General features: G+C 34.0%; 7 protein-coding genes across 8 annotated transcripts; 2 read left to right on the forward strand and 5 right to left on the reverse strand.

Moving 5' to 3' along the window:
* Positions 1 to 69: 69 nt before the first annotated feature.
* On the reverse strand, positions 70 to 2,051 carry LOC147408726 (protein POLLENLESS 3-LIKE 2-like). The gene is made up of 4 exons (XM_086421217.1): positions 1,781 to 2,051; positions 1,465 to 1,677; positions 1,231 to 1,386; positions 70 to 1,148 (listed from the first exon to the last, which is right to left on the reverse strand). Exons 1-4 carry the CDS (start codon positions 1,946 to 1,948, stop codon positions 294 to 296), a joined length of 1,392 nt encoding a protein of 463 aa, XP_086277343.1. The 5' UTR covers positions 1,949 to 2,051; the 3' UTR covers positions 70 to 293.
* Positions 2,052 to 11,094: 9,043 nt separating this feature from the next.
* On the forward strand, positions 11,095 to 12,509 carry LOC147408727 (myb-related protein 308-like). The gene is made up of 2 exons (XM_086421226.1): positions 11,095 to 11,724; positions 11,890 to 12,509. Exons 1-2 carry the CDS (start codon positions 11,462 to 11,464, stop codon positions 12,368 to 12,370), a joined length of 744 nt encoding a protein of 247 aa, XP_086277352.1. The 5' UTR covers positions 11,095 to 11,461; the 3' UTR covers positions 12,371 to 12,509.
* An 11,219-nt stretch (positions 12,510 to 23,728) lies between these two features.
* Positions 23,729 to 27,659, reverse strand: LOC147408728 (glutathione S-transferase F9-like). The gene is made up of 4 exons (XM_086458950.1): positions 27,253 to 27,659; positions 27,106 to 27,154; positions 25,617 to 25,618; positions 23,729 to 24,833 (listed from the first exon to the last, which is right to left on the reverse strand). Exons 1-4 carry the CDS (start codon positions 27,397 to 27,399, stop codon positions 24,396 to 24,398), a joined length of 636 nt encoding a protein of 211 aa, XP_086315076.1. The 5' UTR covers positions 27,400 to 27,659; the 3' UTR covers positions 23,729 to 24,395.
* Positions 27,660 to 31,020: 3,361 nt separating this feature from the next.
* Positions 31,021 to 32,961, reverse strand: LOC147408729 (glutathione S-transferase F9-like). The gene is made up of 3 exons (XM_086421273.1): positions 32,642 to 32,961; positions 32,502 to 32,550; positions 31,021 to 31,654 (listed from the first exon to the last, which is right to left on the reverse strand). The coding sequence occupies exons 1-3, from the start codon at positions 32,786 to 32,788 to the stop codon at positions 31,215 to 31,217; spliced, it is 636 nt and encodes a 211-aa protein (XP_086277399.1). The 5' UTR covers positions 32,789 to 32,961; the 3' UTR covers positions 31,021 to 31,214.
* Positions 32,962 to 36,125: 3,164 nt separating this feature from the next.
* LOC147408730 (glutathione S-transferase F9-like) lies at positions 36,126 to 37,945 on the reverse strand. The gene is made up of 3 exons (XM_086421262.1): positions 37,743 to 37,945; positions 37,603 to 37,651; positions 36,126 to 36,755 (listed from the first exon to the last, which is right to left on the reverse strand). Exons 1-3 carry the CDS (start codon positions 37,887 to 37,889, stop codon positions 36,316 to 36,318), a joined length of 636 nt encoding a protein of 211 aa, XP_086277388.1. The 5' UTR covers positions 37,890 to 37,945; the 3' UTR covers positions 36,126 to 36,315.
* A 9,829-nt stretch (positions 37,946 to 47,774) lies between these two features.
* LOC147408731 (amino acid permease 3-like) lies at positions 47,775 to 55,185 on the forward strand. The gene is made up of 8 exons (XM_086421238.1): positions 47,775 to 47,927; positions 48,018 to 48,153; positions 51,028 to 51,261; positions 52,881 to 52,974; positions 53,406 to 53,620; positions 53,871 to 54,010; positions 54,101 to 54,328; positions 54,443 to 55,185. The coding sequence occupies exons 1-8, from the start codon at positions 47,880 to 47,882 to the stop codon at positions 54,866 to 54,868; spliced, it is 1,521 nt and encodes a 506-aa protein (XP_086277364.1). The 5' UTR covers positions 47,775 to 47,879; the 3' UTR covers positions 54,869 to 55,185.
* Positions 54,576 to 60,048, reverse strand: LOC147408732 (protein EARLY-RESPONSIVE TO DEHYDRATION 7, chloroplastic-like). Of its 2 annotated transcripts, XR_015171365.1 has the most exons (5): positions 59,005 to 60,048; positions 58,557 to 58,723; positions 56,582 to 56,666; positions 56,021 to 56,294; positions 54,576 to 54,713 (listed from the first exon to the last, which is right to left on the reverse strand). XR_015171365.1 is itself a non-coding variant. In XM_086421246.1 (4 exons), exons 1-4 carry the CDS (start codon positions 59,919 to 59,921, stop codon positions 56,105 to 56,107), a joined length of 1,359 nt encoding a protein of 452 aa, XP_086277372.1. In that variant the 5' UTR covers positions 59,922 to 60,047; the 3' UTR covers positions 55,936 to 56,104. The 2 variants fall into 2 exon arrangements, 1 of the variants encoding a protein (XP_086277372.1); XM_086421246.1 differs by lacking the exon at positions 54,576 to 54,713 and having other exon boundaries at positions 55,936 to 56,294; positions 59,005 to 60,047.
* Between the last annotated feature and the right edge of the window lie 900 nt (positions 60,049 to 60,948).

The raw sequence follows: 60,948 nt of genomic DNA on the forward strand, positions 1-60,948 counted from the left end.
AAGACACACGGCGACACGACACGACACGACACGACGAAAATCGATATAATGTTCTGCTCCATGCAGGAGTTTATTTGAATGCATAAGTTTATTATAAATGTGAATACAGGGCTGCTGCTTTGAATGCATTAACTACCACTACCATAGACCTGATGAATAAGAGTGAGGGATGTTAGTTTTGCTTCGATTCCCTCTATATAGAGGAGGAATTGGAGCCAAGGAGAACAAGTTCATCTCCAACCTAAGCAACAGTAACTTAAACAAGGAAAAATATATGTAATCAATCTCAGTAGTCACACTCTTGGGCTCAAGGAGAGTGTAATATCTTCAAAAACCTTAAGCCTCTTGCCAACTTTTCTCTGAATGATCGCAGAATTATTATTACTAGTATCCACAGTCTTCGTCATCTCATCAGTTGGACCAAGAACTGCAGCGACGATAGCCTCTTCTTCAAAGGCCAAACCTGCCCACTCTTTGTTTTCTTCGACAGGAGAGAGTATTCGGGTCTTATTACGAGGTTGCTCCGAAAATGTAGTCAGGCTAGGTATTATTGGGTGGCCAGCATTGATGGACCTGGTCCTCTTAAGACCACCTAAATTATCATGAAATTGGGTTTCATTCTGGTCTTTAATTATCTTTGATGAATAAAATGGTGGTGCATCGATGTTAAGGAAATTCCCTAATGGAGGAACCACTTGATGATTACTTATTCTGTTCGAGTTTCTATTCTCGTCAGCGAAATCTTCATGAGGAGGTTTCATATAGTTCCCATTGAATGGAACAGCAGTTGGTTCTTTGCAAGGCTGAGGTTGCCAAATAGAGGAAGAACCCAGGAAGGTATCGAAGAGACGGCTCTGTTCGACATGGTCTCCTCCTTTATTCATCATTTCGGACTCGAGGTCTTGAAGCATCTGTTGAGCCCTTTCAAATGCTTTGAGATGAGAATCTACACCTCTTGGACCATCAACCATGGCCGGTCTCACTCTTCTGAGAGTTCCTTTGGCTTCGACAATTCTCCCTTGTTTCATCAGACAGATACCCAGATTGCACATTTTGTTATTATCCGGTGCGATCAAAAGGGCTTGCCTATAAGCGTCTTCAGCTTCAACGTAATTGCTCTGCTGCATCAATGCCCACCCCAAGTTCCCCTGCAACAATTGTTCCCCTCTATTTTATAGACCAATTAAAGGAGTTCCAAATAGAAAAAAGAGAGGGAAAATTCATAATTACCAGCAACCGAGTCGCTTCTTGCTCGATGGAGAGTTGGAATTTCTTCCCTTGTGATCGGGCGGTCTTGGTGCGCTTTCCATTAAAAGCCATACCTTGTTGAATCAAAAACAACTTGTGCTTCAAAAGTGAAATTTGATCATCTAATCTCCCACATCTCTGCAAAAATCTCAGCAATTTTACTTCAAACATTTTTATACTAAAATACCCACAATGGGGAAAGAGAAATTAAACTACCTTATAAAGATCTAGGAGAATATTATCTAGAGACTCTTGTGCTTGATCCGAACATTGGCTTCTCAGCGACTTAATTGCTTCAATAGCTTCTTCAGCCCGATTCTGTTGCTTCATCACAATTGCCATATCTTTCAAAGCACTGTCGACTCGATCTCCAGCATTAATGGCGGCCCAGAACAAGGGGATGGCCTTTTCGGGGTCCTTATCCACCAACTGATTCACACAAAAAATTCCCATTATTATATAAAATAGGAAAAAAGATCAACAGAAAAATGGTTTTGTTTTAACCAATTTAAATTCGAATCCATAAACTTACTTGAACATTTTTGGCCTTCACATAAGGAGTGTCGCCCACGGGGACCTTGTGGGCGACATTAAAGGACTCGGAGCGAGTTCTAACGATCCCAAGAGGCTTTACAGGTGAACAAGGAGCAGATTTCGAAGGTCTGAAAACCGGTGGAGCGTTCCATGGATCTTGCATCATCTTTAGTTCTTGTGGGTTTTTGCAGATTTGTCCAGATGAAGCAGATCTTTGAAAGAAAGAAAAACTGAATAAGAGAGAGTGGGGAGAGAAGAGAGAAGAATCAGTGTTTCTGACAGAGTGTGTTGCCGATATTAGAAAGGGTTTTTGAATTATTCGACCGTTAAAGCGTTAACGTTTCAAAAAACTAGCCGTTGTTTCTCTTCTTGTTCTTCGAGTACGAAAGTTGAATTCTAGTGCTTAACAACGAGCGGCTGAGATGTGAAAACATATTTTGTGGGCAATATTATATAGGAAAGTATTACTAATCTCTAGGAATTTTTTTTTGACCTGACACACTTGGACACTGTGTTCAACACTTCGCCGACATGGCAGTGTATAGAGACTGAAAGAAATCTAAGGGTGTCTGAACACTTCCACGTCAGCCCAGAATCAGAGTCATTATTCTGTCCGTATTTCTTTTGTCTCCATTTAGGTCGTTGTTCTATTAGTTTTCTGCCAATAAAAAAACGACACATGTATATTAGGGCAAATGTAGTTTTTTTGTTCGTACTACCTAATTGGGCCAATTACTGACATTGGGCTTTGACAGTCAGAGATGGGGGACCATGAATGAGATGACCCACGCCTGTGCACCAGCTCTTTGAGTTAGGCCCATTATTGATTTATCTCTTTGGTTTTTGCTCCAACACAGGTGGTCCGCCAATTGATAGTTTTCATGTTGTTATTATTGCCACACCAACATTTTCTTTGTACATGCAAATCCTATAATTGAACGAATTCAAGTGGCTAGGGTTCATTACCCTTTTTCCCCTTTTTTTTTTTTCTCTCTTTTTATTTATTTATTCTATCATCAAACCCCTTTGTAACTATACCTAATGAGAGAGAAATAGACCGATGATTGCAACTACAAAGTATTGGATTTGTAGATTTTTCTCCATTATCTCCTAAGGATCTTCTTTTATCTTTGATTGTTGTTGGGGTTGGTGTTGTCATCGTCACCAATCACGATCTTCAGATTGCATGGATCGAAGGACCACCTATTTAAATGAAATGTTAATGTGGATGTAGAATACAAAAGTCTAAGAACCCTACAAAAATAAATAGCGAAGACATTTTACATTGTTGATCAGCACAATTCAAATATGGTGTTAAAAAAAAAACCTTGGTGTGCCAATAAAAGTTCTATTGTCACATCATATTCTTTTTTAAGTCGTGTTCGGGTGACACAAACAGAGACACAAAGGTGACAAAATGATGTGGTGTCGCGCACGTTACCATAAATACTTTTTCGCAAGATACAAGTAAAAAACATCTACGGTTATGTGCGCGCCACCACATCATTGTTGTCACCTTTGTATCTCCGTTTGTATCATTCCAGCATTTTCCTTTTTTTAATTTATAGCATCTCAAATTCTATAATACCTCAATAATAATAATAATGACGATGATGATGGTTGTAATGGGTAGGCGGGTGCTTTCAAATAAGAAGAAAAAGGGTTACAAACGGACGAATAGATTTTCGATGTCCTCTACGCATCATTATTAAATGCTCTTAAAGATGTAAATAAATATAAAAAATGAGAATATATACTTAGACCCAGACACTAGCTCTCGTAATCCTTTACTCTTATAATGAGAGGTAGGTGAATATAGTTGATATAAATCAACATTAATTAATTTATTAAATTATAACGACACTCTTAAATTATTAATAATAATATAAAATAAAAAATATATATTTTTAATTTTTGTTAACAAATAATAAAATGTATAAAGATTTCCAGGTAGATCTAATTGTTGCATTTTTATTTCAAAACTCCCTGGGAGTTCTGATAATTCCAAGAAAATCGTACTTTATCATGTTTGTTACCCTCTAAACCCTAATTTATCAAGTTTGTTATCCAACAAACTTTTTAGCAATGATTTATATTCTAAAATTTAAATTGATGAGATTAGTTTGTTACGTAACATACTTTGGAGTGGATCCTAACCACATCATTAGATGGCATGGAAAAATATGATTTGATGCACATAGTTATAAAGAACAAAATTCTAAGAACTCGCGAAAAAGGTAAGTTTTAATCATTGTATTTTAGTTTTAACTTTATGAGTTTAATAATTATCCGTTTTCAAAATCTTCGATCAAGCTAAAAATGACTTTTTTTTTTTTAATTTTTTATCTAAGTTCTTCCACAAAATCTAGAAGACAGTGTTATTGGATTGCCAATTATCCATGTAGGCCAAAGACCCATGGTAAGATTTGAAATCTTACTAAGATAGTCATGCTAGTCTGACTCATAAAGTAAAGTTTGTTCAGGTAAATCTCAAAATATTATTTTGAAAAAAAATCTTTACCTTGCAACACGTGAATAACACGTGTCTATAACCTTTATTGAAGTTTGAAATAGAAAAAAAGAGAGGTTTTCCCTTTCTTAAAAGGAAGATGTTGGGTCCAAAGGATGGTTGGATTTGGGTGGTTATAATTGATATTTTGGTAGGTAGGGTCCACAGCATGTGTATTGGGTACATGAGGTTGGTGGAGTGTCTTTATCGCGCTGTGTGATGCGACAGCTTCATTAACTTTCTTCCTTATCTTTTGAAATTGGATAACCTCAGCTTCTAAAGCCCAAAAAGTTTAGAAGCTCTCTTCTAAATCTTAAAAGTTAAACTAATTTACTTACTATTTTATAATTTTCATTAATTTTTTTTTTTTTAAACACAGGGCCTAAAGTTTTACAGACCCCTTGACTGATGACTACTATTCTAAGAATCTAACATAAAATGACCTAAATAGCCTCATCTTCAATTATACTATAAAAAAATGACTAACACATACATACCCCATTCAAAGACACTATTCTAGATAAAATACATTGATAGAAACAACAATGATTTTACCTTGAGAATTAATATTATGAAATTCCTCTTCATTCCCTTCAAAAGTTCTACATTTTTTTTTCTTTCTTTGATGTCTTGTTAAATAACAAATGAAAGCATACACCTCTCCGTGAAAATGGAAGCCGAAACATGTCGATTACTTAAAGGATCTATGATAGAATTGGGGAATGCCCGAACAACATTAAATTGAGAAAAGAAATGATGCTTTGGACGAGTCATTGATGTGAGTTATGATAGATTGGTGATTTTAAGATCGCTTAGTCCAAGATCTTATGCTTAGTTATTATTATGCTTGTGCCTTGTATTCTATGGATGATATTATATTGGTAGAATGTACTGTACACTATGTCCCCCAAAATTTTCTAGGGTTAATTTCATATTTTGTACAAACTATAAAAATCGGCCAACTAATCTTAGAGTTTCTACTAGGGAGATTTCAATTTTCTTAGAGGTAGTGGGATTCAAACCCAATTTCTCACGAAAATAACAAAAAAATCTTTTCGTCACCTGTGGACATTGGCATTTCGTCGAGCCACAGAATACTATGTATTTTACTCGTTTATTAATTTTATTGTATATATCACTAGATCTGGGGATTTGTTTACACATTTGTCGGTTAGGTAATTCGAGAATAAACCCTTGAAAGAGAGATTAGCCACTTGGGAAGCTTAACAGATTTGAAAAGGATATCTATCGTTTAGTCTAAATATAATTAAGTTTGATTTGAAACACAAAGAAGAAAAGAGACTAAACATTTTGGTTGGAAGTCAAAAGCTTGGCATGTCAACCTCTAAATAGCTAATAAGCACTTTGGCACTTTAATAAACCTTAACAACTTCAAAGTGACCGAATTAACTTGGAAACCCTAAGTAAGGTGTAGAACTAAGGAGTGAGTAGTGGGGGCCAAAAAATATCTTCAAATCATTGTTTAAAAACCAATTTCTAAAGCTTATTCTTTCTATGCTCTAAATTTAAACATAAGGATAGTAAGTATCACATGCAAGCGTAACAATAGAGGTTGGCAAGGCCATTTAGATCACACAACCTACCAAGTCTTGTTGTACCTAATCACGTGACATACACCTGTTTTCCTTTCATCGCCTAACATTAAGGTTTCGTATCCAACATCATCACTATCATCTCATACCTTCCCGGTCTTTATTAGTAGGGTCAGAACAAAATCATGTTTCACCATTCAACTCTATCTTAAGCCACATATCTTGAGTCAAAAAATACAGCAGATTGGGAAGAAGATCCATAGGAAGCTAAAGCATCAGCAGTAGCGTTAACTTACCTAAACACATGACGAATGTCCCAAGTAATCCGATAAAGCAGAGATTCATACCATATACAAAGAGTCAATTATGAGCCACATGTTTATCTTTCAAGAGCAATATAAGTTCATACGGAATACTATGATGTCATCCATAATAATTCTTGCCCATGCCATGCATATCGTATCCATTGTACGTATGAGATATGTCCACATGTAAGGATAAGCGTGCACGATGTTCTCACACCTAGAATAGGATTATTCTAATTTTAGAGTTAAAATTAATGATGGTATTTTATAGATATTATGTTGGTGCACGTCGAAGTGTCACAGTTTCATGAGGGTATATATACACATACAAGTGTGTGTACGGGTGGCATATTTTTAAGCAAAACCATTAAACATTAGCAAAACCTATATGTTGGCATATAGCATGGATGGTATACAATCCCCAAGTCATTAATATCAATTACATAGCTTGATCACATGATCATTGGCTTGTTGTGAAAAACAAAATTAATGCTTGTGTCAGATAAATGACTATCCCTTCTTCTCCGGTGATGTGCAAACGTCATTCCAATACCAGTATGGTGCCTTTCAAAAAATTGTCTATTAATAAATTCATTTCATGAGAGTAATTTTTTGGTTGTAGGTTTAGGAGAATTAGGATTAATTTGATACCTCTTTAGTGAGGATCTTTCTTCTTTTATAGATATATAGGGAAGTTATTATGGATTCAATAGACCCTTATTCCTCAACTAATAATTGTCCTCTTATCATGCCCATTACCACTTAGTGGCTTTAAATGTAAATGTCGCTCAATCAAATTATTGTGACATATGGCCGGATGATGAGTTGGTGGATCTTTAATGTATCAGGAATATAATCCGTGATACTTGGTTAGAGTGAATCCCCACTTGACCGATCTACTTGTAGTTATGGGTGTAGCATGATTAGACTATTCTTGTCCATGTGATTGGCCAAGCTACTTATTGAAATTTGACATTTGAAATGGCCGTTTTTGAGATATTTATCAAAAGTATTGTAGATCTCGTCATTGGGTTTTAGAATTGGTTTTACAATAGAAATTTTGATAATTGCTGGCAAATTTACACTAGTCGAGTGTAAGATTGTTTAGAAATTTGCTCTTTCTGACTAATTTCTTCTGATTTTGGCATTCCAGGAATTCTATGTCAAAGTGAAATATTGATCCTGGGATATTAATTAACTTTGTTGGGACAGACTTGATTTTTCTCATGATCGAAATAGCACCTTGAGATAAAATTTCAAACCTTGATTAAGAGAATTAAAAGTACTACATTTTTATTATAATGATTTTACAGGTGTTTAACCAAATCATGCGCACAAGATTTGATAACTACCAGATGAGTGTGTTTAATTTGAAAGTATTTTCGAACCAACGAAAACTTACCTAGATATACACCCACTACATAGACTGGCATTCCGCTTCTAAAATAAAATAAAATAAAATATGGGTGATTTAGAAATATCTTTCCATCTTTTGGTGAATATTGAGTTACCCTCATGTTCCAAGTTGATGTCATGCTCCCATTGATCTTGTTGTTTTGCAATAGACTACTTAAAAATGGGTTAATTACCCCAATTTTCAACTTATAACTAAAAGGGTAAATTTTCAAATAATTAGTGAAGTTTTCAATATTTTCGAAATGTTGTACTAAACTATCACGTAATGTTGATAAAATGTTATCAAATTGTTAATATTATGTGATGACTTTGTTAATATTAACAATATATTCGAAATTTCAAAAACTTTAGTAATTATTTAAGAATTTACCCTAACCAAAAAGCCTTGATTTTCTTTTTCAACAAATTCAGATTTCTTAAATAAATTTTTTACCCTACTCTTGAATCTATAAAAGAAGACCATGGTCAATGAGGCTTTTCTTTGTATGTAGTTGTTGTCTTGTAAATTTGTTAAAAGACATTGTCATTCTTTTCTATGGGTATCAAAATAATTTTCAGAGAAGCTCTGTGTCGGTTTGGAATTTTTTTTATAATTCTCAATAAGATAAGTTTAACCTGGTTTGAGAAATACTTTTAAAAGATGTTGCTTGCTCCAGTAATTTCTCAAAAACTTTGCATTATTAGTATAATTTTCTCTATTTTGTTGTATATGAAAATACAAATTTTGTGCCCGTAAGGAACCTTCCAAAAGAGGCGTGCAGGAGTAACATTGAAATTCACATCATTCGTGACATTAGTGTGCACAGAACCATAAACAATTCTCACTTGTATCTCGATGAAAAACATCTAAGATTGTATAGACACATCCACGTCTGCAGTGTCTGAAACGATGTTAATTTCAATGTTACTTGAGCATTTTCCTTTAAAAAAAATCCTACAATTGCTTTTCTCAAAAGAAAAGAGAAATGGATAAAGCTTAGCTGTAATTTTCAGAATGATAGAAGACAAGATGTGTAGGTAAATCCTTCCAGACTTCCATCATTCAGAAAGAACTCAAATTTTAGATTAAGAAAAGACAGATAGAATTGGTGACAAAAGTAGGTGAAACACAACGAACAGCCATAAAAAAGTGATAAACTTGGTACACACAATGGAGAACATTGCTGGACTCTCTCTCTAATAATTTTCTTTTCATCTTTGAATTAGACAAAGAAAAAAATAATAATAATAATAAAAAAGATATCTCAAATATCATAAACCAAGTTGATTGGTGTTAGAGTCATGGGTACTAGTTGTTTTCAATTAAGTGGCCACAGTAGAAAGTTAGAGATGTATTAATATTGAGAGAGAGAGAGAGAGAGAGAGACCATGTGTGGTGGGCAACACAATGTTTACAAATTGCAAGGTAATAAGAGAGAAAAAGGTCTCCCCAACCACACCCTCCTTGCCCAAACTTACATCACAAGCTTGGAGACAAAAAAAGAAAAGACAAGGAAAGTGGGTAAGGGGAGCCAAAGCCCACACACAACCACAACCACTTCCGTTTCTATCATTCTTTTCTATCGTACCTTCCTTTACCCCCTAACCTCTCCTTCTAGATATATCCTTCTCTTCTCTCATATTCATATTCATATACATAAAGAATACCTAATACCTAATATATGCACTTACGATCACAACTAGTATTTATGTCAATTTATAAGACAAATATGTGAGCAAGTAATTTTTTCAATATAAAAAAAAAAATTGAAAATTGATTGATACATAAAAATGTAGATCAAGTGGCAAGTCAATTTTCTCAAGTCTTCCCATGACGTATTGATCAATATATGTATACCAGAGAAGAAATAATGACTTTTAACAAGGGCGGATTTATAGTTGGGGCTGTGGGGGCATTTGCCCCCATGAAAATTTTCAATATCTATGGATTAGTGAATTATTGCGATAGATTTTAGTAGCAGATAAAAAAATCTACCACTATTGCCCCCACACAAAAAAAAAATTCCACTCTTAATTGTCCTCACAATTTTTTTTTTCACTCGTTGTTGTCCTCACAAAAAGATTCTACTCTTGATTATCCCCACATGGACAAAATCTTTGCTCCGCCCCTGACTTTTAGAGTATGTTTGAGTACACATGAAAAATAAAGTGAAAAATTAATTTCCTTGGAAAATAACATTTTTCAAGTGTTTGATTGTATATGAAAATGGAAATTCATTTTTCACCCCAATCAAAAAGTCCACCAAAACATGAATTTCACTTTCCTACCTATATGGGTGGGAAAGTGAAATTCATCCATATTTTCCATTCCCAATTCTTTTCCACTCATATCTTCTTCTTTCCTACCACCATCATCACTATTACACTAACCTCGTCGTCGTCGTCTCCGTCTCTATTATCACCATCTCCAGCCACCTTCTCTCTCTCTCTCTCTCTCTCTTCTCCTTCTTTTTCATCCCTCACCTCCTCCGCCACCGCCACATCCTCCCCTCTCCCTCTTCCTCCTCATCTTCTCTTCTTATTTTTCTCATATTTTTCCATGATTTTATCCAAGTAAAATCAAACAATGGAATTTAATTTTCCAACCCTACCTATTTTCCATAACTATTTTTCCATTGATTTCAAATTTCATGGAAATTCACTTTTCATGCAATCAAACATACCTTTAATAAACAATATTAGATATTTTGAGTAGAAGAGATGACTCACTTGAATCCCCAATTTGAATAGTCTAACTTGAAACTTTTCAATACTAGTTGAGCTCCTTCTCGTCATGAGTTCTTAGTAGAGTTGTGATTTTCTGACTCTCCCTCTACTCTTTTGACGTTGCATGCAATAAAATCGTAAATTTCTTTTCTTAGGACACATGTTGCATACCTCCCATAAACATGTGCAGTTGTGTATCTCAAGAAAGAAAATTTACGATTTTGTCACATGCCACGTCGGGGTAATTTGCCATAGGGAGGAGTTAGAAAGTCATTATTCTTCTTAATATTCTTTTAAGATACCCCTAAATTTAATATACAACAGCATTTTCTCCATGATATACTTCATAGTCATGTAAATAAGGGTAACTTGGTCAGTAGAAGAGAATCTAAGGAAGATACCCACAACTTTGACACCCCCACACCGTACATTATAACATAAATATCCAACATTACATACACGTTTGACATCATCGTTATCCTCAAAGCCTTATCCCAAGGTTTAGGGTTTGCTGGCTATTCGAATCATGTACATACCTCTATTAAATTTGGTCTAAAGCTTCACGATTCAATGTTTCAAATGGGAAAATTTATATCGAACTGCCAACCTAACCTAACTCCTCTATATGGGACCTGGGATTAATAAAATAATGTTAAAAGATATACATACATATATGTATTTATTTATTTATTGTAATATACATGTATTTATATATTTATTGTAATATATGTCATTTATTGCGGTAGGATTAGGAAAGTTTGTGTGCGCGCGCGCGTGTGTGTGAAGAGGGGCGGGGGGGATTACTTTTTTATTTATTTAGTTATCTAAAGTAGTTCAGATACAGAAAGGCCGTGATCATGCTTTGTCATGCCATACTTTAATACTCTACTTTACACCTACCTGAAGGTAACCTACACTTCTTGTCCTTCAACTTACTATATGATGATGTCTGGATCATTAAGAGAGAGGCCACCAGCCACTCCTCTCACACAAAACCCTTTCTCACCAACTCACATCTAGAAGCAATTAGGGTCACAGCCCCCCAACTCTCATCTATCTCACCCTTTACTCATAACCCTATAAATGCCCATCTCAAGGCCTCACTAGGGCCGGCCATAAGCCACACCACCACTATCAACAACAACAACAACAACAACTACTACTACTACTGCTGCTACCACTACTACTACATGGGTAGGTCTCCTTGTTGTGAGAAAGCTCATACTAACAAAGGAGCATGGACTAAAGAAGAAGATGATCGACTTATTACTCACATCCGAGCACATGGTGAAGGGTGTTGGAGGTCTCTTCCCAAAGCTGCTGGCCTTCTTCGATGTGGCAAGAGTTGTAGACTTCGTTGGATCAATTATTTACGACCCGATCTCAAGCGTGGAAATTTCACCGAAGAAGAAGATGAACTAATTATCAAGTTACATAGCCTACTTGGTAACAAGTGAGTCTATATATGTGCCCATGGCTCAAAATATTGAATGTTTCAGATTATCTTGGAATGTTTTAGGAATTTCTCGAGAATCTACCCATTGAATTATATTACCCAAATATTCTAATTCAATTTCTTAATGGGTAGTTCTTGTTTTATTTTTTATTTTTTATATAGGTGGTCTCTTATAGCAGGAAGACTGCCAGGAAGAACTGATAATGAGATAAAGAATTATTGGAACACTCACATAAGGAGAAAATTGTTAAGCCGAGGAGTCGATCCAACGACACATCGATCAATCAATGAGACAGTATCGGATGCTAAAACGATATCTTTTGCTGCTGTTTCTGTTTCTAAAGAAGATGAGAAGATTAATGTTGTTGGGTTTGAATGCAAAGAAGAGAAAAGCCCAATTGAAGAAAGATGTCCAGACTTAAATCTTGAGCTTCGAATTAGCCCTCCTTATCAACAACCATTAGAGCAATTGAAGAGTGGTGAGAGGAGAAATCTTTGTTTCTCTTGCAGTTTAGGCTTGCTGAATAGTAAGGATTGCAGTTGTACTAGTAGCAGCAGCAGTAGTAGTAGTAATGGTAGTGATTTCTTAGTGTTGAAGGGTGGAATCTTGGATTATAGAAACTTTGAGATGAAAAAAAATTGAATTGGGTTTGATTATTTAGATGAAAAGTTAATACAGAAGAGAAAGAGAGATTGTTATTATGTGTAAATCTCTTTATTTTTCTAGCTCTTGTTATGAATTGTATAATTATTAGCACATAATACAATATTAGTTTAGTTCATTTAGATAATTTGGTGGAGTGTTTTGTACTTTTCTGCCATGGGAATTATTATGTTTTGTTTTGTTTTTATTGTTCTTTTATTCAAACAAGTATGGTGTCTTGGAGATGAATTAAGATTGGAATGCAACTAGATAATTAATAAATAATAAATTAAAGCTGAAAGAGATTCTTAATTGGTGTGTTCAAGTCCTTTGTTCTTCTATATTGTACAGCTATCAGCCCAACATCCAAGTGGATGTGATTTATAAATTACAATCTAGGCAGATTCATCAAATATTAGGGTCCCCAACATGAATCTTTTTTGTCCGTTTATATATATATATATATAAGTATATATATCTCATGTCCATGCATTTGTCTGGAGATCTTTTATTACTACCTCAATCAAGGATTGGCTTGTTAAATTAATTTAAAACATTTGGTGGATATTTTTCCATTTATAGAATGAATGATGAATTTTTGTAAAGGGTTCTTTTTAATTTTCTTTTATTATCACTGTTTTTTCAAAATTTTAATCTCATACAATATGGATATTTTTTATGTTTATTTTTTTACTTTTATTTTGCCCTTCTTCAAATTTTTATAACTAAAATAATATGGATATTTTTATGTTTATTTATAATTTTCTTGAACCCTTCTTTTTTCTTTTTCTTTGAGTTATCACTTTATCTCACTGTTAAAATTGCCAATTCTCCTATCAATATGGATACTGTAATATATTTTTAGGCCTCGTTTGGAAAGGTGGTCATAGAACTACTTTTTCTGGATGCAATTTGAAGTTCTGTTGATTATCCCTTTTTTAATCTATATTTACTTTTTTGCTTTTGAGGAGAAATACTCCGCAAGCACTAAAAGTATGGGAAGCACTAGTCTTGGAGTGCGATTACAAACGCTACCTTAATTCTTAAGTGATAAATTTCTCCTTTAAAATGTTATTATAATAAGAAATACAGTTGATAGTTTGTCCTTTATTGTAAAAGTTTGGTTTTCCGTTTAGGATAAGCAGTGAGAGGACGAGAAGCAAGGGAGAGGGCAGGGGTAGGTAACCTATCTTGTCATAAAAATAAGGTAAAATTGCTTAAAGGACCCTCACAGAGTGACTTCTTTTTAAATAATCCCTAAATTTTCATCGGAACCTTCGCACGACATTTAGTAAACTTTTTTTTTCTAAATGCCCCGCAATCTCATTCCCTCTCCTTTTCTTATTTGAAATACCCAAAATAACATTTTCTCATCTTCTTCACGTAGTTAAATTTTCTAACAATAATTACAATCTTTTTTGACGATATTTTGATCATGAATGACGAATGAAAAATGATATTCTTTTTATTTTAAATATCTAAATATATTTAAAAAAAAAAATTATTTCAATGATTTATAAAAAAATTTGAAAAACGAAGTTGAGATTACTTTTTTGGTGATTATTTCATAACTTTTGATTTGTTACCAGAATTTATGCATTTTTAAGTATTTTGAGTGGATTTACCATGTATCAAAGTTAGAAAAATAAAAAAAATGAAAAATCTGATTCACATTACAACATCAAATTTGAAGATTTTTTGTTCACGGAGATAACATCATTTTTCATTTGTTATTCATGATCAAAGATCTTCATAAATGAATGTAATCATCATTGGAAAACCTAACTATGTGAAGAGGATGAGAAAATGCGTAATTTGAGTATTTCAAGTACTTTATATAGGTAAAATGAAGTCTAAGGACTATTAAGAAAAGAAAAATTTACTAAATGAACTATTAAGAGACTACTCAAAACTTAGAGATTATTTAGGAAAAAAATCCCTTGCCAGGGTCGTTTAAATAATTTTCCCTAAAAAAAAAAGCCAAAACAACGTATTAATACACTAAGTAGTATTATCTTTGACAAGTTAATAATATATGGATAGGGAGAGAGATTTCAAACTAAAATAAGAAATAGAAACATTAAATAAGAATGATTACTTCACTAAGTTGATTATTCACTTTTGCTTATATCATATTATATATTTATTTATTTGTTATGGGGGATGGATCAATTTGTTTATTTAGAGAAGAAACACCCATCCTTATTTGAGATCATAGGGTTCCAATCTCATCTTACACCAACAAGGAATAAAAAATTAAAATAAAACAAAATTAATTATATCATGTATCTCACTTTGGACACCAGCACCTAACTACCACTCCATGATTATGATTTCGATTATCTAATATGTCACTTTCGTGACACTTGGATAGAATTGAATGGAGAAATAAGATTCATTTAATCAATTTCAGAGGATTCGGGTGAAATTTTAATAAGGACGATGTTGGTACTACATGAATAATAAATTAAAAATAAATAAAGAACACACCCACTTAACAACACTATTGTTAATCAAGCTTATACCGTGGTTAAGAAAAAATAATATGTACTTAGCTATTAATTGATGATGGTATCAAAGCTTGACCTAAGGAGGGGTCTAGCACCAGTGGATTGATCAGTTCTAGTAGGACCCACTGAGCATATAACAAAGCGATAACATCAATTGATGGTTACTTCAGTGGGGTCCAACTTAAACTACCAATCTTGGATCGACGTGATCGTTCGTAATAGCAACAATAACAATAATTTTGTTTGTTGTACCAAACGTGTTCCATAAATATGCTAATATCGATCTTTGGAGAGTTTGTATGTGGTGGGGGCGCGATGGGGATGTGGATTTAAGCTGTATTTTAAAACTTGTAGAGTTCACTCAAAAATCAGTTGAGTCTATTACAATCTTTTTGTTTTTGTTTTTGTTTTTGTTTTTTTATAAGCGTGTGCTTAATGAGTTTTGTATCTCAGTGCCGACGGAATTTGAATCCAGATCTCTAATATCATCATTCAAAGACTTTACCAATTAAGTTAGTTGGCATTTGTATGTTCTATTAAATGTTATTTAAATATTGTAGATAATGCCACATCAAGATTAGGATTAGGGCATAAAATGGGTCAAATTAGACTTGAAATCCGAGAATTTAGCTAGTTTGGATACTTTAAATAGATGTGAATGAAAAATAAATATTATTTAATGTCCCTTGACCCAACATTATCCAACCTGACCCGAATCTAAGGATGTTTCTAATGTGAAATGTAATTTAATTTGACTTGACCTAATTTACCAACCGGATGGATTTGGATATGGTATAAGTTAATATAATCCAAGTCAAATTTGGATTCAAGTCCAGGTTTGGATTCAAATTTTTTTTTTTTCGGATTCGAATATGATTATATTTGGATCCAATTTGGTTCCGACCCATTTTATGCTTTAGTCAAGGTACAACTTCAGAACAACATTGCCTTGAAAAATGTCAAGCACCGTGTCTCTACCAGAGTGGCAAACATGCAAACAAAGTGATCGTCAAAGTAAGAATTTGGATAGCCTCATATGCTCAACATGGAGTGACTAACTTGTTAGTAGGTCAAGCTACAAGTCATCATGCACAAACAACCTTATATAAAATAGATTGTCAAGAGAGAATACGAATGTTAGGAGGGATGTCTCGATCATCGATAGCATTTTTGAGTAATACTACTTGAGAGTCCCCAAAAAGATTACCAAGCCCTTTATAGGGTCACAATGACTGAACAACCATTATGAATGATTTAGATTATCGTCGGAGTTATCCCATCATGAGGGCAACATCTTATCTACTTATATTGTTCACTTGTAATTTGAATTGTAGCAAACTCCATTTTGACTCTAATTTGTAAAAATCTCATTAAATCTGATGGGTTTGGTTTTATTTTGATGCATGCCCTTTTTTTTGGTAAGCTTTAAAAATATTGCAATTTGATATAAAAATGAGATTTGATTAAATCATTAATTTTAATATCCATTTAACCTAACTTTAACTATAAAAAAATTATTTTAAAATCTAAATCAATTAGAATTTATCGAGTTGGATCGATAAATACTAATTTGAGATTTACAAGTACAAATCATAAATCTAATTTTAAAACCATGGATGGAGATAGTAAGAAACAAGATAAGAACTAAAATCCTAAATAAACCTTACCCTACATGGTGTTCTATGATGGTGAGCATGGGAGTCAGGCCAAATGGGTGGTAGCTGCTGTGGAATAAAATTATCCATAAAGACACTCACCCTAAATTTAAAAAAAGGGGGTTGCTTTTCAACTCTCACCCACCTTTGCCCTTTTTTCAAATGTGTTAGGTAGAGAGACATAAGAAGCTTCCATAAGCTTTTATTTTTTATTTTCCCTCAAACCTAAATTTGTATAGTAATGTTTTCCCAATTATTTATTTTGCTTTTCCTCACACAACCCTAGTAATAGTTAAATTATTATACAACCCCTATTAAATAATTCAACTCCCACCCAACCACATAATCCTGATACCCTATGGTGGACCCTCGCACTTCCCTTTCCCACCATATTTATTGAAAGACCCTTAATATTCTATTTCAGAAATAATCTCATCTCATACATCACTTGGTATTAAAATTTTGTTCACTATTTTTTAATTTTTTTATGATTGTCATCATCATCTAACTCTTATCCTAAACTAAGAATTTCTTAGAAAACTTATCTTGCCACATCAACTCTTTCTTATACACGCACACAAAAAAATATTGTTTGTATGAGAATTCGGCCGTCATTTGTTTTTTCTTGACAATGTCGCCACTTTTTCATTTCTTCTTTTTATGCGAAGAGTGAATCTTTTTAATGTGATTTCTACTCAAATGAGAAAAGTCTTTGACAGAAAAAGATTGACCATTAGGGTCAATTAAAGAAGAAATCAAAATTTGATTGTATAGAATTACCATCATAATCCTTTCTTCCTCACTTTTTATTTCCTTTTATATCAAAACAATCATTTTCAAATCCCGAGGGGTTGGCTCAATGGCAAATTTGGATTGATAAACAATTAATGCTTGTAGGTCTTGAGTTCAATACCCAGTATGAGCATTCATTCTTCAGGGGCCACTCACGAGGGAACACCCTCACGGCCCCTCACGAGAGAACACCCCCTCACTTCCTTGGTCTGTGTGATGTATGGGTGTTGCATGAACCATGGGATTAGTCCTTGAACAAGATCATGGTTTATACATTGGGCAAAGTCCAGATACAAGTATGATCCGCTGCCTTTCAAGATACCTGATCATTAAAAAAAAAAAAATCCTTTTATGGTATATTGATATTTTTATGTAATTCAAAATATATTATTTCATTAATTGAAATTTTATGAAAAAGAGTTATGCGAAAAAATAGATTCTAATTTTTTAATTAGATCAAAAGGATGGATGATGAATTCAAATAAATCAATCTATGTTTTAGTCAAGGTTTTATATAATAGCTATCGGTTGATGCATATTGATGATCTATACCTTTTTGGTGTGCTATATAAATTAATTGACGTGTTATTAAGATTTAGGATCAAAATGTTGCACTATGAACAAAACAAATGGGACCTATAGTTTAGTCAAGGTCTTGAATAATTTCATTAGGTTGGGTGATGGACTGGGATCATTACCGTTATTTTCTGGTAATGATGTTTACATAGTAATAGACCCCACTATAAAATAGTAAAAGATACTCTGAAGAAAAATATATTTAAAAATAAAATTTTAATTTCTAAATTTAATGATAAATAAGGATAGTTATTTTAAAATTTCATACTCTTCAATCTCACTTTAGCTCTTTGAATAAAATCCTTAATTTTTCTATTTAAAATCTTCCATTATCTTCTACTTCTCCAAAATTCCATTTTGTTCTTGAAGTTTAAGATTGGAGTAGAATGAATTTTCAAATCAAAGACGAGGATAAAAGATTTTATCCAAAATTGTTGAAGATGAATGATTTTAGAAAAAATCCATCCTTATATTTCTCCTAAAAAGATATTATTTTATTATTAAAGATCGAAGTTGAAGAAAATAAAAATCATTTTACGATGAGATTGAAAATGACTGATTTTGAAGAGAAAATCAATGATTTTTTTTAACTAGATATTGGAGATGAGGGTATCTGTGTCATTTACTTTTACTATATGAGAAATGACCTAGGTCAAGGGAGCATGTCTTCATTTTAAAAAAGTAAGGAGGTGACTCTAATATTGACCGAAAAGTAAATGTGCATATCTAATCTGTCCTCATTATTAACTGCCGTCATTTACGAATTTACCTTTTTAAAACGGTAAAAATATCATTTTAGTTTGTAGAATTAAAGTACGGTAATTTTGTAGCCAAACCGTGGGTATTTTCGGTAACTGAATTCATCTATATCCACTCTCTACCAACTTTCCTTTTCAGCCAGTGGTTGGCAGCCGCCCGCAAATGCCCCGTAAGCGCAAGTGCGCAGTTATGTCGGTGGGACCGTACAATCCTCCACCGACTTACAAGTAGTGGGCCCGCATAATATCTCCGCGCGATGCACTGACATCTTTACCCGACAACCTCATCAATTTTCTCAAAAGTCTTCAATATTTATATATATATATATATATTTCTTAAAAAATTAATAAAATAATTTAATAATTTTGAGCTGGAAATTATTAGGGATTCAATGGGCTGAAATGTTTTGAACAACTTGACCCTTGCTTTAGGGTTCAAAGTCAAGCCCCAAACCTAAATTTTTTTTATTTATTACGGGTCCGGCCTGGTTAATGGGCTAGCTACCCCAAGGATATGAGTTGGTGTGTAGTGCGTCAAGTACATTGTATTGGGGTAAGTGTTGTTAGTGAGTTAAGAATGCGTAGACGTTGGGTCTTATTAAATTGGAATATGAGGGTATTTTGGTAAAAATAATTTTTTTAAAAGAATATTTTTGATATAAAATCCAAATTTCAAAGTGTATTTATTGCACTTTAACATGTGCCCTAAAGTGCCTTCGGGCACACGTTAACAAAATCCTTACATCACTTAGGGGTGTCAATGGGTCAATTTCGGTTTACATCACTTAGGGGTGTCAATGGGTCAATTTCGGTTCTGTTACTAAGGAACTTAAAATCATAATCATTATAATAGTTCGATTTCGATTCTTATTAATTTCAGGTCTAATTTTAAAATAAATGAAATCAAAATTAGAACCACTAAAAATCATGAGTACGCATCGATTCCGAATCTCAAGAATGAAATGATAAAAAAAAGTATTTCAAATCATTATAAAAAAAATTTCTTTCAAAAAATTAACATAGTATCAACAAAATTGTTGGTTTAATTATAATTTGTTATAATTAAGATATAAATTAATTATTTAAAAAAAAAAATTATCTTTGTTAAAAGTAATAAGTTTTTAGAAGCATAACTCATTTTAAGTTTCAATTTATAATTTATATGAAAAATGGAAGAATTTTATATAACATGCATTTATTTTTAAAAATACATTAAATCATCTATAATATGTAAATAAATGACAAAATAAATCAGTTCCGGATACCTACGAGTACCCATTAGATAGAATCTAATGATTCTAGTTCCTATCGGTTCGGTTCCATTTTAGATCCGGTTCTAATCGATTCCAATAAAAAGAGATCCAGAACCATGGTATTTGATTTTGATTTCATTTAAATGGGTACCCATTGACATCCCTAATGTCACTTTACGGGTAAGGTTGTTGGTGATGACAGTGTACCGTGGATTTAATAGAATCTCGATTAACCAATTGCAAGACGTATATTGAGTGCATCCCTTATTTAATAGAATACCTATATTAGGGAAGTTTTCAATACACACAACATCTTACAGTTGACTAATTTAAGATAACGTGAAATCCCAAATAAACTTTTCTATGCCCAAAAAATTTCTCATGATATCACGTTTGTAAATTGGGTTGAGCTTAATTGAACCTTAACTCAATAATAAAGAGGCGAGCTATACCTTAGACCTTCAATATAATCCTATCGAGCTTAAGTTGGCTATGCCCAAGTCTGACCCTAACTGGTCTACTTCAGGTTCGAAACATACAAATAAAATAAAATAAAATAAAAAATAAAAAATAAAACTTAATATTTAAACTATGTTTTAAGCATCTTCTATTATAAAATTCTGTATATCTATGATAAATAAAATGTACATCTAAAATATGTAGGGACTGGTCAAACCAAGTTGAATATTGTTGGGCAACGGTAGGTTAGGATAAAATGGATTGAATGTTTTTAAATCCGGTCCTACCATTGCAGGCAAAGGATAAGGTCCTCGCTCTTATCTATTTGGGCCGGACTGGGCCGGGAGGGTTTAGTGGGCCAATGAGATTTAGCTCAATTGATACGGCTACTAGAAAGTGACTTAGACGAGATTGATAGTTTGAAACAAAAGAAAAGAGGTTACCGGTCAACTGCGGTCGTCTCCGAAACACATGGTTTCCCACTAAAGCACGCACATGCATCCAGCCGCCCGTAATGGGTCCCAGTGTCCTCAAAATATCAACTTATATAGCTGTAACAAGTCTTTTCTGTTGTATCACAGTGCATCGTATACTTTGCTGTTCATGTAGAAGACAAATATCATAGGTAAAGGTGTCAATGGATAGTCAAAATTCGAATTCGAAAAATCGGATATTATCTAAAATTTTCGATATTCAAATCTTTATCGGATACGGATTCGAATATTAATATTACGAATCCTATAATATCCGATTCGAAATAATATATAATATTTACCTATTATATACATAATATAATATATAATAGATTTTTTAAATAATAAAAAAATCAATCGAATAAGAAAAAATTACATTTTTTTTTCAATATATAAATTATTTGAATTTTAAATGGATATTATATGATATCCGATATGATAATCAGATTCGAATTCAAATAAAATTTTAAAACATCCATCGGATTTGAATTCGAATTTAGATATCAAACAAAATTTCATATTTGAATTCGAATATTACTGTATTCGAACCAATAAACATCCGTTAACAGTCCTAATCATAGGTTTTGTTGAGCCCACTTAAGGGAATCATTTAAGTCAATCAATAAAGGTTCTTGTTATACATGGAAAGATGATTTGGATCAATCAATCAGGTTTATTCCGATTTTTCGGTTGTATTATTTTGACTTTTGAACTTGAGATTGGATGTGATTTTGATGATATAAAAAAGAAAAATGCTGGAATGACACAGGGCATTTACTGTGATTCTCACAATTATGATGGGGACGTGTATATAATCATAGATGTATTTTCTCGCTATACGAGTAAAAATCATCTACGATTACATATGCATCTCCAAATCAGAATTGTGAGAATCATAGTAAATCCTGTATCACCCCAGCACAGCTCTATAAAAAAAAATTTCCATTTGGATCCATGTACTCATTAAAGGCCGTTCTAATTGCACCCACCTTTAAGCTTAGTGCACCCACTTTCTTTTATACATCTCATTCTAAAACGTGTTTTAGGTATGGTGGGTGGAAATAGCCTGACCCACTCATTACTTATTTATAAGGTCATGGAAGATTGTAAGGTCTCATGTTCAAATCGTACAAATGATATACAATCCATATGAACATCCTTTCATATTGGATGATTTTTTTTCATAGCTCAATAGATTCTTTTTATAAAATTTTATTCAGCCGGGGCTCCGTTGACTTAAGAAATATGACTCAAAATATAATACAAGATCCCAATCATTTAAAAACAACATCCAACAGTTGAAATTTTTATAAGGATTATATCCCAAATTCCAATGATGCTTATCTCAAGGATGAGTGTAAACCATTGGATTTTGTGTTCACCGGTCAAGATCTTAAGTTATTTCTTAGGTCGACGGAACCAACCCAATTTTATTAACCCTCAAAATAGTGGAAACTGGTGTTACGGTGTTACCTATCTTAAAATATAAGGTTAAGTGAAAAAAAAAAAAAATTCTCAAGTAATCAGCCTGTATTGAGTGCATCCCCAATTTACGTAATTACCCTCGTTAGGCTTAAAGTAGGGGTGGGACACAAGAGAATCTATGAGCACTAAGAAAAAGTTAGTGCCAGTGACTGATGGCAAAATTTGGGAGATTTTGAACATGCAAGGATTGGGTGCATCATGTATCGATAAATCATAAGAAATGGATTTTTTCATATTTTAGTAGTGGGAATTCCATGTTTGTTTATGAGTTTCTTTCCATAAATTCTAAAGAATAAACTCATCAATAGATACACGGAGAGACCGTTAAGAGATTTGGAACCTTTTAAACTTATCATTGAACTCCTTATCAATGCCGGGGACAATAGTAGTAGTGTCTCTACAGCAGCAATTACAATGTCTCATTAGTAACAAAATTCTCTAAATTTTTTAAAAAATATCATAAATTTCTCGGAATTAGGGGTTAGCCGATTAATTCGGCGATTTGATGAATTAATTAGCAATCCCTCAATTAATCACAAAATATGGTAATATTCGTACCCTTCACCTATAAAATTTTAGTTTTTTCAACATTCAAACATCAAAAAGAAAGTGGTTGAAGATGATAGGTTGTATAAGAAATCCAATACAATATTTTGTATAATCTTTGAAATTTTTCATATTTTTTTTTAACGAATCTTTCCCGAATTAACCGAATTGAATACTCGCTAAATATATAATTGCTGAATCCGAACTTTGTTACCATGCCTTGCCCCTTTCATACCACCTTGAGTGAGTATTCAACTTAAAAGAGATCGTCGTTATGAGAGAATAGAATAATACTGTAATGACCTTAAAATTCACACTTTAATGACGTGGATGTGTGGACGGAGAGATAGGAGTGAAAAGCATCTATGGTTCCCAACACATATCCACATCAAAAAAGTGTAAATCAATGTAAATTTTAAGGTCACTCTAGCACCACTCGAGAGATTATGGTGATCTCATGGTCTTCCAAGCCATATTATAACTTTTTATGTGGATTTCTCGTGTTTGTTTGTGTGTGTGTGTGTGTGTTTTTTGTGAGTGAGAGAGAGAGAGAGAGAGATTAGACAATCAGTATTGAAGAAGCGCTAATAATATCAAAACAACATGAATTCGATAATTTGAAGCCACTTGAGGAACTAATTTCCGATTAAAATCCCAATTAAAAGAAATATTCAATTTGAAGAAATATTCCATTTGAAGATTATGAAAGAAAGAGAAGGCCCAAGGAATGTGGATTGAGATTTTTTATTTATTTAAAAAAACAGAGATAAACACGTTTTCAATTACAAAAGACACAGTTCTTGATAGAGTGAAATGGAGGAATAGGAATCATTAGGTCGACAACTCCAAATCTCTAGATAAAGCTTTTTGATGATTGTACTTTGGCACTCATTTAGAAAATGAGATCTCCTTTAAAAAGCTTGCACATGTGAGAACTTTAATTCATCTCCTTGAAGGATTTTTCATATAAAGCGCTCGTGGAGAGAAAGCAACAAGGCAAGGCAGCTGATTACCCCACTTTTAAATATAATTTTCAATCCTCTGCAGTTGTTCTATAACAATTTTCTCAGTGATCTTCATAGCCTACTTGACGAAGATGCTAGGAAATGTATATATCCTACATTGTAATCTTTTTTTTGGGTTCCTAACATAAATATTGATGCTTCGAGCGATAAGTGTCTTTCTCGGAAAAAATAAATCATTAATACCAGGAGAGAGATCTAGATGATTTCAGCTAAAACATTCTTGAAATTCAATATTTTGGGATCAATGTTTCATTCCATTTTTTAATGAAACTAGAATGTTTTGTAGAAAGATTCCAAAATGACACAAGACTATCCTTCCAAAACATTGCATACCCTCCAAAAGATTACATGCTCAACAATAGAAGGAGCAATTATTTATAAAACCCAAGATGCAAAGTACCCATTGCAACATAGTGTAGCAATAACAAACCAAAGGAGACAAGTTTCTCAACACAATCTAACTAATAAAACAAGATAAAGAGAAGATGAAGTTCTATAGTTGGAGGACCTTCTTCCAAGCTGGTCTATTGGTAATATCATCCCACCATGCACTCACATGCTTCCTGTCCCTTATCATGTACTCCTTCCCGATATCATTCACCAAGTAATGTGTAAAAGGAAGGTGAGTAAGGTCAGCAAGACTGAAAAACTCCCCAGCTAAGTATTTACTCTTTGAAAGCCTCTCCTCATAGATATCCAACACCTTCCCAAGCTTCTCTTCACTTTCTTGAACTATCTTCATATCAGTAGGGACACCCAACTTGGGAAAGAAGATCAGTTGACGTACCAAATTGTAAATGGGTGGGTGGTAGTTTTGCCCTTCAACCTCTAGCCATTGTTCAACAACACCCCTTTCTTCTATATTCTTCCCTAGTAACTTTGTCCCTTGCGACTTGTACTTCTCTGCGTAGTACCTTATGATTGCCCGTGACTGCCCAAATTTGAAGTTCATTGGTTAGAATCTTTTTTTTTTTTTTTTAAATATTTGAGTCGTGATCTAGAACCGTGCCCCACTCTTATAAGGACATACACTATTTACATAGCACACTTTGGTTGGAGATCAGGGCAGATTTACAATGGGGACAAGGGGGCACTTTCCCCTACAAGAATCTTCAAAGTTTATGAGAATTTATGAGTTATTGTCACCACACAAAAATTTCATTCTTAATTACCCTCACGTGGGCACCATCTGGGCTCCACCCTTGTTGGAGACTAAACACATCGAACTGTGTGCAAGATAGAAAACGACTAGGTTTGCAGTTCGATATGTTTTAAACTCCTACTAAAACATGTCACATAGACATTTTACCATTGTATAGGAATGGAACATCTTACTTGATCCCGATTCTTTTTATTTAGCCGACCAATTCCTTTGGTATTAAGTTTTGACTATGATAATAATGGTTAGAATCTCATTTTGTGTGTGGAGAGGAGGGGGGTGATTAATGCACCTCTTCTTTCTTTATGATAATAATGGTTAGAATCTCATTTTTTTTTGGGGGGGGGGGGGGCACCTACATAAGAGTGGGATCCACTTTATTATTTTTAATATTCATCCATTTAATTTTATTATCTTTCCTCTCTCCCCATTTTTCAATAATGTCCCTCCAATTTTACCATCTATCTTCTTTTTACTTATTTAACCTATTTTATTGTCTTTTCTCTTATCCCCTTTCTTAATACTTTTCAAACTTTATTATTATTTTTCTTTTACTTCTTTAACTTTAAATATTTTTAATAATATCTTCCAACTTTATTATTTTTCAACGTTTATCTCCTTAATCCCAAAGAAGATGCTTAAACCATAGGAGGACAAACTCTAATTATGGATATTCCACTTTTTTTAACTTAATGATATATCCTCTTGACTTTGCTTTTTCATGGGAGTCCTTGTTGGCGGCCATTTTTGAAATCTCCTTTCTATGCTTTTTTTATTTTTTATTATTATTATTTAGGGGTGGGGTTTTTTTTTTTTAATGGATAGAAACCACTCTCTTCTTTTTGATGTGTTGGAGGGCTTTTTTTTTCTATAAAAGTAAAGAGATACTCCACATTTTGAACTTGACAACATACTCCCTCACTTTTTCAAGGAAAGAAAAGGGAGACCCTCACCTGCCCTCCTAAAATGGCAAGAATTTTATCTATTTATGCACCTTTTTCATTGAATTATATATATTTTTTAATTACAAATACTCCATATTTTAAACTTGATTACATACCCATAGACTTGGAGGGTGAAAATGGGCGGGGGGGATAAACCATTGTCTTCGACCATTTTAACAAAAATCATTTGTAACTTGAGTGATTTTTTGCTCACATTACAATAGACGCTTGACATGTGGAGCAAATGATGTAAGCATAGAAAGAGAAATTCTCTCACCTGCCCGCACATTCTTTTCAAATTTTATATTTTGAGATTTTGAATCTTAAAAAGGGTCTTGACCGACATGGATTACAACTTTGGCAATCTAATTTCACAGACTTATATGTAAAAAAAAGATTTTTTTGAGTTTGATCACGATGTTGAAAATGGTAGGCTATCGAATACTCAAATTTAAAATTCAAATTCAACTTTACAAAAATAAAAATAAAAAATCATAGAATTTCGTTTCTACAATCCCGTAGTATGGGGTCATCTTTTTAATGGCAAAAGGTGATCCAATCACGAAATTCCCTTTTTTTCTATTTAGAGCAGGAGAGAGAAATTCTCTCTTATTACGTCATTAGCCCCACATGTCAAACCGCCAGAGTGGTGTGAACAAAAAAATCACCATTTCCAACCCCAAAAATGTTATTTGAGTCGTGATAATCTGACTCCCCTACCTGGTATATTCAAAATATTCTCTTGACGTGGCATGTGATAGAATCATAGATTTTATGCCTCGGGATACACGACTGCACATATTGGGGGAAACATGTTATCACGACTCATCTTATTTTGTTTCTAACATCGGTGGTGGTTTACTTATGATCGTTATCACTTACTAGATTCCCAACTTTTTTACTTTATAAAAAGAGCCGTTGAGAGGGAAAAGATCTATGGTTATGGGGTTGTCTCATTACAGCTAAAACAAAATCAACCACAAGAAGATGAAAGTGAAGGTATTTCAGTAATTTTCCTTAATCTTCTACGGAAGACCTAAGTCAAATTCAAAGGAGATATACCATCATGTTTAAAACTAATATATATGAAATGAACTTACCATATAGAGTATAAACCCCATCTTCTATCACAGGGACTACTCCGAATGGCTGCAAATCGATTAACAAAATATATTAAAAATAACTTCTTTTGATATTACTTATCACAATTTGTAAATGAAACACTAATAATTAATAAATTAATTTACTTGTAATTTGAGGAACTCCGGATCTTTTTGGGCTCCTTTGAGTAGATCAACAGCTATGATCTCGAATTCTATTTCTTTCTCGATCAAGCAAGCGAGGACTCGCCTTGAAGCAGAAGCAAAAGCTGGGCCATGCACCTTCACCACCATTGTTATTTAATTGGAGTGATTTGAGCTATTGAGAGCTTGGATTCATATATATATAAAGGGACCGGTGCCACTTATAAAACCGGTTGTAACGGTATCCTATGCATGTACGGTCGTGTGGAATTTTGTGTACGTAGAAAGACTAGAGAGGCCAAGAGAAACATAGATAGAGTTAGCCGGTTACCTCGACTGGATAGCGAGAATCTCGTGTGATGCTCCAACTTTTCTTAGAGAAGGAGGGTTTGATGACTTGATCCAATCAAGTTCACCTTAGGTAGCATATGATAGAGTGACCTCGTGTCCTTTAGTTATTGGCTGATAAAGTATAGGTTGAAATCTTGATTTCTAAAGTTGTCCGAGACCAAAACATCTCTACGAGTGTCAATGGGTCGATTTTGATTCGATTCCTATGAATATTGGAATCATAATCTTTATATTTTATTCATCCCGATTCTTGTCAATTTTAATTCGGTTATGATTCTCAAGAATCAAAAATAAGAAAATTTATTTAAAAATCATTATATTTTAAAATAAAAAATTTTAAATAATATATTATTTATAAAGTATCAACTTAATAATAATTTATTCTAGTAAAATAATGATTTAATGATTTTTATTTTTAAATATTAAAATTTATTTTCTTTACCAGTAATAAATTTAAAATAAAAATTACTCATCTTAAACTTAAATATGTAGTTTATATGAAATTTGAAGAATTTTATATCATATATATATGAATTATGTATAATATAAAAATAAATAATAAAATAAATCGATTCCAAGTACTTGTGGGTACCTATTAGATTGAAGTTAATGATTTCGATTCTTATCAGTTCGATTCTATATTAAACTTGACTCTAATTAATTTCAATAAAAAAATAATCAAAATTAAAATTTTCAATTTCGATCCTAGTTAAATGTGTAACCATTGACACCCTCAGTTTCTTAGTGACCTCGTGTCTTGTTTTTTCTTTTTCTTTTTCTTGTCTTCCACCTAAAATCAGATACTCATGTTTATCTTGATTTGTCCAGACACACACGACCCTGGGTCTTCCCAAATAAAAGTTGGGTGATGACTTGGAGTCGATAAGAGCAACTCCAAAGCAAGTCTTTATTTCTTTTGTCTTTATATTGACATTTGATTTTTGTGTATATTTATATATATTTTTTTCTATTTTCTTGGGTGGGTTGCATGACCGTCCCACCGGCACCATGTACAATATTAAATAGACATTTATTTTATTTTATTTTATTTTATTATTATTATTATTTTTTTATTTTTATAGAAGGGTATATAAAAATTCAAAGGTATGTCCTAAGATGAAAATACAAAGAATTAAGATGACGGTATCCTAAGTTGAACTCAAATGGGTCTCCTCTAATTCACTATTCACATAATTAAAAAATAATAAAATTACTATTGGCAGCCCACTTTTACTCATTACACCCCAATTTATATATATATATAAAATCAACCATTGAAAATAATTAAAAATTAATTTTAATAGAAATTAAAATTTTTTTTAATTTCTATTGATTGAATTTAGGATTTTATATGATTCTAATCATTAGGAAACAACTGTTAAAGTTGTTTGAATGGGTTATAACACTTTGCAATGTTGAAGTAATAACTTTGAAGAAAGTTTTATACTCATGATCAAACTTATTTTATTGCAAATTACTGTGGAATTCAGTCAAACAACTTATTTGATTTCTTTTTTAAAATATTTAATGAAAAGAATTTAAAATATTAAATAATAATAATTGAAAATAAGTAAGGGACAAAATTTATATTTAGAGTGATGTTAAATGCACGTTATTTTTGGCCAACACCCCTAAGATCCTTTTCTATCTCTTACCCATAGTGAAAAAAAGCAAACTTTCTAATTTGATCACCTTGTGACATTCCAAATATGATTCAATGAAATGGAGTTGTATAGGACAAAATTATATGAATTTTAAAAATAAAATAAAATAAATATTTATTTTTCATCATTGAATTTTATTTTTAAATTTGGGTGCACGGTGATCGTCCATTTTCAAGACCTTGGATCAAGCTCGAAAAACAATATTTTTTAATTTCTTTTTGGTGGATATGAATATTTTCATGAAATCTAAAACATTGTGTTGTTGGATTATCAATGTGATAATATATGTATACCCAACGACCCTTTTTAAAATTTGAAATATAAAAAAACAAATGTGTGGGCAGTGGGCAAGAGAGAAACTCTTTCTATTGTTGATGTCATTGTGCCACATGTCAAATGTTTGTTGGGCTGTGAGTCAACACGTCATAGGGCGTCAGTCAAAAACGACGTCCATTTAGCATTTCTCTTATATTTAATACATATTTTATGCAAAATGAAAGTCAAGAATGACATTTATTTAACTTCGAGGATTTGCTAAATGGCAATTTCGTACTGATAAGCGATTAATGCATGTAGGTCATGAATTCGATACTTAGTACAAGCATTAATTCCTCAGGGGCCACTAGTGAGAGTGCACCCTCACTTACCTGGTGCGTGTAATGCGATGGCTTTGTACGTTTCCTGGGACTAGTCCTTGGACAAGACCATGGTCTATGAACTATCCAAAACCCAGATACCGAACTGCTTCGTTGTCTACTGGGATACCCGATTATCCAAAAAAGAATGGCATTTATGTAAAAAAAAATGGGACATAATTGGTATTTACATGTGATGAATAGTGAAATAGCGACTATCTCTAAAAAAAAAAATTGCGTCTCCAAATCTACAAATATGAATAGTGAAATAGATGACTTGTCAGAGATATAAAGACGGATTAGAGCTAAGAGATATAGGGACCGGTTGGAGTTACTCAATCCAAACATGCCACAGGGAGCTTTCTATTGTCCACTTGAATCAACCTGCTTGATAATTCCCAACCGTTGTATTTAAAATTTATAGGTTTTTAAACCGTGGGCTTGGTACATGATGGAAAATGCCCAAACACAATGGCACCAATTGAACTGATTCTCGGTATGTAGGTCCATCAAGGGATGACAATTGTGGGTGTCATGAAATTGGGCCAACGTATCGGGCTTTCAATTAAAGTTCATTTGTATCATCCGGATTAGAAACAAGGTTGCTTGGGAGTTCAGTTTTAAAAAGCGAAGATAACAGAATTCACACAAACACAAGGATTTGCGTGGTTTGCAGTGTGCTTACGTTCATAGAACAAGAACAATCACTATTTTCTCTTATATTTTACAGCCCTAGATATCTTTATTTATAAAACCGGGAGTTACTAAAACATATAAATCCTCCCCCCCCCAAAAAAAAAAAAAAACTTTAAGAAAATATACATAATTGTCATTTTCATACTCCCGCAACAATGCATAGCGCAACAGAATACAAGACATTTATACAATACTTATATACCCCACGGATGAAGACTGATGGCTGTGGATGGATTTTTTGCGGCGACGCTTTCTTGGTAATTAAGATCATTTTTCTCTTTTGTTAGTGCATTTTCCCTCTTCAGAGTTGTAAGTATAATTGGGAGCCTGAGGTCCCATCCAAGGTAACCTTTTTGTTTGATTTGGAGATTTTTTAACCTAAGAAGACATTACTCACCTTCCATTTCTGACAAATGATCTACAACTAAATCTAAATGTTTAGTTTGTTATTCCAATTTGTAAAAAGATTACAAGTTCAATCAACAATAAAGGGGGAATTATTCATAAAACCCAAGATGCCAAGTCCCCCATTACAACATAGAACAGCAATAACAAACCAAAGGAGACAAGATTCTCAACACAGTCTAGCTAATAAAACAAGAAAAGAGAAGATGAAGCTCTATAGTTGGAGGACCTTTTTCCAAGCTGGCCTACTGGTAATATCATCCCACCAAACACTCACATGCTTCCTGTCTCTTATCATGTACTCCTTCCCAATATCATTCACCAAGTAATGAGTAAAAGGAAGGTGAGTAAGGTCAGCAAGACTGAAAAAATCCCCAGCTAAGTATTTAGCCTTTGAGAGCCTCTCCTCATAGATATCCAACACCTTTCCAAGCTTCTCTTCACTTTGTTGAACTACCTTCATATCCACAGGGACGCCCATCTTGGGAAAGAAGATCAGTTGAAGTACCAAATCGTAAATGGGTGGGTAGTAGTTCTGCCCTTCAACCTCTAGCCATTGTTCAACAACACCCCTTTCCTCTATAGTCTTCCCTAGTAACTCTGTCCCTTGACACTTGTATTTCTCTGCATAGTACCTTATGATTGCCCGTGACTCTGCCCAAATTTTTATGTCATTGGTTAGAATGGGTTTTTATTTAGCATACCAAATCCTTGGAATAAGGTTTTTGAGATTGACAATGATAATAATGGTTATGTGTGGGGGAGGCGGGGGAGTCACCTCTGTTTTATGTGAACGGATTCGTTTTATGTTAAATGAAAGGCACCTCTGTTTTATGTTAAAAATTATAGATACACCACAATCTTATCTTGATTGCGTACCCATTGACTAAGGTTGGGGTGGTGAGGGGCACCTCTGTTTTATGTTAAATAGGATGAGCACACGGCTCTTATCTTTTTTACCTTTTTTTAGTTAGATTTTGCTCTTATCTATGTTACGTGTCTAAGTGGTTAAGTGCTTAAATTTGACGCATTCCAATAGATCCAGGTCTTTGGCATATTGGTTTAGGTTCCTAGTATCAGAAAGTTTCCCAATTGTATTTTTTTACTCTCACTCGAATTATGTAAAAGCCTAATTATGTTTTCGTGGGATATATATTTTTCTGTTTTTGTGAAAGTGAGTAATCTACAAATGTGAGTTTTCTCTTCATAGTAGAATCAGTGTGATACGTGGACGCTCCTCGATCTTGAGGGAACCACATAAAATCTGTGTGTTCTCTATGTGATTTGCTTGGTATAAGTGCCTGTGCTTAAGGGCTTATATTTGATGCAACAGATGTGGGTCTCTTGGCTTATTGGTTTAGTTGTCATAAGTGATGAAAATCTCATGCTTCGCTCTAAGGTGAAAAGAATTAGGGTTATGGGGTTGTCTAATTAGCACAGCTAAAACAAGTAAATGGGGTGGGAATTCAGGGTCCATCCATGATATATGAAATGAACTTACCATAAAGAGTATAATCTCCATCTTCTATCACAGGGACTACTCCGAATGGCTGCAAATCGATTAACAAAATATATTAAAAATAACTTCTTTTGATACTATTTATCACAATTTGTAAATGAAACTCTAATAAATTAATTTACTTGTAATTTGAGGAATTCCGGATCTTTTTGGGCTCCTTTGATTATATCAACAGGTATGATCTCGAATTCTATTTCTTTCTCGATCAAGCAAGCGAGGACTCGCCTTGAAGCCGAAGAATAAGTTGGGCCATGCACCTTCACCACCATTGTTGATTACTTTTAGAACAACTCAATGGTTAATGGGAGTGATTTGAGCTATATTGTAAGCTTGGCTTGGATTAATATAGAGGGGAAGGTGCCACTGGTAAAACCGGTTGTAACGGTATCCTATGTATATACGGTCGTTTTGACACTAGAGAGGGCAAGAGAAGTAGATAGAGTTTGCCGGTTACCTCGATTGAATGAGTGAGTAGGTACTCCGGAGCGAGAATCCCGTTGGACCAGCTAACCTTCCTTCCAAAAGAAGAGTTTGAACGAATAAGGTTCACGTGTCTTGTTTTTCCTGTTTTTTTTCGTTTTTTAAAAGAATTGCTATTGGCACCCCCTATTTTTACTTATTAAACTCCAATTAAAAATAAAGAAAAAAAGTAATATGTGAATGATTTGGAATAAGTAAAAGTTGAGATGCCACTAAAAGCTCTCAGTCATCCAGTCGTCATTTTTTACTTTATCTAGTCATCAATTTTTACTTTATCCAATCGTCAATTTTGACTTTATTTAGTCGTCATTTTTTACTTTATTCAGTTGTCATTTTTTACTTTATCCAGTCGTCAATTTTGACTTTTTTTAACCACTTTCAGATAACAAAAGTGACTTTATTATCTGACACCGAAGGGGGTATTTTCAGATTATCACGACACTAAAAAAAAAATTGTTCTTTTATATCTTTTGATATTGTTGTTATATTCGACCCAAGAAAGATTCCTATAAAGTTGAGAAATTCTCTTGACTTTAGATTTTAGAGGACCGTTGATGTGAATCTTTGATTCATCCAAATTTATCATCTAGACTTGAAACAAAGTTGCTTAGGAGTTTGGTTTTAAAAGAAATTTCAATGATCTAGATATCAAATCAATCTCTAACCTATTTGGTTGGTTCTGTCTCATTCTTATATACCCCACGGATGAAGACTGATGAGTGTGGGCTGGATTTTTCATAGGGATGCTTTCTTGGTAATTAAGATCATTTTTATCTTTCGCCAGCACATTTTCCTCTTTAGAGTTCTCAAGTGTAGTGGTTTGGGAGCCTTAAGTCCCGTCCAAGGTAACCTTCTTGTTTGATTTGGAGATTTTTTTAAACCCAAGATGACATTACTCTTTGAGGCGTCATTTCTGAAAATCGCCACGCCCCATGCAAATCAAGTGTTCATGATCCTTTGAATACACCCATATGCCTAATGGCTAGTTGAGTCGCCCACACAATGAGTGGTTGGAATTAAATCGTCACACTGCTTCATTTAAAAATGTTGACCCAAAATGACCTAGCTACTACTAAATCTAAATGGTTAATTTGTTATTCCAATTTGTATAAAGAAGGTTTGTGTCACAACTACGGCTGTGGCCCAGCCCGACCCATCATGGATCGAATTTGGGTTTGGAATATCGACCTGTTGGGTAGCTCGGTCTGGCCCAATTACTGATGTAATTTATTTTGTATTGATATATATACAAGAATTATTTATAGACAAGTGGTTTGCGAAGAAATTTGTAATGAAGAGGTCATGCGTCCAATTCTTTGTGAGTTGTTTTTTAATATTAAAAAAAAAAATTGTAAAATATATGGGTCAGTCCACAAATAGGCCCAATTCACGTGGTCCAGTTCAAGGCCCAATTGGGCTTGGTCTTATGCAATTTATGAGTTGGCCTCCTTCGGCCAGCCCGCCTGATTTACAACCCTAATCGATATCATCAATGTAGTCTCGTAAATAATAATTAAGAAAGCTACCTCAAATTCTATTTTGATTAGGTGAAATGCAAATTACACCTACAAAGTGTCGATGTGCACAATATATATGTTGCCTATAAAAACTATTTCTTATCTAGAACTAAACTTGAGAGAGAAAATATGAATTTTTACTTATCAAAGTTTTCCACCAAAACATTATTTACTAAAAACTGAAAAAAAAAAAAAAATGCATTAGGTTAAAATATCGACATCTCAACCCCCTGGAGTTTGAGTTGGCATTAAAACTAGTGACAATGAAGTCACGTGTTCAAAACTTTGTGGCTCTTGACTTAATCTATTTCTCGTTGGGAGCTTCCATAGGGTCAGGACATGCAACTGTAAGGACTAGTCCCGTCGTAAAGGGTGTGGGTATACCTGCAATGTCTAAAACAAAAAATATAGACATTGCAATTGAGTATAGGTAGACAATTATTTAACTTTATATATATAGGGGGCGGTTCATAGTACATGTAAAAACAATGGTTTTTCAAAGCATGGGTTATAGGTTTTGGATTGAGCTGATTTTTTGCGAGGATGATCACTATGATGAGAAGATCAACCTCACAAAAAATCAGCTCAATCTGAAAGTTCTAAATCCATTAAAAGTGATTTACAAATTATCAACAAAAAATAGACGGTCCACATTCTAAATCACTTTTAATGGGGTTAGAAGTTTGAGATTTGACTGATTTTTTTTCTTTTTCCGAATGATCTTCCTATCATAGAGATCATCCTCACAAAAAATCAATTCAATCCGAAACTTCTAACCTATATTTTGAAAATTTATTAATGTTACATTGTTTTTACATATATCCCTTGATCCGTCCCCTATATATATATATATATATATATAGGGTCACGTTCAATGGCAAACTTTTTGGCAAAACATTTTTCAAAACTTGAGATAGAAGTTTTGGAATGGGCAGATTTTTGGTGAGGATGATCTCTACGGTGAGGAGATCATCATCACAAAAAATCAGCCCATTCCAAAACTTCTAACCCCATCAAAAATAGTTTACAAAAAATGGACGGTCCACGATTTGCCAAAAAGTTAGCCATTGAACGCTACCCATATATATATATAGGGAGGCGTTCGGCGCAAAACATTTTGGCAAACATTTTTAAGCCGTCAGATTTAAAGTAAATGAACGGATCAGATTTAAGTTTACTGTTTTATAAAGTTATAAGTTAATTACAGCGTCGTCCCTCATTTTCATCGTATTTAGTGCGACGCCCCTCTCCTCTTTCAAATCGAACGAAGTAAGGTTCTGTTACCTTTCTCCTCTGTCGAACCCTCTCATAATTGCCCTTTTCATAACCAGCAACTATGCATAACGCAACAGAATACATGACATTTATACAATACTTACATACCCACGAATGAAGACTGATGGGCATGTGGATGGATTTTTTGCGGTGCCGCTTTCTTGGTGATTAAGATCTTTTTTCTCTTTTGTTAGTGCATTTTCCCCCTTCAGAGTTGTAAGTATAATTGGGAGCCTAAGGTCCCATCCAAGGTAACCTTTTTGTTTGATTTGGAGATTTTTTAACCTAAGAAGACATTACTCACCTTCCATTTCTGACCCGAATGATCTACTACTAAATCGAAATGTTTAGTTTGTTATTCCAATTTGTAAAAAGATTACAAATCAACAATAAAGGGGGAATTATTCATAAAACCCAAGATGCCAAGTCCCCCATTACAACATAGAACAGCAATAACAAACCAAAGGAGACAAGATTCTCAACACAATCTAGCTAATAAAACAAGATAAAGAGAAGATGAAGCTCTATAGTTGGAGGACCTTTTTCCAAGCTGGCCTACTGGTAATATCATCCCACCAAGCACTCACATGCTTCCTGTCCCTTATCATGTACTCCTTCCCAATATCATTCACTAAGTAATGAGTAAAAGGAAGGTGAGTAAGGTCAGCAAGACTGAAAAAATCCCCAGCTAAGTATTTAGCCTTTGAGAGCCTCTCCTCATAGATATCCAACACCTTTCCAAGCTTCTCTTCACTTTGTTGAACTACCTTCATATCCACAGGGACGCCCATCTTGGGAAAGAAGATCAGTTGAAGTACCAAATCGTAAATGGGTGGGTGGTAGTTCTGCCCTTCAACCTCTAGCCATTGTTCAACAACACCCCTTTCCTCTATAGTCTTCCCTATTAACTCTGTCCCTTGACACTTGTATTTCTCTGCATAGTACCTTATGATTGCCCGTGACTCTGCCCAAATTTTTATGTCATTAGTTAGAATGTGTTTTTATTTAGCATACCAAATCCTTGGAATAAGGTGTTTGAGATTGACAATGATAATAATGGTTATGTGTGGGGGAGGTGGGGGAGTCACCTCTGTTTTATGTAAACGGACTCGTTTTATGTTAAATGAAAGGCACCTCTGTTTTATGTTAAAAATTATAGATACACCACAATCTTATCTTGATTGCGTACCCTTTGACTAAGGTTGGGGTGGTGAGGGGCACCTCTGTTTTATGTTAAATAGGATGAGCACAGGGCTCTTATCTTTTTTATCTTTTTTTAGTTAGATTTTGCTCTTATTTATGTTACATGTCTAAGTGGTTAAGTGCTTAAATTTGACGCATTCCTTTAGGTCCAGGTCTTTGGCATATTGGTTTAGGTACCTAGTATCAGAAAGTTTCCCAATTGTATTTTTGAAATCTCACTCGAATTATGTAAAATCCTAATTATATTTTCGTGTGATATATAGTTTTCTTTTTTGTGAAAGGGTGTAATCTATAAATGTGAGTTTTCTCTTCATAGTGGAATCAGTGTGATCCGTGAACGTTCCTCAATTTTGAGGGAACCACATAAAATCTGTGTGTTCTCTATGTGATTTGCTTGGTATAAGTGCCTGTACTTAAGGGTTTATATTTGATGCAACAGATGTGGGTCTCTTGGCTTATCAGTTTAGTTGTCATAAGTGATGAAAATCTCATGCTTCGCTTTAAGGCGAAAAGAATTAGGGTTATGGGGTTGTCTAATTAGCAGCTAAAACGAAGTAAATGGGGTGGGAATTCAGGGTGCATACATGATATATATGAAATGAACTTACCATAAAGAGTATAATCTCCATCTTCTATCACAGGGACTACTCCGAATGGCTGCAAATCGATTAACAAAATATGTTAAAATTAACTTCCTTTGATATTATTTATCACAATTCGTAAATGAAACACTAATAAATTAATTTACTTGTAATTTGAGGAATTCCGGATCTTTTTGGGCTCCTTTGAGTAGATCAACAGCTATGATCTCGAATTCTATTTCTTTCTCGATCAAGCAAGCGAGGACTCGCCTTGAAGCCGAAGCATAAGCTGGGCCATGCACCTTCACCACCATTGTTGACTACTTTTAGAACAAGTCAATGGTGAATGGGAGTGATTTGAGCTATATTGTAAGCTTGGCTTGGATTAATATAGTGGGGAAGGTGCCACTGGTAAAACCGGTTGTAACGGTATCCTATGTATGTACGGTCGCTTAGACACTAGAGAGGCCAAGAGAAGTAGATAGAGTTTGCCGGTTACCTCGATTGAATGAGTGAGTAGGTACTCCGGAGCGAGAATCCCGTGGGACTAGCTAACCTTCCTTCCAAAAGAAGAGTTTGAACAAATAAGGTACACGTGTCTTGTTTTTTCCTGTTTTTTCGTTTTTTAAAAGAACTGCTATTGGCACCCCCTCTTTTACTTATTAAACCCCAATTCAAAATAAAGAAAAAAGTAATATGTGAATTGTTTGGAATAAGTAAAAGTTGAGATGCCACTAAAAGCTCTCTGTTGTTATTATTATTATTATTATACTAAATTTCTATTTTTCGAGTTTAAGATTTTATATGAGCCTGATAATAATTGTAAACATCTACTAAAATTATTTGAATTGAGTGTGACAATGTTCTGCAGTGTTGAGATTATAATTTGAGCCAAACATTGAAGAGTGTGTTTTAATCTTTCAATGGGGTGTAATAAATAATTTAAGAAATACAAGTGTGGCAAGTAAAAGTTAGGGTGCTAATAACAACTCTTTTTTTGTATTGCCTACTAAATTATAGGTTGAAATATTGAGACAATGTGAAAGTCACGAGATTTTTCATTTTTTTCATTTTTTGCTTTGGTGGGCCTAACATATACCAACCATTCTAGCACATGGCCAGTATTTAAATGTAGTCGATGTTATGTGGAAGGGCGTATAAGATTTGAAGGTGTGACTTGGGGAGCAAATCCAATCGCCTTACCATCTTGGATAAGATTTTTCATTTATAAATGATAAATTAACTATAAAAAAGTCACTCTAAATTCACTTGTTATTGTGGATGTGTGTACGGAACCACAAATCTTTTTCCTTATGTATCCCAAAGAAGAAGATTTATGATTCTGTGCACATGCCATATCATGTGATACGGTTATCTCCATTTGTTCGTTATAAAAAATAATTTTATTTTATATATTAAAATTTTTAAAATATCAGAACTTATAATTTGCCTTGGCCCCGGAGTCATTAAATACTAAACTAACTCTACACCAATCATGCCGCAGGGAGCTTTCTTTTGTCCCCTTCTAATCAAACTTGCTTGATGATTACTAGCCGTGGCATTTACTTGGTTCATTATGGAAAATGAACAAGTCCAATGGCACCAATTGAACTGATTTCTACCATGTAGGTCCTCCAAGAGGTGCCATAAAAATGCAAGGGATGAGTGGGGCCGAAAGACTTTGCAATATGGTAATTTGAGGATTGAAGTCAAGCGTATTCAATATGATCTGACATCATTATCCTAAGTTTGGGCCAATGTATCATGATTTGGTAACTTCAAGGAGTTGGCTTAGCGGCAAGTCGAACCTTGACAAGAGGTCAAGTGTTGGAAATCCTATGAAGCTATGAATTTCTTGGGGGCCACCCTCCAGAACCTAGGACTTTCTGAGAGGGAGGTGTGTGTGACCACGGGATTAGTTCCACCCGAAGGGTGGGGATGCCCACGATATCAAAGAAAAAAAAAAGTACCATGCTTTGGTTTGTTCGTTCATATTTTGATTTACCAATGTGAAGGCCGTAATCTTGGAAAAGAAGGAAGACATCGGTCCATTCATTTAATTTGCCCAGGCCCGCCCAGTAGCCACAACACAAAGATAGGGTGGTTAGAGATCATGCTTGGGCCTAGTACAAAGTGTATCATGAAGCAATCATTTCTTTATCTTCATTTGATTTGTACAAAACTAATTCCATTAAAGGAGAAATACAGAAGCAGACAACGATTTTTTCCCATTTTTTGATAAAATCTGTTAAGTTCATTAAAAGTTTCCAGGACACCAATAAAAAAAAAGTCCCAGATCTCTATTTTCACTATCGAATTAACAATCTAATTACATTCTGAATCACACTTGGCAGAATTGAACATGATGCTTAAAAAAATGTGGTACAATAATAATAATAATAAGAATAATGATTCTCTGACTCTCCCTCTACTCTCCTGACGTGTCATGTGCATAGAACCATTGATTTTTTCTCGGGATACATAACTGCACCAGGTGTTAGGAAGTTGTGGTACTGGGCACACAATTACAACTGAAGTACAAAAGAAAATAAAAATGAAAATGATGAACACCAAAATTTAACGCGAAAACCTCCAAAAATTGGAGTAAAAATCGCGGGTAAACTGCACAAGGATTTCACTATTGTAAAATAAATACAACTCTTTCTCTATATAAATAAAGAGAACACAATTGACAATACTCTCTCTCTTATCATATGAGGAAAACACACTCTCTCTAACAAAGGAAAGACTATGAAGATTAGGAGAAACCTAACGATTTTTCTCTCTAAACTTTCTTTCCCTTTCTCTTAGTTAGGATGAGATTCTAACACAAGATTGGGATAATCTCTGAATGAGAGGAGACATGTATTTATAGAGGGAGATATGTGGTTATCCAATCGTCAAATTTGACTTTATCCAGTCGTCATTTTTAACTTTATCCAGTCGTCAATTTTTGTTTATCCAGTCGTCAAATTTGACTTTATCTAGTCATCATTTTTTACTTTATCCAATCGTCAATTTTGACTTTATTTAGTCGTCATTTTTTACTTTATCTAGTCGTCCAATTTGACTTTTTTTAACCGCCTTCAGATAACAAAAGTGACTTTGTTATCTGACACCGGGGGGGTGTTTTCAGATTATCACGACTCTAAAAAAAAATTGTTCTTTTATATCTTTTGATATTGTTATTATATTCGACCCAAGAGAAATCCCTATAAAGTTGGAAAATTCTCTAGACTTTGGTTTTTAGAGGACCGTTGATGTGAATCTTCGGTTCATCAAAATTTATCATCTAGACTAGACACAAAGTTGCTTTGGAGTTTGGTTTTAGAAGTAATTCCAATGATCTGGATATCAAATCAATCTCTAACCTATTTGGTTGGTTCTGTCTCATTCTCATATACCCCACGGATGAAGACTGATGAGTATGGGATGGATTTTTCACAGGGATGCTTTCTTGTAATTAAGATCATTTTTATCTTTCGTTAGCACATTTTCCTCTTTAGAGTTCTCAAGTGTAGTGGTTTGGGAGCCTAAAGTCCTGTCCAAGGTAACCTTTTTGTTTGATTTGAAGATTTTTTTTAACCCAAGATGACATTACTCTTTGAGGTGTCATTTCCGAAAATCGCCATGCCCCATGCAAATCAAGTGTTCACGATCCTTTGAATACACACGTATGCCTAATGGCTAATAGGGTCGCCCACACAATGAGCGGTTGGAATTAAATCGTCACACTGCTTCATTTAAAAATGTTGACCCAAAATGACCTAGCTACTACTAAATCTAAATGGTTAATTTGTTATTCCAATTTGTATAAAGAAGGCTTGCATCACAACTACGGCTGTGGCCCAGCCCGACCCATCATGGATCGAATTTGGGTTTGGAATATAGACCTGTTGGGTAGCTCTGTCTGGCCCAATTACTGATGTAATTTATTTTGTATTGATATATATACAAGAATTATTTATAGACAAGTGGTTTGCGAAGAAATTTGTAATGAAGAGGTCATGCGTCCAATTCTTTGTGAGTGGTTTTTTAATATTAAAAAAAAATTGTAAAATATATGGGTCAGTCCACGAATAGGCCCAATTCACGTGGTCCAGTTCAAGGCCCAATTGGGCTTGGACTTATGCAATTTATGAGTTGGCCTCCTTCGGCCAGCCCGCCTGATTTACAACCCTAATCGATATCATCAATGTAGTCTCGTAAATAATAATTAAGAAAGCTACCTCAAATTCTATTTTGATTAGGTGAATTTTTACTTATCAAAGTTTTCCACCAAAACATTATTTACTAAAAACTGAAAAAAAAAAATGCATTCGGTTCAAATATCGACATCGCAACCCCCTGGAGTTTGAGTCGGCATTAAAACTAGTGACAATGAAGTCACGTGTTCAAAACTTTGTGGCTCTTGACTTAATCTATTTCTCGTTGGGAACTTCCATAGGGTCAGGACATGCAACTGTAAGGACTAGTCCCGTCGTAAAGGGTGTGGGTATACCTGCAATGTCTAAAACAAAAAATATAGACATTGCAATTGAGTATAGGTAGACAATTATTTAACTATATATATATATATGGGGGCGGTTCATAGTACATGTAAAAACAATGATTTTTCAAAACATGGGTTATAGGTTTTGGATTGAGCTGATTTTTTGCGAGGATGATCACTATGATGAGAAGATCAACCTCACAAAAAATCAGCTCAATCTGAAACTTCTAAATCCATTAAAAGTGATTTACAAATTATCGACAAAAAATAGACGGTCCACATTCTAAATCACTTTTAATGGGGTTAGAAGTTTCAGATTTGACTGATTTTTTTTCTTTTTCCGAATGATCTTCCCATCATAGAGATCATCCTCACAAAAAATCAATTAAATCCAAAACTTCTAACCTATATTTTAAAAATTTATTAATGTTACATTATTTTTACATATGTCCCTTGATCCGTTCCATATATATATATATAACATCTTTACTTTTTTTTTTTTTTTTTTTTAAGAATAAACAATCAATTTCTTATTTATTTAAAAAAAATTATATGAATTTAATATATTTTTATTTGATACATCCAAGTTAACTAGACTCATTGGACATCTGAGTGGAGTCGAATCGAGTATTAAGTGGTACGGCTGCATGTATTCTTGAGACAGCATCAACCTAAATATGGGTAGGAGATCATTTCATAGAAGATTCAAGGGATCAAGGTGATTCCTCACCATCCAATCTTTTCTATTTTTAGTAATTGCTGACGAGTAGAGCATTTAGTTTCTTGGACACGTGTTTGGAAGATGTCGGTGGTGCGCCCATGGGCGTGGACTAAGGTCAATCTTCCTTACAAGTCGTTGAGAATGCGAGTGAATTAAGTACCGCAATTATTTTATCGAACAAGTACTCCAAACCATTATTCTTCGTTCGAATGATTCCAACTGAGAAATTTCTAAAAGCATCCCATCTCGTTAACTCATAAAAGTTACCCGTGCAAACTTTAAAAAAAATAAAAAATAAAAATATCCTCACTTGTAAAATAACTTGTAGTCCAATGGGGATACCGAAAATGAAATCATGGAGCCAATTGAATGATGCAAAGTTTATCCAACTCATGGGAGTAAAAAACTAGTCGAGCCCAAGAACTACATTATAAGTTGGAGGGGTGTTCGGCTGACAATCTTAGGATGATAATGTAATTAATAAAATTTATCCTATATGACTTAAAATTTTCATATTTTACTGATTTTTTGTGAGGATGAGGATGATATTTATAATTAAGAGATATTTAAACTCATCAAAAGTGACTTACAACAAAAATTGACGGTCCACGATTCTTCAACTTTGTAAACCAATTTCGAAGGGGTTAAAAGTTTCAAATTGGACTGATTTTTTGTGAGGATGATCTCCTCGTCATAGAGACAATTCTCGCCCAAATAAATAAATAAATAAATAAAAATCAGTCCAATCTAAAACTTTTAAGTTATATAGGATAAATTTTGTCAACCAATGTTGACATCCTAAGATTGTCAGTCGAACGCTACCCTTATAAGCTAGGTACATCTTGAGAAAATCAAAATCTACAATTCAGAAGTTTGGGATTAACGTGATAAAATATACTTCCGGATCTAATGTCCAAAATGATGATGTACATTTGATGAAAGTAACACTTAATCTGATTAATAAATGAATTATGATACCAAATACCAAAATGTGGCCATAATATACAAATTCTTCCTTGGAAGTTTAGAATACAACATCTATAATCTCTAGATCTAATATAAACAGGATAATACAGTTGAAGTATTAAAAACAAGATTTAAACTTAAAGAAAGGAGAATTTAAACTAAAATAAATTCAGTGTATACCCACAAGAATTATTATTATCTAAGAGTTACATGGTATTCATCATAACCATAACTTTGGATACTTCTTTGCTTACAATTCACATACATTTTCCATTATAGTAGAATTGTTTTTTTAAATATTAATTTATTATAAATTTGTGACCATGAGAGCAAGAATTAGAAAAGATCTATGGGAATTTCTTTAGATTTATCGTCTTGAGGTTAGATGATCTTTGGTGAGTTTTATCTCTGTTAACATGGACATGTGTTTTGTGAGTATTAATAATTTTATTTGACATGAACTAGACACATAGGACATAGCACCTTAAGATATATATGATTAATCTAAATATCCAACTTTGAAAAAGAAGTCAAACTTAAAGGACAAGGTACAATATTAGAAGTTGTCCAACATGAATATGGAAAATAAGGAGTGATTAAAAAACAAAGCTTAATTTTAATAGTTGATATTTGTGCATGATTTACTTTTGAGGGTGGTGTATTAAATCATCGCATCCTCCTGAAAAGCCTTATAAAATATAAATCTTAGTTGATGTGGCGTTAGTAAAATTTGGTGTTGCAATAGTAACCCTCTGATATCATATTGGTGGGCAAAAATATTTAAGTGGTTAGATGGCCCCAGACTTCAACTAGTATGATTAGCCATAATCCTTTTATTATATATTCTTTCATAGTGGATTCGAGTACAGCTAAGACTTTGTGAACGGTTCCAAATAGGAGGATCACTCCTTTTATCAAGGGATAAGTGGGGTGCTGTCCTCCTTCTTTGGAGTTGGTTGCAAACCTACTTTTGAATCACCTACAAATAAAAAAAAACAATTTCCTTACTTAATAAGATTTTAAATCTTAATCAGAGCGCTGGTTTTGTTGTTAGTGATGGGGTGTCCGGATCCCTAGGCCCGACTAGGGGGCAAGGCAGCTTTCCTCTTAAAGTACCAGATCTCGCCCAAAAATAATTTTTTGAGGCTTGATCTAATGTTTTGAAAGTGGATGACTACCAAACTTCCATCGAATTCCCAAATTTAAAATTAAAATTAAAAATTAACAATGAAAATTAACTTGTTTTAGAGTTCATAAAAAAATTTCCTCTATAGTCTTGTAGCATCAAATCATTTTTAGGTTACCTTGCTCAAGGATCCTTAGTAAGATTTAAAATCTTACTAAGTTAGTAAGGCTAGTCTTACTTAATAAAAAAATCAGCCTTATTGAAAATTTCTATCCATTGGACCAAGAACTAAATTCATAACGCAACCTCTGGTAAAAAATCATCCCTCTTGAACCGCTAATATGAAAGGGTCAAGAACTAAATTCATAATGCAACCTCTCGTAACTATCTCAAGATTCTCTTAAGGATGGAAAGTGTGGAAGGATAAAATATCACTCCCATCAGGATCATTCATAGGGTATCACTTGGTACAAATCTTATTGTAATTATGGTCAAGTACAAGTCTAGAAGATTACATTGATGCATATCCATCCCGAGATATAAATAAAATGCATCTACATAAATAAATAAATAAATAATGGGTAAATTCAATGCCAAGGTCTATATTGAAAAGTGCGCTCTTGACCTATCTTGATTGAGACTGAAAATCCTATCTAGAGTGGAGTTTAGTTTAAGTTTAAGCTGTCATTAAAATCATAGAATGGAAAAATAAAAATAAAAATAAAAAATCCAAGGGATATGAATTGAGTCTCGCTTAGTAAAGAGAGTTATAGATTTGTAGAATAGGAGAATAGTACGCATGCTAGCGCACTACAACTAGCAACTAGCAACTAGCAACTAGCAGCCAATTTTGAAAACGTAAGTGTGTTTTTGCACATGAAGGTCAGAGCATGATTACACTCCACTTGATATCAGTAATTTAGTCAGTTAAGTCTACGTTAGCTAGTAGCCGCTTATTAATTGACTACACTTTCTCTTCGACTCCAAAAGAACTATTAGGCCTCGAATTTACCCCTTTTTCATGTAATACTGGAGAGGGATACATTGTAAAAAGGTATATGGGGAATGTCATAGAAAAAATCATGTAATAATTGATTTATAGTGAATGGTTCTAAAGGAGTTCAGGGATATAATCATCATTGAATTCGACAAACTCCATAAAATCTTGTGTTCTAATCTTTTATGTTTTTTACATGTTTATGATTTATTCGCGGGTGAATATTCAACACAACTCTAGGAGTTCATAAGTCAAATTTTGATTCCTTGAGGTGGATCTAGATTTTTTGCATTCACTGAAAATTATTAATAAAGACTTTAGAATAGAAATTATGTACACACTCAACAAGGAAAATCAATACTAGATTTGTAAGATCACCCAAAACCTCAAGATTTGATTGGAATTGAACATGATTGTGAAATTTTGATTGTTCTTCCAAATTTAGTGATTTATCTTCATTATTTGACATATGATAAGAAATTAGACCGAACGAAGAAGATATCACTGCCAATTATACCAACATATGTAAAGTGAACAATAGTTAAAAGGTCAAATCTCAAGGGAATGGTGTGAGATAACTATGATTTAAAAATGACGTGTAAATCAAATTGAAAAAAATTTATATAACTAGAGCGACGATCATTCTTTCAAAGGTAAAAAAGTAAACTATTTTTTTTTCAAGATCTTAATGCTTAGTAAAAATTATAATTGACATGATGATTAGATGATCACAAAATCCTTATTAAAGAGAGTGCGAAATAGATTCTAAGAACTGAAAAATAGGCATTTGTACTTATACTATATTAAAAGTTCATGGACCTTACGCATCCTCACAAAATTGGCTTGTAAGATAAGAATTGTCCCAGATTTGTTAATACATAGCCCAGGGTCTTAGATACCCAGGCGATGTGGGACCGTCCCTCACACCATTTTTATGCTATGAAAATGCTCTTTATAAATCATCAATCAAACTGATTTTCATTTGCAGATTCATCAAGGGCTTTGCTAAACTTACATAGGTCAGTGGGCCCAAAATAATGTATCAAATAAGTATCTCATCCAGATTAGAATGGATGAAGGATGGACGGTGGTTAACAGGACACTGTTGATTATGGAATAAGACATGGCAAGCACAATTAGGACAACTTACCTAGCTAGAGGAGACCTTAGGATGCCTATCATGTGATGTCCCCCTCGTTGACACATTCGTGTTACACGATTGCACAACTGAACTAAACTATACTGCACTCCAGGGAGTTGGAATACAAACCCACTCCCCATCTCCTGTGATTGCCACGTGGTATTATAATGCAACAGTGACGCATAAAGGTTCATCTACTTTTTTCACGTGCTTGTTAAAAGACAATAACTGAACTGCACCCTGGGAGTTGGGTTCATAAACGTATTGATCCACCCATTTTCTCAAGAAGAGTGATTTCAACGATGACTAATGCTGAAGTGACACAAACAGGAACAGAGGAGACACAAATGACTTGGTGGCACCCACATAACCATAGATACTTTTTACTCGTATCTCAAAAAAAGCATCTACGGTTATAGGTACGTCACCACGTCATTGTATCCTCTAATGTGTCACACCAGCATGACTCTTTAACGATTGATTCGATTATTTTTATCAAGACCTTTATCTCCGTTCTATGGTTAGTGGACCCAACGGCAAGGACTACCACACGCTGACAACAAAGGCAACAAAAAATGGTTGCAACCAAACTCTAAGGTGTATAGGATCCACTACACCAACACGCGTTACACAACCATCATCTCTCTCTCTCTCTCTCTCTCTCTCAGTGTGTGTCTGTTTCCATTGAATTTCTCCTCCCTTATAAAAAGCCCATTCCACATAAACAAGTATTCATCACCTTTACTACTACTACTACTTCTTCTTCTTCTTCTTCTCTCTCTCTCTCTCTCTTTCTCTCTCTCTCTCTCTCAAACACTCACACACACACAGTATTACAGTATAACTTCAACTTCAAAAACCATGTTGCCAAGGAGTCGAACTCTTCCAAGCAGAATCCATCATAGCTCAGTAAGACCACAACAAGCTCTCACGATTCTTCCACGTCTCTCTTCCCTCTCATTTCATGCCCATTAATCTTTTTTATTTTAATAATTACAGTTGGAAGAAAACCGAGATACAAAACATTACCTGCAAGTAGAGGTCCAACCCAAAGCCCACATCGAAACCGAAGCCATCATCCCTCAGACTCAGTATTCCAAGTGCTTCGATGATGATGGTCGCTTGAAGCGAACAGGTGTAACCATTAACTAAATCTCATTTATATCTAACTAACTTATTCATGATCATTGGAGATGCTCCTTTTTTGTTATTTTTTCAATTTAATTTCACACGTAAAATTTTCTTCCATGGAAACTCTCAAAAAATAGTAGAAGAAAAGAACGATCACGTAAAAGCTTTATATATAGTTTATGTTGAAATTTATTTTAACGTCTAAACTTTAGTTCAAGCATCAACTTTATATCAAATTTACTATCCATAAGGCATGGTTTGAATCCTGTGATTGGACTCAACTCTGACTTTGAAGTTAGTCAGATTTGAGTTGACTCGAGATTCCATCAATAACAATAATAATAAGAGTCCGGCTAGCCTTACTAAGTTAGTAAGGATTTCACTCTTACTAAGGGTCCATGGCTAACCACCTTGTGGCATTCAAAAACATGATGTGATGCTTCAGATTTGTAGAGGACAAAACTCTATGAACTTCAAAAAAAAAAATTCAAATTTTTTTTTATTTTATTGTTGAATTTTAATTTTGAATTTGAGAGTTACATGCAAGTTTAATAATTGTACATTTTCAAAATCTTGGGTCAAGCTTAAAAAAATTATTTTTAAAATTTTTCTTAGAATAATGATGAAGTGACCTCAAACTTCAAGCATCTATGCTTCACATTCACTTCCATGTCAAAAAGTGCGTTATGAGATTTGTGCTGAAGTGACCTTCAGGACAACTCTTTTTTTTTTTTATATAAGTTTTTCAATAAAATTTGAAGGACCGTAGTATTGTGATAACCCATTTGAGTTCTTAAAATCTTACTAAGCTAGTGAAGAAAGTGTTGGCTAATAATAAAAACAATAATTATTAAAATAAATAAGGGTTAGGAATCATACACTCAAAAAGAAAAATTAAACACGAAATTCATTGGGCACACGTGTAATCAACTTGTAGGATTTGTCTAGGGACACATGGTGTATCCTTTGGGTACATATGTTTTATTTTGGTCATTCGATTTTTTGTTTGCACAAATGAAGTTTTGAGAAATTTTTATTTTCACATGTGTCATGATATTTGTTACAAACTTTTTTAAAGTGGTGGAGTACCTATCAATTCCACTTTAATATATATAGTCTAGTAAGCCTTATCTTGATTTATTTCACATCATTCCTTTTGTGTTTATCTTTTTATTTATGGAATTCGGACAGTTACATCTTAGATCTCCAACATATTTTTCGTTCGTCTAGTTGGTATTTAACTTCACGTATGATTTTCAAAATTTAATTAATCCATTTTTATTCTGAATTTAACTACTCGTTGAGTCGTAATTATCATAAAATTAATTATCAAGGATTTTGACCTGACTTTGAATCTCAAATAAGAATTGTAGGAGTAGAAATTTGTTATGAATCGTGATAATTTGACTTACCCACATGGCATACTCAATTGACTTTTTATCGGGAAACGCAATTTTGTATCTCGAGGAGTGCAGGTCTATGTTCCTGAACATGTCACATCAGGGGTGTCGATTAAGTATGCCACATGAGTAAGTCAAATTATCACGACTCATTTATTATTAACAAAAAATTGTGTTAAGTTGATAAATCAATGATATGATGCCACATGTACTAAAAAAATATTTGAATTATTCGTTAGGTGGAGAGAAAATTTTGGGAGAACATGTATTAAGCAGTTAAGGGTTTGGATAATTTTTGAAGCAGATCCTTTGTGGCACCTTTTTCTTGTAGCGCTCTTTTCATGGTCGAGAGAGTAGCATGTTGAAAAATCTAACACCTCAGCCATCAAAGGATCATGGCCTAGATCAGATTTAAAAATAAAATCGGTTTTTAACTTAATCAAAGGTTTTGAAAATGAATGGTCAATGAAGTTCATATTTTAAACGAATGGACTCTACTCCAACATAAAAAAAACAAAACAAAAAAACAGAATTAGTCTTGCTGATATTGGAGTAGAGATTTGTTGTTTACCAAAAAATATGTGCTAAAGTGATGAATATTAAAGGCAAGATGCAGTACGTATTTAAAAATTAGAGTGATTGCTTAACTATAGAGAAAATTGCAGGAAAACATGATTAAGTAATTAAATTTGGGAGTCGATCCTCTCTAGTGTTTTTTTTTTTTTTTTCTTGTAGTACTTTTCAATGATTGAGAGAGTACTATGTCATTTACATAACAAAATCCCTTCGTTTATGTTTTGTAGTTCGATCGCCATCCATTTTCAATTATTTAATCATGCGCCAAAGAAAAAAATTATTGTTATTGTTATTTAAATTTTGATCTAACCCAAGGAACTACAGGAAAAATACACTACAGAGGATCCATGTATGGATTTTTCTCTTTTCTCTCTCTGTGTATGGAATCATCTTAGTATAATTTTTTTTAGAATCAGATCCAGAATAGTGTCTACATGGCAAGATTTAGTTGGTATTTAAAACACATCAAGCTCCCAAACAAGTCGTGCATGCAGTCTTATGTATCTCGAAGTGGCACGTGTATCAATGCAAAGAAAAATGAATTATTTTGCCTTAGAAATTTATAAAAGACAGACTTAGTCTAGAAAACTCTTCATAAAAACAAAAATGAGTAAGCTTTCCAATAGCAAAATCGGTGGGTCCCGTAATCCACTTGACTTAGCCAAGTTGTGATTGAACTTGCTAAATTCATATAGTTTCCCATGGAAGTGGAACTAATGGGGAGGATTTAGATGAGATGCTAATCACATCAACATCAAGATCAAGTGACCTTTCCAATAGCAAAAAAGGTGGGGCCAGGGCCAGACCATTAGTATATTATAATTGTGGTTATTTTCCAAATGCTTATCAATTCTAATTATGATTTTTTTTTTTTTGCGATTGTTAATGTGGTGGTGGTGTAGGCAATGTTTGGACAGCGACATCGCACATAATCACGGCAGTTATAGGTTCGGGTGTACTCTCTTTAGCATGGGCCATAGGGCAACTGGGCTGGGTGGCTGGGCCCACTGTAATGGTCTTATTTGCCCTTGTCATCCTCTACACTTCTAACCTCTTATCTCAGTGCTATAGGTCTGGTGACCCCACCACTGGGAAAAGAAACTATACCTACATGGATGCTGTCAAGGCCAACTTAGGTAATTCACAATTTTTTATTTACTTAAATAAGAATAATAATAATCATCATTAGAAATATATAATTAAAAAGAAAAAAATAATGATTTTATATAGTTTTGTACATAATTGAATTGAATTGAATGGAGAAAGATTTTTTTTTTTTTTGAGTGGTAGACCCCAAACGTTTTCGATGACTCTTTATTGATTAAAGTTTTACAACTTGTTGAATTGACATGAACTTGGCTGAGTAGATGACTCAAGTGGATTTTGAGGTGACTCAGCTCCAAAACACAATTGAACTAACTCACTAAGTCAACTTGGAAAATCATCAACTCAATCAAGTGAGCTCGAAAAAAGGCATTGAGTCGGATCAGAAATTTGACCAGGTTGTTTGACTATATATAATATTTTTGTGGAGAACAAAAAATTAATATTTTATTTTATTTAAAATATTCATAGCTATTTTTAATTATTTATAACTTTAATATATATATATATATATATATATATATATATATTATATTCTTTTTTGACTCACTAGTTTACATGCGAGTTGTGACTTGGTTCGATTCAATGGACATTTCAAACTGAGTTTTGGAGCTTTAAATTAAAATTAATGGTTTTGGTAGTAATGATGATTCTTTTGAAGTAAAGCTTTTCAAAGAAGTTTTCACCTTTTCATGAGATTCTATTTTTGGTCATGTAGTGTGATAAGATCCTATATTCTCTATTTGTTATTGACTGATGATAAACTGACTTGAAAAACCGACTGAAAATTCACTCGGTTGATGTGGCATATGCACAGAATCATGGATCTTTTTCGATTTGCATCTTAAAGAAAAATATTTATATTTCTGTGCACATGCCAAGTCAAGTGAATGAATTTCAAGTCAGTTTATCACGACTTTTTATATTTGAGTTCTGATAAACTGACCAAAAAAAGACACTCAAAATTCAATCAATATATATATTTTTTCCTCGGGATTCACAAGAAAAATATCTATGGTTCCGTGCAGTTGAGTGTTTTTTGGTCCGTTTATTCTTGTTGTTTTGGACACGTCAAATATTTGAGTCTGGAAAAGTTAGAGTAGAGCTCAAATTTTTCATTGCATACTCCATAAGCATAAATATAAATAATAATAATAAAATTAATGTTTTATTGACTTTTAAAGCATAAGTTAGTAGTTTTCTCAATATTTTGAGAATTTTAAGTGTATAATTTGAGAAAAATATGAAAATTATTTGACTACAAGAAAAAAAAAATCATCATTTTTTTTTTAAATTTTTATAACCGGGTATCCCTGTAGACAGCGAGCCCATATCTGGGCTTTGCCCAGACCATAGACCATGGTCTTGTCCAAGGACTAGTCCCGAGGCACGTGCAATGCCCGCATATCACACGCACCAGGTAAGTGAGAGTACGCCCTTGCAGGTGACCCCTGACAAAATCATGATTTATTGCTGACCATTTACTGTGTTTAGCCATATCACATATTTCCTCATCCAAAAAATTCATTTGTACACAAATCAGACAGGATCTTATCCTGAGAACGTGAAGAACTTCTCTGAAAAATTCAATTTGCTTAATATTATTGTTGGTGGTGGTGGTGGCAATGTTTATTCGCTTGTTTGTGTGCAGGGGGGCGGAAGGTAGCAATTTGTGGAACAATTCAGTATCTAAATTTATTTGGTGTTGCCATAGGTTACACAATCGCAGCTTCGATCAGTATGATGTGAGTCTTATACCAAATTCAACATTATTTGATGAGCAAGTGGGTTAGTAGTTAGAAATTAATCAGTAGAAAATGATTAAAAAATGGTAAAATATAGTTGAACATGATCTTGATTATCATATGATTAGCCGATAATCATGTAGAATTTAAATTTTCAGTTTATTCATTGTTTCTTAGAAAATGAGAAAAAACTTATGACAGAACTATTAATCGAAATATCATCGTAAAATTTGTGATTATAGAGTAAATATTAGCATTAAAAACTAAGAAACTACTGGAAATGATGCATTGTAATAAACTATTAGTTATTATGATATGAAAGATTAGAAGGTAAGGGTCTTGGATGTTGATCATTTTTCTGAATGTCCCTAACATTACTAATATTAATTGTTTAATTTTCATTTTCTTTTTTTCTTTTTCGTGTTCTATAGGGCGATAAAGAGATCCAACTGTTTACATCAAAGCGGAGGAAAAGATCCTTGTCATATGTCGAGCAATGGGTATATGATCGCTTTTGGAATTACAGAGGTTTTATTTTCTCAAATCCCAGATTTCGATCAAGTATGGTGGCTCTCCATAGTTGCTGCAATCATGTCTTTCACCTATTCCTCGGTTGGGCTTAGTCTTGGCATTTCCAAAGTTGCAGGTACATTTCCATAAGTTTGTCCATCTAGATCACTCTATGTACGTACAAGTCATGTATATCTTTTTGTTTGCAATTGCATTGATAATTATATATGTACATACATCCATACATTTTTGCCTCTATAGTATGTATACGTGTAAATGAGAGTACGTACAGATATTAAAAAAGTAAAAAAGAAAAAAAAAAACCATACACTAAACTTATGGAAAGATAATCGCTCACTTAAATTATGATGACTAACGAATTGCAGAGAATGGGAGCTTCAAGGGGAGTATGACAGGTATTAGCATAGGGAAAGTGACTGCAACTCAAAAGCTATGGAGAAGTTTGCAAGCACTTGGAGCTATTGCATTCGCATATTCTTTCTCCATCATCCTTATCGAGATTCAGGTAAATTTTACTAACAAAAGCATCAACCTCAATGATTATGATGATTTGTCTTAAATACCAAATTCGCCGAACACGTTTGTGGACTAATAGGATACACTAAAATCTCCTCCGGCCGAGCACAAGACCATGAAGAAGGCTACCGTAATGAGCATTGCGGTTACTACCATGTTCTATTTACTCTGTGGATGTATGGGCTATGCTGCCTTTGGAGATGAGGCTCCTGGAAATCTTCTCACTGGCTTCGGATTCAAAAACCCCTACTGGCTTCTTGACATTGCTAATGTCGCCATCGTAGTTCACTTAGTGGGGGCATATCAGGTAAACCATATAATCTTCTTAACTGTAATTGGGATTAAGAATAAGCAGCTCGGATCTAGCTTTGAAACCAAACACTCCCCTTAAGAGTGACAAAGATTAATATGTAACTTGCAGGTCTATTGCCAACCTTTATTTGCATTTGTTGAAAAATGGAGTACAAAGAGGTGGGCTAAGAACAGTTTCATAACAGAAGAATATGAGATACCCATCCCCTTCTATGGCTCATACCAAATCAACCTCTTTCGGCTTGTGTGGAGGACAATCTTCGTTGCCGTGACCACAATCATTTCCATGCTCATGCCCTTCTTCAATGATGTTGTGGGCATCCTTGGAGCATTTGGGTTCTGGCCATTAACCGTCTACTTCCCCATCGAGATGTACATTGCTGAAAAAAAGATCGGAAAATGGACTAGTCATTGGCTTGGGCTTCAGATACTAAGTTTCACTTGTCTCATTATCTCTCTAGCCGCTGCGATTGGCTCTTTCGCAGGTGTCGTTCTTGATCTTAAGTCTTATAAGCCATTCAAGACCACATATTGATTGAAAGATCCATCCATGAATGGCAAGATAGTATGCACTAGAGAAATCTAGGTGATTGGTGTGCGCGTGCTTTAAGTATTTAACTAGAATGCACTAAAATACATGTAGCCCTAACGATAAATAAGGTGTTAAAACCATGTGTTCAGGGGTTAGAAGTTCTTTGTTTTCATCTATTAAATCTCTTACTTCGAATATCAATGTAATCAGATAATCTGAACATTATAAATTTTATCAGAGACATCAATCTATTATAGAACAATATGTATTGTGTAATGGTGGATAATGAAGGAACCTACATGAAAGATCATATTGGACAACCTAATGTGGCATCAAATTTCTCCACCTTGATTATAATCATCATCACCAAAACTCTACAATCTGACTATGTTAATTAGGTTCAAAGTGATGAAATGTGGCAGGTAATTAGATGGTCTGGATTCCCCAAATTTAAACCTAAGGTTTGATCAAGAATGTCAAATGGGCTCTATTATGAGAGACCATCTTTACTATTATAACTAGTGCATAGCATATATGTTTGCATGAGTTACAAAAACTAATGTTTATATAAGATTAAAACTATTTTTATAATTAACTTAACATATTTTTCAAATAGACAGTCTGGTTTTGTAATGTGTCTTCATCTAATAGTTTAATGGAAGGCAGACATTTTTGTAATTTAGTTAAAAAAAATTTATGTGACTATTACATAATCAGACAAGGGTGATTATTGTTGATGTAAGTCATTTTTTAAGATTACAAAAATATGCATTAAATTACAAACACATAAAACTAGACTATTTATTTGAAAATTTTAAAACAATATCTTAAATTAATTATGAAGGCTTTGTAACTCACTGCGCAGATGCACATGCCTCCAATTAGTAATAATAGAGGGTATTTCTCTGGTGGGCGTACCTCTATCCGGCTTCAAGATTATTTTTGTATGGCCTTCAGGTTTTGCATTTTTATTTTTTTATCAACAGTTTTTTACTTCTCTTCTGTCTTTGGCATGTCAAGCATAATTCATGAAACGAACAATAATGATCACAACTAAAGCTCACAAACCATAACTAAAAATAATAAACATAAAAAATCAGGACACCCACTAAATGTCAATGATACATTCAAATAGAAAAAAGCATGTTATCTTACAGTAATTTGTGGAGCAAGAAGACGCAACAAAAGAGCATTTAGTCCCTGCAATCCAACAACAAATGAACCTGGGCTCATGTCCAGCTACTTTCCATGGTTAGCCCTCACTTCTGCGGCAGCGGCTTTGGCAGCAGATTTTGCAAAAGTAGTGGATTTCATGACACTCTTTGGGTCGAGTGCCTTGCGTATCTTGAAGACAGCCCATGCAGTCCCAATGGCATGCCCCGCAGCATCTAGCCCATGGTTAGTCGCCTCAGCTGCTTTCTCTCCATGCCTGCAAATGGAACAACATAACACTCACCCACGATTAATCATTCTTGAAGAACAAAACAACTAATAAAGAGATGCGTTTTGGGTGTAACTATGAGGCCCAAATACCTAATGAAGAGAACAAAATCAAAATAATCGATGAAATAATGTAGGACAGAAACCAAAATAAATAGGGGCTTCAGAGTCTATAGACAGGGCTTGCTCTGGCCTGGTGAGGGTCAACCAGGTAGACATGCTGTTTTGGATTTTAGAACAGCAGGAGAAACCTCTCTGATTTTGCCTGAGATTTACCTATGGGAAACAAGTCCAGTTGTCACAGTGGATGTCGTGGACATAACACTCTTTCCAGCTACTTCAACAGCATCACATACCTTGCCTGTATACAGCAGAAAAAAAAAATCCTCTGTGAGCAAGATGCATATGGTCACAACAAGAATTAAGAGCCTAGAGAAGTTCTTCAAGCAAAATGAAAATAATCAGGAGCAAAACAAACCAAAATGTATAAGTGAGTCATGTAAGCAAGCACTGCCAATCCTACTCTACATTCCACGTGCAACACCCTTTCAAAGTGTGAATACCTTGTCCATGATGCATCCAGGCCATGTCACAGCTTCACTGGGTGCAACAAATACCGCAATCCTAATTTCTCAAGCCAAACTGTGCAATCCATTAATATCACATGACTTTTATATACAATTAAACTAACACTATACCTCCATTATCCCGAAAATTTTGATATGGATCCAGAGGTTCATGCTAGATCGTCTCAAAGTTCCTCTCCAAACCACAATTGATAGCTCATAAAAACATGCTGCTTTCTCAACATGTCCCATCTTCCGATGGAATTTTTGTGTTGCACAAAGGCCCACTCATAAGGAGGAAATTAAGTGAAACTATTTATTTTAACTGACCAAACCTAACTCCAGACTTCAGTGATAACTATCAAACCTAGCTCATGTGACCATCTAGGTAGAGCAACTCCGGTGACAGAAAGATATCATTCTTGAAAAGAACAAAAGCATGGATCAAATGTCAATTGTCGAAGAAAAGTGAAAACCCAGAAATATTCAATGCAATGCTCACCTTGTCCACATAGACATTGTCTGTGGACACTGTTTACAATGTGCCTGCAGTCAAGAGGGTCTTCGAATTCTATGAGGACCATGTGTCATTCCATCCATCAAAATTGAATTGAGGAATTGGACACAACAGGAAACAAATATAACTTAGACCCAGATATATGTTGGAAGATATATTGCAGGTGAGTGTGACATTTCAGTCTCTTCCAAAGAACATTTCAGTGTAGTATTATGGTAGGATACATCAAAATTTATCCTAATCCTATCTTGATTTTATCATTATGATGATCATCACAAGAGATGATTTGGTGTTTCAATATACACCTTATTAAAATGTATCCTAACATAATAATCTGACATTCAGCCCACTAGCATGCACCTCAAAACTACAGTAATCAGTAACATTCCTAAGCCTCCAAGAGTTTCCCTGTGGTGTCATAGATGTATCACTACTCACAACACAAGTCTCAAGAGGGCTTTCTACCATACTAACCTCCATACAAACTGTCGATTCGCTTCATTCATATAGATTGATTGTAATGGTCTCGATGAACCTAAAATGTTCCAACGTAAGGACAAATGCCAATCCAAAATCTAACAAACTGTTTTAGTCTTGAATTGATCCTTCTTAAGGGAACCACAAATTTCAGATAAAGACAGAAATACCCTTAGGCATGGTAAAAGACAAAGCCCAGGCAACTTTTCAGCAGATGGTGCTTATTCTCCTAAAGTCTTACACCAAAACAAAAACGAAAAACGGAACACTAGTTGATTGAACAAAAAAAAAACTAAGATGGTGCTACTTGTCAATCAGAAAATCTGAAAAGATGTCAAGTGCATAATGTGATGCCCACATACTGGTAAGAGACATGCAAAGAGAACCAAACAAATCAATCCAAGCAACAAGAAAACAATAATGATAGTAGCGAAATAGCACCAATAATAATAATAATAAAGAGAACAAGTGCCAGGCTAATGCTGAACCAAAAAAGAAAAAAAAAATACCATTATAAATTCTGAATCACACATTTAACCATAGCCAGGATAGTATTACATATAGAGAGAGCAAGATCACCATCTATGTAGGAAATTCTGACTAGCACGAAAAGTGAGACGAACGATATTTAACTACCAAAAGAATTCATTGGTCAATCCAAAAAAATGAGAGTGTGAAATGATCCACATACCAAATCCATCTAAGGACGCAAGAACAATTTCTCCCGGGAGGAGACCGAAAAATTTCTTTCCCATTTTTGAATTCACAACTGAACTGGTGAAGAATCCCGAAACCTTCACAACACCGGTAAGGACTCCAGTCGCCACTTTCTCCGACATCTTTGACATCCTCTTAACCCTAAAGGAATCATCAAAGGATAAAGTTATGTACCACAACTTAGTTGATAGTAAATAAACCTAAAGGTGAGGATAAAAGGCGTTCAAAACAGAGATTTATTTTTTCAATATTCCTACCTAGAACTGGATTATGAAGTCAATTAAAAAGCAATAACCACAAAAATAAGACACAAACCAATTAACCAATCTATAAACCAAAAAAAATTCAAATAAAATGCAGAAACAATAAATAAAACATCATGCAAAAAATGTGAAGTAATCAAAATAATTGAAAGTTCAAACCTTTTTATCCTCTTCAAAGCTTCCGGGCTGATCTCCGACTGCTTCGAACACGGTCCCATTCTCTTCTTCAAAATTTCATCCCCCCATTTCAACCTATCAACTGTAACATCACCACACCACAAAATCCCCTTAATCAGCTGCCCTGACCCAGCTGCAATCACCCTTGCAACACTCCCACTATAATCCTCCACATTCGGAGCCAATGTTGTCCAGTAAGCAGCGGATCTCTCCTCCATCATCTCCTTTTTCTTCTCTGATTCCAAATCTGCAGGAGAGATCTCCTTCTCCGCCGATACATCCAACACCTCGGACTTCTCGGAAACCTGTTGGATAGAAAAACTACTGTAATGTTCCAAAATCCCATCAAATTCCTTCAATAAGTTCTCCTGTCCTTTCGACGCAATGGTAACTCCATAATTCAACAATTTCTCTGAATCCTTGCCACCACAGCATTCATCATCATCACTGGAATCGGATCCATCTGCGATGGAAACACGCATAGAGAAGAAATAATGAGAATCATTGAGCTTTACCGAAGCTTCATCCTTGGTTAATGGCCATTGGATTTCGTCAGCAATCCGAACAAGAACAGCGACGATGCTATCGCCCTGTCGGAGGCGAACAATCGTTAGATCACCAGAAGCCAATTCAACACTGTATTGTTTGTCAATTAGATGAGCAATGGCACCAGAGATCTTAACAAGAACTTCTTCACTGGATTCGGATTCGAGTGGCGCGGTTGGTGGTGGATGGGAATTAGGATTTTGAATGATCTCGTCGTTGTCTGGGAAGAGATTCTCAACAAGATCTTTCATGTCGAGAGATGGGTAAAAGGAAGACGAAGAGGATTTAGAGTACTTTGATGGCTCCAACGAATCGACAGTTGGATACAGAGCATTAGAGTTTTGAGACGCCATTTTTGGTCTGTTTCTGCAATTAGGGTTTGCTAAAAGAGATGATTAGAGATTTTATTATATTAGGGTTAGAAGTTTGAGAAAACTTTGGATTGAAGGAAAGAGGAGAGGGTGGTTTGGCAGTTGGAATTCGTGCGGACGAAGTAGTACGTGGCCAAAGAATAGTGAGCCGCGTCAGAATCGCAGCAGACAGCACATGTGCCATAACTGTATGAAAGCTTCCCGCGCTTTTACTGCTAACGACTATTTCGTAATGGATTTTTTTCTCGGGCAGACCCTGAACCCAAATACAATTTACACATTCTCTCCGAAATTTTTAAAAACGTTCCAAAAACCTTACTTTTTTAAATACTTTACAAAATCTCCCTTGACCATACTCTTTACTATTTAGTATTTATTTTTTAATAATAAAAAGGTCGTTTATAAATAAAGTTTCAAAAACATAATTATATATTCAATGTTGTTAGTGGTGTTAGTTTACGAATCATACATGAATTCTCCAAATATTACAAGAACCGATTAAAATAATAGTTTAATTCAACTCCTTAGAAAAATTCTCGATTTTTAACTAATGACATATTAGTTTAGTCACTTGTTTAGTAATTTTAATAAACTTAGGCTGTGTTGGGTAACATTTATGAACGTTGAAGTCTAAAAGTCTGAAATTGTTTTCTATTTTTTAATTTTTGATTCAAAATTTCTGGATTCATCCATCGCCCCCTATCGTTGGTTTAAAACTTTTGAATTTCGATTTTGAAGTTTGGAATTTGAATTGAAACAAATGAGATTAAAATTTCTTAAGTCTGAATTTTAAAGATGGACGATCTTCTTTCAAACTTCAAAAGTGTTACTAAACACACTTATTCATTATATCTCTTTTTTTTTTTGTTAGATTATTATGGAAAGAACTGGATCAAAGGTACATTTTCTTTTTTGTCACAATACTTATGATTAGATACAAAATCGATTATTCTTATTCATAATTATTAAATCAAATCTCTTTTTGTCATCTATCATATTTATATTGTCT

The sequence above is a fragment of the Akebia trifoliata genome, chromosome 2 (genome assembly GCF_017979445.1).
Source record: "Akebia trifoliata isolate Shusen 1 chromosome 2, ASM1797944v1, whole genome shotgun sequence".
In the NCBI taxonomy this organism is placed as follows: domain Eukaryota; kingdom Viridiplantae; phylum Streptophyta; class Magnoliopsida; order Ranunculales; family Lardizabalaceae; genus Akebia; species Akebia trifoliata.

Bases quoted from the DNA above. Each gene is read 5' to 3' on its own strand.
- LOC147408726 (XM_086421217.1), bottom strand. From the start codon at position 1,948: ATGATGCAAGATCCATGGAACGCTCCACCGGTTTTCAGACCTTCGAAA. The intron at 1,387-1,464 runs GTAGTTTAATTT...AGATTTTTGCAG, and splicing joins TTCTCCTAGATCTTTATAAG to AGATGTGGGAGATTAGATGA. The intron at 1,149-1,230 runs GTAATTATGAAT...CAATTGTTGCAG, and splicing joins AAGAAGCGACTCGGTTGCTG to GGGAACTTGGGGTGGGCATT.
- LOC147408727 (XM_086421226.1), top strand. From the start codon at position 11,462: ATGGGTAGGTCTCCTTGTTGTGAGAAAGCTCATACTAACAAAGGAGCA. The intron at 11,725-11,889 runs GTGAGTCTATAT...TTTTTTATATAG, and splicing joins CATAGCCTACTTGGTAACAA to GTGGTCTCTTATAGCAGGAA.
- LOC147408728 (XM_086458950.1), bottom strand. From the start codon at position 27,399: ATGGTGGTGAAGGTGCATGGCCCAGCTTTTGCTTCTGCTTCAAGGCGA. The intron at 27,155-27,252 runs GTAAATTAATTT...ATCGATTTGCAG, and splicing joins CGGAGTTCCTCAAATTACAA to CCATTCGGAGTAGTCCCTGT.
- LOC147408729 (XM_086421273.1), bottom strand. From the start codon at position 32,788: ATGGTGGTGAAGGTGCATGGCCCAACTTATTCTTCGGCTTCAAGGCGA. The intron at 32,551-32,641 runs GTAAATTAATTT...ATCGATTTGCAG, and splicing joins CGGAATTCCTCAAATTACAA to CCATTCGGAGTAGTCCCTGT. The intron at 31,655-32,501 runs GTAAGTTCATTT...AAATTTGGGCAG, and splicing joins TGGAGATTATACTCTTTATG to AGTCACGGGCAATCATAAGG.
- LOC147408730 (XM_086421262.1), bottom strand. From the start codon at position 37,889: ATGGTGGTGAAGGTGCATGGCCCAGCTTATGCTTCGGCTTCAAGGCGA. The intron at 37,652-37,742 runs GTAAATTAATTT...ATCGATTTGCAG, and splicing joins CGGAATTCCTCAAATTACAA to CCATTCGGAGTAGTCCCTGT. The intron at 36,756-37,602 runs GTAAGTTCATTT...AAATTTGGGCAG, and splicing joins TGGAGATTATACTCTTTATG to AGTCACGGGCAATCATAAGG.
- LOC147408731 (XM_086421238.1), top strand. From the start codon at position 47,880: ATGTTGCCAAGGAGTCGAACTCTTCCAAGCAGAATCCATCATAGCTCA. The intron at 52,975-53,405 runs GTGAGTCTTATA...CGTGTTCTATAG, and splicing joins GCAGCTTCGATCAGTATGAT to GGCGATAAAGAGATCCAACT. The intron at 54,329-54,442 runs GTAAACCATATA...TGTAACTTGCAG, and splicing joins ACTTAGTGGGGGCATATCAG to GTCTATTGCCAACCTTTATT.
- LOC147408732 (XM_086421246.1), bottom strand. From the start codon at position 59,921: ATGGCGTCTCAAAACTCTAATGCTCTGTATCCAACTGTCGATTCGTTG. The intron at 58,724-59,004 runs GTTTGAACTTTC...TGATTCCTTTAG, and splicing joins GCTTTGAAGAGGATAAAAAG to GGTTAAGAGGATGTCAAAGA. The intron at 56,667-58,556 runs GTATGTGGATCA...TGCTGTATACAG, and splicing joins TGCGTCCTTAGATGGATTTG to GCAAGGTATGTGATGCTGTT.